At 34.3% G+C, this 71,217-nt stretch overlaps 6 protein-coding genes across 8 annotated transcripts; 3 read left to right on the plus strand and 3 right to left on the minus strand.

The window, feature by feature from the left end:
- The first annotated feature begins 3,454 nt into the window (after positions 1-3,454).
- Positions 3,455-4,102, plus strand: LOC117931238 (mini zinc finger protein 2-like). Its single transcript, XM_034852161.1, has one exon. It carries the CDS (start codon positions 3,629-3,631, stop codon positions 3,914-3,916), a length of 288 nt encoding a protein of 95 aa, XP_034708052.1. The 5' UTR covers positions 3,455-3,628; the 3' UTR covers positions 3,917-4,102.
- Positions 4,103-12,624: 8,522 nt separating this feature from the next.
- Positions 12,625-14,332, minus strand: LOC117929525 (zinc-finger homeodomain protein 9-like). The gene has a single exon (XM_034849832.1). It carries the CDS (start codon positions 14,146-14,148, stop codon positions 13,108-13,110), a length of 1,041 nt encoding a protein of 346 aa, XP_034705723.1. The 5' UTR covers positions 14,149-14,332; the 3' UTR covers positions 12,625-13,107.
- Positions 14,333-26,968: 12,636 nt separating this feature from the next.
- LOC117931413 (gibberellin-regulated protein 4-like) lies at positions 26,969-28,651 on the plus strand. The gene is made up of 4 exons (XM_034852406.1): positions 26,969-27,137; positions 27,239-27,280; positions 27,408-27,441; positions 28,151-28,651. The coding sequence occupies exons 1-4, from the start codon at positions 27,075-27,077 to the stop codon at positions 28,330-28,332; spliced, it is 321 nt and encodes a 106-aa protein (XP_034708297.1). The 5' UTR covers positions 26,969-27,074; the 3' UTR covers positions 28,333-28,651.
- Positions 28,652-30,579: 1,928 nt separating this feature from the next.
- On the minus strand, positions 30,580-37,547 carry LOC117930951 (phosphoribosylformylglycinamidine cyclo-ligase, chloroplastic-like). 3 transcript variants are annotated; one of them, XM_034851768.1, is made up of 9 exons: positions 37,490-37,547; positions 34,132-34,511; positions 32,864-32,958; positions 32,657-32,758; positions 32,484-32,543; positions 31,779-31,951; positions 31,551-31,653; positions 31,260-31,418; positions 30,580-30,991 (listed from the first exon to the last, which is right to left on the minus strand). In XM_034851768.1, the coding sequence occupies exons 2-9, from the start codon at positions 34,487-34,489 to the stop codon at positions 30,821-30,823; spliced, it is 1,221 nt and encodes a 406-aa protein (XP_034707659.1). In that variant the 5' UTR covers positions 34,490-34,511; positions 37,490-37,547; the 3' UTR covers positions 30,580-30,820. The 3 variants fall into 3 exon arrangements, with proteins under 3 accessions (XP_034707659.1, XP_034707658.1, XP_034707657.1); XM_034851767.1 differs by lacking the exon at positions 37,490-37,547 and adding an exon at positions 37,400-37,483; XM_034851766.1 differs by lacking the exon at positions 37,490-37,547 and adding an exon at positions 35,876-37,483.
- Positions 37,548-40,228: 2,681 nt separating this feature from the next.
- LOC117930795 (structural maintenance of chromosomes protein 4) lies at positions 40,229-60,004 on the plus strand. The gene is made up of 28 exons (XM_034851529.1): positions 40,229-40,530; positions 40,763-40,852; positions 40,967-41,068; positions 41,334-41,510; positions 41,592-41,722; positions 42,227-42,305; positions 42,388-42,545; positions 42,633-42,708; positions 42,854-42,982; positions 43,052-43,196; positions 50,605-50,735; positions 53,087-53,239; positions 53,325-53,514; positions 53,877-54,010; positions 54,867-55,025; positions 55,867-56,175; positions 56,266-56,442; positions 57,006-57,089; positions 57,167-57,376; positions 57,475-57,564; positions 57,661-57,782; positions 57,880-58,035; positions 58,127-58,234; positions 58,330-58,390; positions 59,020-59,154; positions 59,242-59,329; positions 59,432-59,504; positions 59,597-60,004. The coding sequence occupies exons 1-28, from the start codon at positions 40,375-40,377 to the stop codon at positions 59,715-59,717; spliced, it is 3,744 nt and encodes a 1,247-aa protein (XP_034707420.1). The 5' UTR covers positions 40,229-40,374; the 3' UTR covers positions 59,718-60,004.
- A 49-nt stretch (positions 60,005-60,053) lies between these two features.
- On the minus strand, positions 60,054-62,287 carry LOC117930796 (aquaporin NIP2-1-like). The gene is made up of 5 exons (XM_034851530.1): positions 62,060-62,287; positions 61,583-61,807; positions 60,668-60,862; positions 60,524-60,585; positions 60,054-60,442 (listed from the first exon to the last, which is right to left on the minus strand). Exons 1-5 carry the CDS (start codon positions 62,204-62,206, stop codon positions 60,187-60,189), a joined length of 885 nt encoding a protein of 294 aa, XP_034707421.1. The 5' UTR covers positions 62,207-62,287; the 3' UTR covers positions 60,054-60,186.
- Positions 62,288-71,217: the final 8,930 nt, after the last annotated feature.

The raw sequence follows: 71,217 nt of genomic DNA on the forward strand, positions 1-71,217 counted from the left end.
GATAAAGGTGTGGTTGAATTGAGTGATCACTTGTTAAAGGAATGTCTCATTGCTATTAGTTAGTAAAAAGTCATCCACATATATAAGGATGTAAGTAAAGTACTCTTGTAAAGTAATATTAATAAACAAATATGTATCAAATTTTGTTGATGTAAAACCAAGATGAATAAGAGCTTGGAAAAGCTTCTCAAACCAAGCCCTAGGAGCTTGTTTAAGACCATAAAGGAACTTTGTGAGTTTGAACACAAAGTCAAGAGCATTAGGATCAACAAAACCAATTGGTTGACACATGTAAACTTCTTCTTAAAGGTCACCATTGAGAAAAACGTTATTAACATGAAGTTGGCAAACTTTTTGATACATACCTCAAGTAATGGCAAGAACAATTTGGATGGTAGTTGGTTTTACAACTGGACTAAATGTCTCATTGAAATCAAAGTCAGCAATCTGGTGAAATCCTTTGGAAACTAGTTGGGCTTTGTATTTTTTAATGGTGCCATCAAGATTTTCTTTAATTTTGACAACCCATTTGCAGCCAATGGGTTTGTGATTAGTAGCAAGTGGAACAAGGTTTCAATTATTGTTGCATAAAAGTGCTAAATATTCATCAGCCATGGCTTGTTTCCAATGACTAAGACTAAATATTTCAATGATCGAATGTGGTATGGTAGATATGGTAATGTTAGGATCAAACCCTAGAAAACATGACATGATGTAATAGATAAAAATTCATTTATAAATTTATTTATTTATGTTGTTTGGTTTCTCTTTATTATCTCATTTGCATTAATTGGTTATTTGAGCATACATGTCTCACATCACTTACATTGTATATGACTTAAGTGCATTAGGAATTGCATAGAGGATCCAAGTCATAGGTTCCTTATAGAGTGATGAGTTGGTCATAGTTGGTTCATGGATTTGAGCAATCCATCTGAGATTGTAGTACACTACCTCTTAATTAGTAGAATGACTTATTTTGGCTGTTAAGCTCGTTTTCCCATAGTGAGTGCACTAATATATGTAATACACACTAGACATGACCTACAATGAATCATGACGTAAGACTATCAATTATTATGATTCATCAAGCTACTATACCGCATGGACTCTCAACTTGAAAAGAATATTGAGTCTGTGTCAAAGTCAATAGGAGGTTTTAACTTGTGAGTGAGACCCTAAAGTGGTCATATATCTCTATGGATTAGGTCACTATTGATGGAGGCTAATAACAATTAGTATTCTCAATAGAAGCACCATGATATCTCATGGATTGAGACAATGTGTCCCATTGGGTGATCCAAAAAAACATGTGATTTTAAAAACTATGGTCATAACATTTTCTTTGGTAGAATTTTGACATATACTCCTTGGAGTTGGAGTGTGTCAATTGATCACATAATAAGTGGGATTTGTACCTCAAGAATTGGAGAAGTAATCTTGATAGGTGATAACAATGTCTTATTAGATTATGGGCATCAATTCATAGGAAATCTACATGCAATGGATAGTAGGTCACCAACTCGAACTTTGTCTCTTTATTATTTACATAAGATATTAGAGTGTGGTTAATTCTCTTTAATAGAATGCTAAATCAACTTCAGAATTGAATTCTAAAGTAGTTAATACTCCTATGGGTCCTAGTGGTCCTCATTTTGAGCTCATATACCATGATAGCATAGTTTATGGAGCTCATTTACAAGTAGATCGCATTTCTTTGTGTTTGCGATTGAGTCTTGAATTGAGTTACTATGGCATGTACTTGAGTAGCAAAATATAAATTAATAATCTTTTATACCTAGGTTGAAGTGTCACAACTCACTAAACATGTGTGGATGCAAGTATCCATGACATGATGAGCTAATCTTGTTGTTTCCTAGTTTTGAAACTCAAGGTTTATGTGATAGTGGGCTTCATCATCCTCAAATTGATAGAAATCTTAATGGTAAGCATGAGGACTCGAAGGGAAAGTGTTGCAGCTTGTGTCCTTTTAATGTGGTTAGTATTTGTTTTCTCCAAACCAAAAGGTTGTTGTCTAGTTTGGATGAGATTAGGTGGGGGAAGGAGATAAGGCTAAATCTGTTGGTTCTTGAGGTGTCTCCTATAGTGGATGTGTACTACTCTAATACCATGTTGGAAAGAAAGAAAATATAATAGAATGGGAAGAAGAGGATTATCAATCCCTTCTAGATTTATCATTTGTCTTCATTCCACATACACACATGATTTTTAAGTAGTAAGTAGTCTATAACTATTTGAGAAATTTGTTGTAACAAAAGAAGAACTAACTAAGCTACATCCTAACTAATCAATAGATGCAACAATTGTAACGCACAATTGAAAATGTTCTCTAACATCATCTATCAAATATTACTCGAATAACCAAAAATATGCACGACTCAAAAATGTTATGAGAATTTGTCCAGAGAGTATGAGAGAAATGTAAAGAGAGGAGAGACTTTTTCACATTCGTATCGAAAAAAGAGATATGTGATTTTTAGTCGAGGCCCTTATTTAAGGACTCTCCTAAAATCTCCTTAACTTGAGTCGATTAGGATATGTGCTTTTTTATCTTAAATTATTAGATAAGACCAGAATCTCAATGTAATATTTATCAATCAACTTGGGGCTTAACCCACTATTGGCGCTCCAATTGGGTTAAACATGACCCGAAGTCCAACATATACATGCAACATTTTTTGTTCCATGAGGTCGGATTCTCTTAAAAGGTAGAGGCACAGGTTTAGCAATCCTAGCTTTCAAATCCTAGTTTCAGCTTTCATCTCTTGCCACAACTTCCTTTTAGAGTTTGATTTAGACTAAGCAAATTCTTTTAAGAAAAAAATTACACAAAAGCACTCCGTACAATACCAAACAATACAATTGATCACCTATCATTTATTTTAAAATAAAGAAAGAATTGTAGGATTATTGAAAGTTAATTTTAACCATTTCATGGTCGAGATTATTGCAAAAATAATAATAATAATACAATATCCCTTCACTATGGGTATTTTCCATGAACGAAGGAATTTCCGCCCTGACAACTTTATATTATAAAGAGAAAAACAGAAAGAAAAATGTAAGAGCATGGCATTACTATTTAAGGGCATGGAGCTTTAAATTAAAAAAGGGTGCTTAGCTGGTCATTCTATTAGAATCTAGTCACTGTAATGGGCCAAGCGAAATGTTTTCTCATCATTTTAGGTTTTGCCGTGGTTACGTGGGAATCATTTTTATTCGTGACAATGAGATGTAGGGCAGTTGGACGATCAATTCACATCGACCACTCTAGGGTTTTTGGAGAGTAAATTACAGAAAATGACATCGGTAAATTACAATAAGAATAAGAATAAAGTAAAAGTTAGTAATGGGGCTTTTCTTATTTGCAATAAAGATTAACTCCCTAATAAGAGGGTTACAGGCTATAAATACGCATTCTAGGGTTAGGGTATGCAAGAACAAACTCGGAACGAGTTTCCCACTTCCCCCATATCCCTCGATCTCTCTGTCCTTCTCTTCTATGCCAGCTTCTGATTCCGGGCCTGTGAAATAATTGAAGAACTACAGCTGTTTTCTTGGAGGGTTTGGAGAAGAAGAAGGTAGAGAAGAATTGGGATTTTGTAGAATGAGGCACCGGCAAGTTGTGCTGAGGAGAAATGAGCCGTCAAGAAGATCAGCCAATTCATCTTTGACAGTGAGGAGTGTGAGGTATGGAGAGTGCCAGAAGAATCACGCTGCAGGCATTGGAGGGCATGCTGTTGATGGGTGTAGGGAGTTCATGGCGAGCGGCCAAGAGGGAACCAGCAGTGCACTCATCTGCGCAGCCTGCGGCTGCCACAGGAACTTCCACAGGCGGGAAGTGGAAACCGAGGTCTTGTGCCCGTGCTCTTCCGCTCCCTCAAATGGGAGATAGGATTTTAATAACAAATACATATTTACATATGTGGTTCTTGTAAAGAATTGTCTAATATCGTTTTTCCTTTGTTGGGTTTTCAGTTTGAGATTGTTGGGATTGTTTCTGATGGACTTGATTGAACTTGTCTTCTATTGTTCTTCTTTCATGATTGGAGGAAATAAAGTGTACAGTTGTGTTTTTGAAGAGACAAGACTCTTTTATGCCATGTTATTACTATGGTTTGCTAGCATATAGAGTAGGATATTGATAGAGTCATGAGGCTTTATGTACACCATCTTTAGAGATTGAGTTTTTACTTCAAAGTGGAAAGAAACGTAAGCCAAGGAGAGAAGGAATCTAAATGGACAACCCCAGATAAAAAAAAAAAAAAAAAACTTTACCATCTGCAAGTTTAAGAAGTTGCACCATTTCAACCAAGTGATATAATTGTATCTGCCTAGCAAACACCGAAAACCCTAAAGGATTAGAACCTTCATTTGTTTGATTACTACTTTGTTTGATCAATCAATGAGCCTATACTGTTCATTTTTGCGCTACCTAGGTTTATTCCATTCCTAGTTCCACTTGAGCTAACCCTAATAATTAAGTTAGCATAGGACATAATTTTATCAAGATATGCTTTTCCTGTGGCTCATATCGACTGATGGGGGGATCTTGAAATAATGAAAATGGTGGGAATTATTTTTCATATGAACAGAGAAAAGTGTCTCTAGCAATGTTAATCAATGAACTTTGACGGATTGTATAGCATCAACTTATAGGTAAGTGCTGATCCTTGGCACTTTGACAAAAATTCCACTGCATAAATCCTAGATAATGCAGTCTAATCTGTATGGAAAAATCCGTTTGCATTTATCAAGGCTAGAGGCCCACATATCTAATCATGTTGGTTGTTATAATGGACAATAGTTCTTTAACCTTGTCCTTAAAAGATGATTAAAGCTTAAGTTAACAAACCCACTGATCTCATAAGGATTGATTTCTTCTCTCTTTTGGTTGGTCAATATAATTGATAATTAATTAAGCGACCAAAAAAAGGAAGGACTAAAAGAGAGGTCTAGAGTTAGAAAAGTCATAATGAAGTTTCAAAGCCTTTTTTTCATCTAGTTTAATTGATGTTACTTGATTCCTAATCCTCTTTTCTTTTGCTAAAAAGGAAAAAGCCCTCAAACCTTATTAAACCCTAAAAATATTTTTTTTGTTGGTAATGCAAAAGTAAAATAGGAACATCAAACTGATGTGTTTGGCCAAACTTAACCATGCAAAGTATCATTCAGCAGTGACAAGAAGCTCTTTTGGTCTGTAAACACATCTGATGAAGATCTTACCAATCTGATACTCAAACTCCTCACCAACCCTCTTTTCTTTTCTCCTTTGCTTCAAGAATTTCAGGTTCATCATCCTATGGTAAGATATTTGCCATGTGAGGTGTGTAAGCAATTAAGTGCTCGATTCTGGCTCCGAGCATGGAGAGAGCAAACCTTTGCTTCAGGCAGTCAAATCCACAATATCAAAAGTAGTCCTTGCATGTTTCTGGGGTATGAATACTTACTGAATTGGTGAGATAATAGTCGAATTGTTAGGCCAGTAATGTTGATATATAACACTGCATGCACAAGTGGTAACTAATAACTCATCTTGGGATATAAGGGCTTTCGAATTCAGCAATATATATACCTAACAAGATATTTTTAAGGTAGCTTTGATCCTCATCTTTTCAGAGGTTTCCACCTTCTTCTTTTTCATTTTTTTGGGTATGGAAAGCTTAGTATCTCCTCATCAAGACCAATAACTCTCGCCAACACCTCAAAGAGGGTGAGATGAACAAGTAGCTAGGTACACGATCAATGGGGAGAATTGTATATATGATCATGTGCAAATGGACTCTTGAGTAATCTCATTGGAGGACACACTAAGGAAGATAACCAAAACACCATTAAGAGAAGAAGAAAAGAACATCTAAAGAAGAGGTTATTATTAATGAATCGTTTCCTAGCATTTTTAGAGTAGTCATATCTGGTGATTCCATCATCTTGAAATTTAGGTATTTATGTAATTTTCACTTTTCATCATCAAATAAAGAGCATATTATCAAGCATACTTTGTTCAAAGTTGTGATGAAATTAAGGGTACTTTTGGGATACTTTTTTTTTCTCTCAAAATTGGTAAAAATTTGGATGGGAATTGATCCGAGTTTGTTCCTAAGATTTAATTTTGTCATTTTTGGGTATCAAGGACCTTACCCAATATATATATATATAAAGAGGTTTATTTGCAATAGCTTTGATTTTTATGTTTGGAAACTTTCTTTAACAAAAAAAAAAAAAAAAATTAAAAAAACCAAGGATAAAATTGATATTTTTAAAGAAATTAATCAAATACAATATTTTCTTACAAATCCTCCCACATTTAAGTCTCTTGAATTACTTTTTCAATACACATAAAACTCATTAAAAAATTGTTAGGATGGAGTTCTTAAAAATATGACATGATGTAATAAATTTGAAATTCATTATTTAATAATATTCCATATTCACTTTTATCTATCATTGTTTCATGTATTACACTCTATGAGCATTTTTGTATGCATCTTTTGCATTGTGCGTAACTTGGGTATATTAAGAATTACACAAAAGATTCAAGTCACAGATTTTATTGTAAATAGATAACTTATTCATAGTCAATTCGTAGGCTTAGGTAACCCATTAGAGGTTGTAGTGTACCACCTCTCAATTAGAGGGATGGCTAGTTTTAGCTATTAGGATTAGTTTCCCATGGTGAGTACACTAATGCGTATGGTTACACATTAAACAAAACCTATGGTGAGTCATGACTTAACGTTATCAAGTAGTCATAACCTCACTAAGTTGTTTTATTATGTTGTCTCTTAACTTTGAAATAATATTGAGTTTGTGCTAAAGTTACCAATAGTTTTGACTTGTTAATAAGTTCATAAGTTGATCATATATTCTTTATAGATTAGGTCAGTGTTGCTGGAAGCCGATGGCAGTATTTGTTCTCAATAGAGGTACCATGATAGCTCATGAGATTGAGATAGAGTGTCCCCCTGAGTGATTTTAATGAGGTGTGTTCATAGAAACTATAGTCATAATAGTTTCTTAAGAGAAACTTGACATAGGCTTTTTGAAACTAAAACATGTCAGTTGAATATACAAAAGAAGAATTTATAACTCAAGGATAGTAAAGTTGGTTTTCAAATACACCAATTCATGGAAAGATTAAACGCAACAAATAGTAGACCACGAACCTGAGCACATAATGCCTATTGTTATTTATATAGGATACTCGAGTTCAGTTGATTCTTTATAGTTGGATGTTGAATCAATTTTAGAATTAAATTCTAAGGGAGTTAGTACTCCTATGAGTCTCAATAGTCCTCGCTCTAAGCTCATATACCTTATTGGTATGAGTTATAAAGGTCAGATTGACTCTAGATTCACTTTTGTGCATAAAGGCGTTTTAGTAATTACATAAGGTTGCACAAAAATAAGTGAACAAAGTCTTTGAATTTAGCTAATTAATTAATGAGTGGACCATGTTAGGTTAATTAATTAATTAATTAATTAAAACTCAATTTAGGTTAAATTAAATGACCCAAACCACATGTGGATTCAAGTCACTTAAGCCTAGTTATGAACCTATAAATACCCCAAAATTTATATCACTTTTTTTATCTTCGACCATCCAGAGAGAGAATTATAACTTCTACTCATCTTTCCTCTCCATTGGAAGTATGCTAAAAATGAGGTTAAGTCATTGAGCGAAAATTGCGTGAAAGATCGTGGGTTTACGAGACTTCCAACAATTTCAAGATCGTCTTCAATACTTGGAATTTAAGGTTTAAAAGTGTCCAAACATAAAAGTTAATACTTTAACTCTAAAGATCAATTTTTTGAAAAATTAATTAGTATTGCTTTCATTACTTAAATCTAAGATGTCAGCGGAAATGTCATACCCGTATTTGAAAGTTCTATTAATGTCCTTAAAAAAAATTATATTTGAGTTTCAAATGCTTATTTTAAAGTCTAAAAAACTCCCCCAACCATGGTTTACAAAATAACCTAAATTAGCCTAGTACTTGAAGAAGATTAGTTATAAATGAAACGGTTTCATATATAAGAATTTCCATATTATATTTGGTTATTAGAAAGTACTAAAGAAAGAAAAGATAATATTAAAAAATAATTTTCTAGTTAATTTCTTTAAAAATAAAATAAAATTATAATTAGTTAGATTTGTCTACTTTTCTAAAACCCATAAACCATGTTGAGAAATGTGATATCTGCATTTGAAAGTTCTATTAAATATCCTTTTAAAAGGTTGTATTTGACCGTCACAAAACTCTCTTAAGCATGGCTTACAATAAATACAAAGTATATATTTTTTTGAAAATACACCCAGACTTGGGCAAGAAATCCAATTGTTGAATGGGCTCGTAGACAACTAGAAGGCAAAGTCCATGGGCACGCACAAGGGGCCAGAAAGAAAGTGAGAATGTTAAGATAGAAAGGGATGAGGCCCATTCAAAGCCTCTGAACAAGCCAACTCACATCAAAATACTAGCTTGCTTCGATAACACATTAGAAAGCATATATTAGACCAAAACTTAAGATGGAACCTAAGTTATAAAATAAAGAAAACTAAATAAATAACTTTTTTATATCAAGTATTCAAGAATTATATTGTTCATTTATATCTATCAATTAATGTTGGTTATATTAATAACAACAAAATAATAACAATTCCTACACCATATTCAGCCATTTGGCTAGTCAATTGCACGTATTGACCGTCCAAAAACCTTGTATGAGAACAACCCAGTTCACACAAATTCCACCTTAATATCAGCAAATTATAAAGTTTTATTAATTTTGAGAAATTTGAGAGAAAAAATAAAAAAATTTTAAAAATATTCTTATAAATTATTTTTATATGTTACTTTAAATTCATTTTATTTATTTTAATCTTTAATATAATAATCAAATAATTTAAAATTATAAACTTTTAATTAATTTTAATTATATTTTATTATCTTTGATGTTTTTCATATTATAATCAAACATAAAAATTAAAAATTAAAAAGAAATCATTCACCTTAATATTTTCCTTCAAAAGTTATTTTCAAATAACCTAACTATTTAACAAGGTAAATCACAAATAAAATTATTGACACACGTTATAAAAGATGCACATCCTAAAATAAATAGGGTCAGTCCCCCCTAATTCAAATGAAACTGTCCCTTGCCCCAAAAGTAGAGACCTTGAGCAACCAAATCTTGACCTAATCCATTGGTGGAAGAAGCCAACGTGTGAGACAAGGCTAATAGGCCGTACCCAGCCTGGTTCCTTAGTTGAGATAGACAAGTGGGTTCTTTCTCCTTTAATAGTTCCCACAAAGAACGAGTCCATGCCTCCTATTGCACATGAGTGCATAGAGCCCTCGCAACTTGCCCTCATAGGGGGCACCTATCACTTCCAACATAAAATTTGCTGTTGAAGAAAAATCAAATATTCGAGAAAATTTAAACAATATTTTTCAAAAAAATAAAAAATCACTTTTTAGAAAAAGCAATATTGGACATCTCAACCAAAAACATTCTATAAGTATCCTAATCTACAGTAATTAAGCACACGGTTTCGGGTTTGCTTAGAAAAAGGCCGATGCAAAAAACACAAACATGGGAGTCATCCATCGGCATAAATCGAGAAAACGGCATATTCAGGACCACATCGTTCACAAGTGCACTAATGACTCATTTTCGTGTCGTAAGTAAAGGCGTGTGGTCCTCCGTAGGCTTGCAATTAGTGTTGCTCCCAATTTATGTCTGCATGACTCCTTTCACCTTTTTCTTAAAGATGGTGGTCAATCAACCATGCACATGCCAGAGGTTAAACCTCTGGCCTGTAAACTTAGATCCCACTTTTTCCAGCTAAGCTACTCAGTAACTTCAACTCAGCCCCCCTATATTAAAAAAAGCAACCCTCCACTTCCCACTTTCTCTTTCTGTTTCTTTCAGCATCCGAACACCAAAATCTAAGGTCGAAAAATAACAGCCAGCATCTCCCTAGTTCACACAGCATATGTAACGACAAAACGTGTTTGTCGAATCAAACACATAAATATTCCTCATGAAATCAAGCAAATTCCCACGAAATCAAAGATCGGTTTTAATACCATTTATAATGACTCGGTTTTAATACAATTGATCAATGCATTTCATCACGTTTGAAAAGAAACCGCATGTGTGGAACATGTGTACTCACCTTCCTCTTTTTAGGGTTTTGCCCATATGAAGAAATTGGGTTTCCAGAGAGGAGTATCACTCTTCTTGAATTTCACCACATGGAACATGATAAAAAAAAAGGTTCAGTCCCTTGGAAATGGTCATGGGCCTTGGTTCATTTTTCCCATTACTAAAACCAGTAAAAGAGCAGTACTGCTTCAGTGCTATTCCTATTGGGAACCTAACTTTTATAGCTCTGGATGTGTGAATAATTACCAAAATGAAGGATATCTGTCTATTATATATGTTAGGTTAAATAGCTTTATTAACATTAATGCATAGTAGTACTCTTGTAGTATTGCCTCATTCATTATCTTAAAAGTATCATTGTCATAGCTGTTTCTATGAGCTTTATGCATGTGTGACCAAAGGGCAGCACCATAGTCTTTAGTGGACAATTAGGTTTAGAAGAATTTAATCCTTTTCCCAATATATATGGATAGGGAATGCTTCATAATATCATAAGATTCCACAAAATCCAACCAGGGTCGAACCCTCTCCAACCAAAATGAATACAGATAATTTGTACAAAATTGAAGAAAATTTTCCATTTTTTGTACCAGAGGCCAGAATGGTACCACGTAATCATTTTATAATTTTATGTAAAATAAAGAACATTTATCATTTATGCCTCCTGAGGGGAAAAAAGAGGCATATTGGAAAGTCAATGTGTGGCTCCCAATTGGCATTATTGTTGGAAAGATAAGCTCATAAACTAAGGTGCCATAACAGTACCTATGTAACAAAAGATCAGAAACATTAAAGATTTATAGTGAAATCTAGATCATAAAATAATAAAACAATGATACGGACGAACAAGACTAAAATAGAAAAATATAAACAATGGAAGTTGAAAATGGATAAGGACACCATGTGAGAGGGGATGTCTTCTTATTAAGTATTGAAAACAAGCATATTTTTGTACAGTAACCGAATCCTAAACAGTGGCCTCTTATTGCATCTACAAATAGTAGATTTTACTGATCATCACTGCAAAATGAGACTAGGTGGGCTACCACGATCAATCTTATGTCTTTACGGAATAAAATTTCCTGAGGATACCACCCACACTACCCACATTAGTATAATGTACAAAGAGCGGAGCCAGAGTGAATGATGGTACCCCTATGGGTCTGCTCATCGAGAATATGAAATGGGGGCCATAGTAGAGACAGAGAACCCAAGAAGCAAGAGCTTGACAAGGAAGAGAGAAGTGAGGGAGGGAGACAGGCAGAAATGCAGTAAAAAAATTATGAATAAGTGGCAGATCTTTCAGTTTTTGGTGACCAATTACTCACACTAAGTTCAGATTTCTAATCATATGTGGGGTGGTGGGGGCACCAAGGCTCCAACACACCACGCAGAGGTAGGTAATAGAAAGCTGCCTCTCAAATGCAAAGCACCAAGTTTAAACTTCATTCGCTAAACCCCAACTCCCTTATTATGCAATTCTCCATTATTACTCTTTCAGTTTGGTACTGCATTATTGCACATGCAAGAAGCTGTGGATAACAGCTAAAACTAAGAATTATACAAAATTATTGGAACCCCAAAAACAAAAACCCTAGTTCCTCACACCTTAAATTTAAATGGGTTGAATTTCTTTTTCATTCTTTTTGGTTTTTTTAATACCAAATCACATTGGATGTTGCCCAAATATCCAGCACTAAAGGCCATGGTTAACTTGACTAAAGAGATCTTATCTGATAGCTCCAAGACCCAAGAATCTGCTTTTCTTTTTTCCTTCAATTTTTTTTTAGTAATTCAGAAGATCTTTGGTGGTTTATTTTTTTAATCAGAAAAAACCCTAATCATATGCCTTCTTTTCAGATTTAAAAAAACCTAAAAGCTGGCTAAAGGTCCCACATTTCCAGCTATACCCATTTCCTCTAACCACAGACCCATGCTTTGGTGGTTGGCATTGAGGCTGAGGAAACAAGACTCAGCCCCCCCATAAAACAAGATTACTGACTTCACCAATGACCAAACCCAAAACAACCCAGATGAGGAGGTGGTGGTGGTATGGACAAGAGACACAATGGTCAGTGGTCCTTTCGTCATCTCATTTAATATTCATTATGAACTCTGCTTCCCTTAAAAGGAAAGTGAAATAAAAAAATAAAACCCAAGACAAAACAAAAACCCAATCAAAATCCCACGCTTTATTAAGAGACTGCCCATTAACTATTAGGCTAATCCCACATTATGATGATCCAATTAAAAAAAATGTGGGGGGTCGTGGTCTGAGGTATCATCACAAGGACTCACAATAAACTAAACTAAAGGAATTCCAAATTTGTATACAGACCCAAATGCCCAAATGCCCAAACACCAAGTGTGATTATCCACTTAAATAAAGTAAAGTAAGATTGAATGTAAAAGGTGATACCATAAGCTCTATAAAATAAGCTGCTAAAAATGCTGAAAATATTCTTAAGTGTTTGTATAAGGGAACTGATCATACATGCATATTAGAATATTGGGAAACTACACCACTTTTTGTTTCCTTCTCTCAGACACACAAACACCCAAACCCACAGCCTTCTCTTTTGCTAGTGTGTATTAAGAACAATCCCAAAGCAGAGTGGCAGAGTTGAGAGTTGCCAGTTCCAACAACAGATGCAGAGAAGTTAAAGGGAAAGAGATGCAGCAAGCAATTAACAAAAGAAGAAAGGAAATTATCAAAATGAATTCCCTTCTCAGATCGTTGTTATCTCCTCAGCATCATTAATAAAAACTAAACAAGGAAAATTAAAAAAAAAAAAAAAAAAAAAAGGAAAAGGAAAAGAAATAGCTAATTAATAAACTCTAATACAGTTCTTAATCTCTATTTTCTAATGCTTATTTTTCATTGGTGGGGGGAAAGAAGATTGGGAAGGAAGATCAAGAAGATGAAGAAGAACCATTAGTGGCGAGATGTGCAGTGGTAGTATCGTTGTTGTTGGGGTTGGGGTTGGTGTGGTTGTGATTTGGGGTATGGTGGATGGTTTCCATGGTGTGAGGGGTGTTGTCGTTGTTCTCGTTGGTCTCGTTGGTCTCGTTGGTCTCGTTGTTCTCGGTGTTCTCGGTGTTCTCGTTGTTCTCGTTGTTCTCGTTGTTGTCGTCGAGACTGGTTCTGCTGCCATTGACGTCTCGTTTGCCGAAGGTGTTCTTGTTGTTATGCATCCACACCTTTAGAACTCCTTTGTCGACCCCAACTTCATTGCAGAACTCCGCCACTAGCTCTTCGTCTCGCTTCTGCATCTTCCACCCAACTCTCTCCGCGAATTCGAACATCTTCTCCTTCTGCCCTTGGCTGAATTTGGTACGGAACCGCTTCCGCCCGTTGGCGCCCGAGGCGGGGGAAGAGGAAATGGGAGGGGCGTTCTCAGGGGGGCCGGAGATGCCTGCGGAGAGAGCGAGCAGCATGTGCGGCGCGGAGGGGTAGTAGGAGGAGGAGATCGGCGGCGGAGAGGGGGAATTGGGGCTGCGCGGGCGCGGCGGGGGAGGCGGGGGCTGGTGGCGGTGGTGGGGCTGGTACTCGATGACGTGGGTGGTGGGGGGCGGGTCGTCCGGCTCTCGGCGGTGGAAGTTCCGGTGGCACCCGCAGGCAGCGCATTTCAGCGAGGTCGGGTCGGCTGAGGTGGCGGTCGGCGAGGGCATGAACTCGCCACACCCATCCAACGCGTGGCCCCCCAAGCTAGCCGCGTGGTTCTTGAGACATTCCTTGTACGCCACCACCACCTGGGGCGCCGCGAAATGGTGGTGGTGGTGGTGGTGTTGTTGGTGCCGCTTCAACACCCCGTTCGTCAAGGACAACCCCTTCCTGGGTTGGATCTGCGTCGGCGTCTCTGTCTCGGCTTCCGGACTCTTAACACCGCCACCAACGGCGGCCCCAGCGCCAGTATCAGCAACAACAGCAGCAGCAGCAGCACTCACCTCCATGCTTCAATACTCAAAACCCCTCATTAGGGTTTCCCCACCCATCCAAAATCAAAATTCCACAACCCACAAACCCAAAACCTTAAAAAAAAAAGAAAAAGAAAAAGAAAATAGTTGGTTTTTTTCAGCTGAAGAAATTTTTGTTGTTGATGATGATGATGAGTGATGACTGTTGAGAGTGTTGATAATAAAAATCTCGGTTTTGTGGTTGTCCTTCTTAACCACTTGTTTTTTTAACTCTGGTTCTAATCCATGGTTAACTTGCTGACCCCACCCAGGGTTAGATGTTGTGTAATAAATACACCTGCCGCTCACTCCCCCACTCCGACTCCACCCACCGAGTCACCGAGTTCCCACTGCCTAACCCAACACCCAAAAGCAGAGCCTGCAATTCTGAGACATGACTGTAACCCATCTTAATTTTGTCAAGTTGCAGTAAGGGCTGGGGCCTCCCTTTTTTTAACTGTTAATCTCCCTTCCCCCTTTGATTTAGACTCCTCAAAATCTCCAATATGTTATTAGTCGTAGTAAAGAGACGTATTTGACCTTGATTGCCATCATCCAATATCATGGATTTAGCTTTTGCCTAACAAATTAACAATCCAGTCGCACCAAGAGGGTAAAGTGGAAAAATGCAATTAAAGTGGTGGTTGAATGGTCTTTTACTGCCAAATTGGTCCGTTTTATCAAAATTAGGGAATTTACGTCACTAAAATCTGACTCTACCCGTATAATTAAAGATATTTTTGTCGGCTTTCACAGAATTTCTCGACGTTGAAGGGCTTCCCGAAACGGCACCGTTTTGGACTACGCCCTTCATCCCGACAAATCCACCCCTCCGAGCTGACCGTTATTTGGGTTTGTACCTCTAGGTACCAGGACCAAAAACATCCTCAAGAATCCGGAAATGACGGTTCAGTCCCTCCCATATTTGGCGTTTCTGGTCCACTAGACCGGAGCTTTTGGTCATTCGCCTAACTTACTACCTTTAAAAAAGATAATTCATTAGAGCCACCTGTCAAAGCCTCTCCCAAAGCCCGACACGTGTACAACACCTCATCTACAGCTGCCACGTACTCTGAATAATTAATAAAGAAATCGTTAGAAATAAATCCCCAGTAATTAAAAAGGGGGAGTATAGGAGAGATCATAGGGTACTTTGCAGCACACCCTATTATCTTGCTTTTCCTGTTCCGAAACCGTTGAGTGCACTGACTTTATTGTTATTTAATATTTTTCGAAGCATCAAGCTCTTATTAAATAAGTTTCAGCCAATAGGATCATCCCATCAGAATAGGACGACGTCATCAATCCAATCATGCAGCAGCTAAGGTTTAATCATCGGTGCGCGTGTACTCAACCGCTCGCATTGAAACTCACAACCTGTAGCAAAATATTAATATTAGGGCGTGGTACAAAAGCCATTTGACTTTTTTGACTTACTTACGTGGCAGATTTAGAGTGGCGAGGTACAACAGCACTGGCAGAGGCTGGGAGGATCGTGGGGTTTGTGTTTAATGGAGTTTGAGCCGTTTGATGAGTGGACTCTTAAATGTGGGAGCAGACGACATGTACGGTCACGATACTGCAGTGAGGAGAGGGGCCCCCGTTGGTGGACTGAATCCCAACTCCAAGCGTTAAGGTGTGGGGCCTGTAGACGATCATGTGCTCTTACCATGACAGAGATCATGCCCAGGAGTATTCATCATTTTTTTTGGTTAGATTTTCTTTTTCAATCTCTCATTTGAAGAAAAATGTAGGGTCGACGTATTTTTCAAAAAAAAAAAATTGTTTTTTAAATAAAAAATTTAATCATATACACCCTCTATCCCTCAAGCCTACCTCATAATTAAACTTATGTACAATTAAAACATTTTTCAAATAATATAATTATTTTATAAAATTACAACGACACACACATATTTTATAAAATCATATAAAAAATTAAATCAAATGAAAGATCGTTTTCTTTATAATGACTTACTCCCCTTCACAAAGATATTATCTGCTTTTTTTCTTTAAAATATTTTTTTAATAAATTATATTTTGGGAATAGCTTGAGAATAAATAAATAAAAAAAGAAAAACATTTTTATAACTTTTAATGATATTAAAAACTTGTTTGGAGGTTATTTTAATTAAAGCATTTTTAATGTATCATATTTTTATTAATTATATTTTCATTAAAAATATTTTTAAAAAAAGTATTTAATATTTTAATATAAATTAAAAAATAATCATAGTCAAAACTTACCTAGAACTTTAAATTTTAAAAATTTATCAAACCCTTGTTTCCATTTCAAGAATTTAAAAAAAAAAAAAAAAAAAAAACTCTTAATGTTGTCAAAATCACCCTTAGGAAGCTAATAACATTGATTTAGATGATGGAATTATTTTTGTTTGGTCATCTCATGATTTTGACTGCAAACTACATATGTTTGTTTGTTCGAAACCCTAAGACAGATGGCAGAGAACATGAAGCTTTTTGATTGCTCCCTGTTTGGTTGTGGGGAACATGGGAGGTGAAAAGGTTCCTATTAAAATCACATTACCAAAAGATATTATTATTATGACGAAAGGTGGCAAGGTCCCCAATCAATGCCACAATGTGGAAAGCTCATCTACCAAAATGATTTTGGGCAGATCAAATACATATACCCTATTCTCTAATTTTTCTCATGTGCTTCACCTATCATTTAGTCCCTACCTTTCACATTTTCTTTTTTAATAAAATCATGGAACAAAACTTGTATTTATCCAAGATTTTAATTGTTGGTCGTCTTGTTTTTTTTTTACCAAGATTTGGTGTATCGATTATATTTCAAGATGTCAGACTTTATTATTAGAGGTTGAATTTTGTTCCATGTAGTGGAAGTTGTTGGTGTACTAGGAGGGAGGTATTATGGTCCGGTCCAAATATATTTAGAAATTAAAATTTTAACCTAAGTTTTGAATCAAAATATTTTTAAAATATAGTTGTCAAAATGGGTACAAGTACAACCCACTAACTAATTGATTAAGGATGCAGTAACCCATCAAAACCCAAACCTAGAGGAGTTAGAATGGTAGAAAATTTGGAGAAGCAAAGGCAATGAAGGGTGGAAAATTTTTGAAAAGACAGATGAGGGGGTAGGCATGGGTTAGAACTTACATTGGCTAAAGAAGTGAAGCCTAGCCTAACACTAGGAAATGATTTTCCTGGGGAAATTCCAAAACCAAGACAGTGCCATCTCAGGAAAAGGAAAGTGCAGCAACCTTGGAGGGAAATGACTAGACTCCATTGCCCTTTTTTTTCACTCCCCATTCCAAAATTTTCTCATGGGAATGTTCTGTCATTTCCATTTCCTTAATTTCCAATTCCTCCCAAAACCCTTTTTTAAATCATTCATCATCACCTTTGATGTCAAGTCACAGCAATCTCTGAATCCAAACAGGGATATCACTCAGTGTGGACCCCACTATTCTTATGGTTGAAACCATTTAATTCTGAAATTAATGTTTGTTTTTTTGTTTTTTTTTTTTTTTTTTTTCCAACTTCTTTGCTGGATCTTGAAGTAAAATTATGAATCATTGAAATTGTTGGCCATATGCTTAAATGATTATTTTCTATTAATTTTAAATTCAGATAATTTTTAAATTTTTGTGGCCAATAATTTTCAACATAAATGCAGAGCTTGACTTGGGGCCTCTGTCTCAATTCAAATTCAAAATTATAATTTATTACTTTGACTTTTATCTCAAATATACACCCTTTTTAACAAACAATGTACATTTTGGATTTAATAAATTTAAAATTTTCATATAAAAATCTTATTATCATTGAATTCAATTGTTACCCAATTTATATATTTTTTTATTAATTTAACAAAATATTACAACTATTATCTCCAATAATTTTTTAATATCACATGTTAATATTAATATTAAGCTTAAAAGAGTCTTCAATGAAAAGTGATACGAGCTGATTTCAATTTGTCATTTATTTTATTTATTTAAAAAATTAAAAAATAAAACTTCAAACATCATCTAATTGTTTATGTATTTACTAAACATCGTACTTATATGGATATTTTTATCAAATTATTTTTAGAGTTTTCTTTTTTATATTATTTTAAAAATAAATAATAAATAATAAATAATTTAAAAAATAATTATAAAAAAATGAATGAAGTAAAATTACAATATATATGAACTATGACATAAATCTAAATCTCAATCTTAGGTTCATGGAATCTATATCAACTTTTTTCTAATATCTTTAATCATTAGATACAGACTCCATATGCTTATCTTCAATAAAATAGCAATATGCATTTACAATCAAAATGCACCATCCTACAAACCATCAAATTTTATAAAAGTTCCTCACCATCTCAACATCAAAAATAAAAAGTAAAAAGAAGAAAAGGGTGAAGAGCATGTGAAAGAGGGATGAATTTTCTGAAATAACTCAAATAATTTTGGAGTGTAAAAAATCTATTCATGTTGAGTCACACTCAAGTCTTTTCCAAACAAACATGATGAATCATGTATGATTGATGTAAGTGGTATAGTAGAAATTCCCCATGGATGTAAATATAAAAATTTAGGACAAGGACACTTTGTTTTTGGATTTTTCCCAATTTTTACTTTTATCATCCTTATCCTAAATGTCAATTTTTATTTTTCTATTTATTTGTTCCCATACATTGAATCTTATTAAGTATTGTTATCACCATCATCATCATCACAATTCATTTATGCTTTAGAAATCATTGTTCCAATGGGGCAACATCAAACAAACATTTTTTGGTATTAATTTTGATGGTTTAAGCCATTGCTACGAAGATAGGGCTTGAATGATTGTGTAGTTGTCATGTTGACTTTATCAAGATGATAAAAAATAAATTAATAAAGACATAAATGAAGAATGTTAGCTTTGGAATGGTTTCATTAATTGTCATTTGTATTTACACAAAATTTAAGGGATGGTCAAGGGTGATGTGTTATTTTGTGAATTTTGGTCATCTCAATTGTTTAATGGATATTGTTACAACCTCGTTAATTTTAAAACTAAATTACTTTACAATTTAATCTATTTGAAGGGACGGAGTTTTAAAGTTAGCTCACCCTCATAGGATCTCGATCCTTTGTCTCAGCTATCGTGGCATATGTGTCGCCTTATCTAATCAATCTTAGGTCCATGTTAATTCAAATTAGTAAAAGGTTTTTTGTAATTAATTACCATACATGTTCATAATTGAAGATAATATTCCACCTACACAAAACCATAACATCAAATGTCTTTTACTCATGCAACCATCTTCATATATTCTCCTTTTGTCCTTGTTACTTACATGCTTATCTCCAAGTCAAATTATTCTTATATTCGAATGAATACCACTCGATACTTTGAATATAAATAAATAAACAAATAAATAATAAATAAATCTTTTACTTCCACCTTAAACATAAATAACTTGTTATTTTACATAAGTAAATAAAATGAATTAGGGTTTGAGTTCGGGGAAAGTGGTACAAAAACCTTGAGAGTAAAGAGACAAGTGAGTACTCGAGGGATAAAAAAATCTGATGAATAACCTTTCTATCTTAGTTGTTATGTTAGGGTCGTTCGGTATATAATATGTTAGTGATATTTCTTTGATATATCGAGACATTTGAAGTCTTGATTTTTCATAAGGGAATAAAATAAATTAGGGTTTGAGTTTGGGAAAGGGGGTAGAGTAGAGAGACAAGTGGATATTTGAGGGTTCAAATAGGCCAAATTGGGATAATTGTAAAGGTCGTTGTAGTGGAAATAATAGTGGAGTGCACCTCAAAGCCATATGTAAAAGATTCCACAGTAGCCACGATGCCTTAAAACCCTAATGACCACCTCATTAAAGAACAAGACGAACCCTTTAATTGGGTCCAAATTTAAGGTTTTGTTTGGAAAAAAATAAAATGAAATCATGATGACATTGTGCTGTAAATTAGGATAAGACTTGAGTGACATAAAACCTTACGAAAAGGAGTGGATAAGGCCACATGGAATAAAAAGTTGGATGTTAACCCTCCAAGACAAATAATAATAATAATAAAATGGATGTTGTGTAAATTCTTTTTGGAATATTTTATGGGTGTTTATTAAAATTTAATATTTATTATTTAAGTACTTAAATTAACTTAGATTATATTTAAATAAGTGTTTGATAAAACTTAATAGTTATTAATTAATGATTTAAATTGATTTTGAATTAAATTATATTTAAGTTATTAACTTCAAATTTATTATTTAATTTATATTTAAATATTAAAGTTATTTGATAAAATTAATTTAAAATTTGTTCTAAATCATCAAATTGATATATTTATCTTCTTAAATTATAATTAAAACAATAGAGATTAAATAATAATAGAGATTGTAAAGTAACAAAACAAATCGTGAAGCTAACTAGGATAAATGAGGGTTAAAAAAAAATATGGACTTAAGAATAAGTTAATTGTTTTTACTTGTTACTTAAATTTTTTTTTACTTTAAATCATATCATTAAGTTTTTAAGTCATTTTAAGTTATTAAATTAGTTTATCAAACACACACTAAATTATTGACTTCAAACTTTTTACTTAAGTATTACTTTAAGTATTAAAATTGTATGATAAAATTGACTTATAACTTATTTTAAATTATCAAATTGACATATTTATCATTATAAAATTATAATTAGAGTAAAAAATGTTAAGGAATACAGAGGTTGTGGAATAGTAAAAGAGATTATGGAAGTAAAAAAGTAAAATGAAGATATAAAGTTAAGAATAAGTTAATTATTTTTATTTATTATTTAAAGTTATTTTTTACCTTTAAGTTATACTATTAACTTATTTTACTAAACATGGTTAATTACTTAATAACTTAAATTAAATCTTACCTTAAGTTATTAAGTTGTTTACCAAACATCCATTTTGTTGTAATTTTAATCTAATCCCAATAAGTATAAATTAAAGGGAAAGAGATATCAAAATTTTCTTTAAATTTTTTTAAAAAATTTATTTGATATCCTTATTTGGTGTTCGAAGTTAAAATCCATAATTTGAAAGGAAAATTTGATACCATGCAGAAAATTTATGAATAAATCGTAAAAAAAAAAAAAAAAAAAAAAAAAATCCTTTCAACTAATATTATTTTTGCTTTCATTAATTTCTTTTTTTTTTTTTAGTAAAAGTGTAAAAAAAAAGAAAAGAAAAAGGGAGCTTTTAAAAACTAGTTTTAATAAGACCTTACTTTTTAATTGAATTAAAAAATATTCAAAATTATAATACCATCTCACAATATATCATCGATGTTCTTCACTATAGCGAGATCATAATCAAAATTATTTTCATGAGTTTCTATTTAATTACTTGAAAAATTAAATATTCAAATAAAAAAAAATCTATAAGTGGATGAATAATAATTAGAATTCTTCTAATCCCATCACTTGAAAATGAACTATGAAAATGGTGACTTAGCTACTATCGATCTCACAAGCAAAGCCACTAGCTCAATGGACAAGTCACATTTCTTACATGTCGAATCAATAACGATGTGATTTAAAAAAAATATTATAATAAACCTTATTACAATAAATATCCTAAATATTTTTTTGTTTATTTTTTTGGAAATGTCACAAAATTATTGTGATTTGATGTGGGCCTACAATGAGTGAGGTGATTGGGTGGTTTCCATTAGTGGGCCAATGGGCTGGGCTCCTGATGAAATTTGATTAGATGGGTATGATTAAGTAGTAAGTGGGTCTCTTGGAAGCACAGCCCATGGTTGAAGGAAAGAACAGTGAGCTGGCCCATGGGTTGATTTAAGGGAATAGGTTCAGCCCATCCATACAGATATGGGCCATATGTCTAATTTCAAGGTCCAGGAAGGGTTTGTAGTGGGCTTGTGGAATTTTGCCCAAAAAAGGGCTCTGACAATTGTACTAAATGCCCTTCTGCAGAGGAAATGGAACCAACACTGATGGCATCTGTTGAACAACATTTACTTGCCTCTTCCTAATGGGCCTACATACCCTTCGAAAGGGCACTGCCCCAATAAATGCGTCCACTGGAGAGTCCTTAACTGAAATTTTAAAAACTAAATAATAAGTTGATAAATTAATTTTATATATTATTTTAAACTCATTTTACTCATTTTAATTTTTTTACTTAAATATTAAATAATTTAAAAATACATAATATTTTAATTAATTTTAATTATATTTCATTTTCTTTTCTATTTTCTTTATAATAAAATCAAATATAAAACATTATTATCAGATCCCAAAGGATCCAACAAAAACACAAACAATTCACAACTTCATCCCCGCAAATAAAAAATTAATAAAAATAAAAACGGAGAAAGAAAAGTGCACAGAGTCATGAGATTATGGGCCATGAACTACGATAATGGTGAATAATTTTGCACCCATGTGGGCCTTGAAACATTGGCACATGCAACCACGTGAGAGCTCCAGTGCCATATCCATAACTTTATCCTCCTTTTTCCATACTGTACCCTGCAATTCACTACCCTTCATCTCTGGACCCCTTTTTTTTTATTTTTTGTTCAAATTAGACTCCAAATGTGTATTAACCCTAACATCAATTATTCGGGTGCAAAAATATCGCTTTTAAGCTTATGCGACGATTTTCCCAAATAATAGTTCAAAAAACATGATATTAATATCATAAAATATTTAACCTATTTTCATCGAATATCAATTAAACAAATTGTCCCGTGTTATTGCTATATATCAATTAATTCTTAGAACAAACTTGTTGGTTTAATCTCTAGCATCATAAATTATATAATTGATCCTCATTAGCTGTCGATTACTTTCTAGAGAAGATCAAAATAAAAATGATGGTTCTTAGAATAGATATGTCGGTGTGATACCAAATGTCATAGATCGTGTAATTTATATATCAATTAATTTTTAGATAAAATAATCAAACCGTTTCATGGGTTACGGATTTAAGATCAATAATAGTGATTAATCATGCGTACAAGTTGTTGAAATATAGTATACGGACGTGAATGAATGCAATGAGGGGAGTCATGGGGACTGCAGAGCCACTATGCATTTTAATTTAATAAATTGGGTCCTGCCCATTTGCCAATTTGCCATTTCCATGTGATGTGGTTAATGGCATGCACATGCCTTATTTTTCTCCCTTCAATGAGTAAGCAGGCTTATTTCTACAATGAGCATTGATTGCAGATAGTTTCATTCTTCATGGACAATATTCCATCATTGGACTTTATGTTAATTGGTCAATTTAGTACGTATCCAAATTCCTCCTTCAATCTCATAATCACATATGTGATGTAAATACTACTTTTTATTACCATAGTGAATATCATATAGTAATTTTAAGAATTAATTAGGTAATTCAAAAGTATTTAAAAAAACATACGACCTAATAATGTACAATATATGATTAAATTCAAGTAATATGACCAAGTTACGAAATCTATAATTTTTTTTTATCATAATCAATTAAATCATGAACCAAAATTCAATAGATGACATTAAAATTTTAGCATGGTATGAAAAATCGTTTATACTTCTATCGACTTTTGGAAAAATAGATCATAATTTCCCTCAAATATAATAAGGGAAGCATCTTTACTTCATTAAATTTTTTTAAAAATCTTGTAATTATTATTATTATTATTATTATTTTTTAAGTTTTGAAAATGTTGTAACAAATTTTTTTCTTCAATAAAAATATTTATAAAATATAATTTTTAAAAATGACTTTAGAAAGTTTATCCAATATTTCATTTACATAAGCAAACACTTGGAATAAAGGCATGTTGGCAATTGTATTTAAAAAAAAAAAAACAATTATGTTATGCTTAGTTCCAAAAAAATTACATCAAGAAATTTTTTTTTTAATTTTCATAAAATTTTAAATTATTTAATCTTTATATAGATAAATCAAATAAGTAAAAAAAAATTAAATATACAAAAATAATTTACTAACTTTAAACTTATTTATTATTTTTCTCAGCTTTTTGTCCTTTGCATTTTTCTTAAAACTTTGTGGGAACAAACTTAGCCTTAAAAGATAAATTTTAAAAATTTTAAATTGTTAAAATGAAAAATAGTGGAAGGAAGATCTTCTTGATAAACTTTGTTAAGAAAAAAATATCATAAAAGATAATAATTGAGGTGGGTTTGATTAAAAAAACATAAATAAATAAATAAAATTCACTTTTTCAACATCTACCATCATCGTAGGCATGTGAGGAAGCAGTGTAACCATAAATAAATCAATGATTTAAAAACATATATAAAAAGGAAAAATAGTACTATTTCGATTCAAATAAATCTATTATTATGTAGAATTAGATTTGAAAAATCTAAATTCACGTGTTTACATTTCAAATCATGGACCCACATAATTTGATCATAAATTAAGGAAGTGACATGCATTTTTTAACTTTTTATTTTTTTATTTTTTTATTTTTATTTTAATTTTTTTTATTAAAAAAAATCAACCATGGTTTAAATAAGACACCTAAGCCACTAGTGCCCATGTGATGCTTATCAAAGTAGACCCAACACACAAATATCAAATAAATAAACAAAGGCAAATAAAGGCAACTAAAAAATAAAATAATATAAAATATTTCTATTTTCTTATAATATCTTTTTACTTTGATGAAGTGGTTAAAAGAAAATTTAAAAAATAAAAAAAGAAGATGAAGAATCATGTAATGTTTTTTTGGTCTAAATCATAGACAAATTATGATAATATCCAAGTCTGGTTGACCTAATTTGATTTAACCAAATAAAAGGTTATGGGAGCAATTTTTAAAAGTTTATACAAGAAAAAAATATTGAGATAACTTGAGAAAAAAAGTTTTTTTAAAAAATAAGATGAAAGACATTTATGTTATAAAACGAAATTATTATCGATTTTAATGTGATTCTATTTGCGACTCAAGGTAAATAATTGAATCGTGAATTTTTTTTTTTTTTTGAATGTTAAGTTTTTTGAAAAACTAATTCAAAGTTTTTTTAAACTATCAAAACTCAAATTTGAGTTGTCGAAAATATATGATAAAATATAATTAATTAAATAATAAATAAATAAGATTAAAATATAGAGTATAGTGCATTTTAAATTTAAACAAACGAGACTTGGATATGGATGAATATAAATAATAAGAATAAGTTACAAAACAATCATACAATGGTTAATAAAATAAACTGATATCAAATTGCTATTGGACCGTTCAAAGTGTAGGGTAAAGTCGAATTCACTAAATACAAGAAAATTAATGAGACAAAAGGATGAAAGGTAAAAATCCATGGAGCAGCCATTATTGAAAAAGGAGGAAGCTGGGTGAGTAATCGTCGGAGAGATGTCGGTGAGCGTAATTGCCGGTGGTGTACGGTTGGAGAGGATGGGATGAAGCGGATAAAAAAAAAAAAAAAATGGTAATATCAGGCTTTTGTCCCACACTCATGTGCCTGGGTCAGAGTTGTGCACATGCTTTGATGCAGAATAGGAGTCGGTTGGTGGGCCTTTTCTTTCAACTCCCCCCTCCTTTTAGTCTCTCTCTTTATTTATTTATTTATTTATTTTAATTATATATATATAAATAAAATTAATTAATTTGGTTACAGATTTCGCTTTTCCTTTTGAGTTTCTCTTCCCTGAGGACAGGGCCCACCTCCACCTCCCTCATAAGTCATAACCACCTTCTCCACCTTCCTTTATTACCATTTACACGCTGTCCCTTCATCCTTCACTCTTTGTAAGATCACTTAAACACCAACCATTTATTCCCCCTCCTGCCCTCCATAAATATTCTTGTACTCTTTTTTTCTTTTTTTCTTTTTTTTTTTTAATAATAAGACATAAATTTATAAGATTATTTTATAAAATAATAAAATAAAAAAAATACAAAATAATGGATTGTCAAACACAAAGCCATCAATTTTATAATACATTGTTAAAAATTCTATCAATTTTTAATTTATATCAAAATTCTCCTCAAAAGAATCATATGAAAAAAACTTTTTTTATTCTTCTTAAAATTGTTTTTAATGAATATGGTATCAATAAAAGCCGATGGGGAAGTGTTTTTAAAAACATTAGACCTATAAAACTTTGGTATTTAAAAAGATTCTAATTTAAAAAAAATAAAAAATCACTTAAATCATTTATTAAGTTATTATTTTAAAATTTATTTTTATATTAAATTCATCTTATTTCAACGTATCAAAATCATCTCATTTAAAATTCAATTAGCACACGAGATTGATATCGGCTCATCTAAAAACCAAAATATTCAATAATTAATTATTTCATGGAAAAAAAAGTTTTATTATCTTGTTCATTTCTTTCATATTAGGCTGAATTTATTATATAATTTGTTATATTTTTAAAGATTTTACACGCGTCAAAGTCTGATTGGTGACCTGGAATTCGATACCCAAAAATTGACCCCTAGGGTTTTGTAAATTGTTACTTGTATCATTGGTGCAGAGAGAGGATTTGCATTTATGACAGTTTTCAGTGTAAAAGCTAAGGGCATTTTCGGATTCCAAAAACCAACTCGGATTTACAGGTAAACCAGGATGGTTCTTCATCAACACAGAACACCTACTCGCGCACACAGAGAAAGCTCTCAACTTTCCACGGTAGATGAACATGTGTCATTGTGACAGGTGTCAGATCCATAGGAGCGAGGGAAGAGAAAATCCTAGGCGAGCGAGTGCGAGTAACGCTCTGTACAGCATCCAACTTCCATAGATATTTCTCTATATAATGCCAATTCATCCACTCCACTCCACACTCACCCCCAAACCCCTCTCCTCCTTCATTGCCTTTCTCCTTTGTCATTGTCTTGCTTCCAGATTTCTCAGGGAGGGGGTTTGTCCGAAGCATTGGATCGCCATGGCGAAGGTGTTTGCGCTGTTTCTCTTGGCTCTTCTCGTCATTTCCATGCTTCACACCACTGTGAGTCTCGTCGAACCAGAAATCACTAATGAGAGAAAAGGAAAGGAATGTGTGTTGGTAGAGGTCTTTTTATTGACCGCTTTTTGTGGTGTTTGTTTCAGGTTTTGGCTTCCCATGGCCATGGTGGTCACCACTACGACCAAGTAAGCTTGCTTTCTCGCATTTTCTTTTGTTTCTCCTCCATGGTTTTAGGATTGTGTGCGAGTGTTGTTTTGGAAGTTTGTTTTCTGAACAAATGCGGTTGTTTTGTTTGTTTGTTTGTTTTCTCAGAAGAACTATGGTCCGGGGAGTCTGAAGAGCTTCCGTGAGTTCCGAACTTTGTTTCTATCGCCTTTCTTTTCATTTCCGTTTCATTATTTTTCTCAGGAAAAAAACAAACAACATCACGAATTGAACGAATTAAATATGAAATTATTTTTGTGGAGGCTAAAATGTGCCATAACTCGCTAACTCATTTTTCCTTCTCATTTTCTCGGAACAGAAAATGTGAAAGACAAAAGTAGGAAAAAAAAGGCGAAAAATGCAAGTGAGCAAGAAATTGAATTTGCAGAGGCTAATATGCACCCTTGCATTTCTCACTCGTTAACCCATTTTTCTTTTCTTTTCTTTTCCTTCCATTTATAATTTCTCGGGGAAAAAACAAGGAAAAGAAAAACATGAAACGCCGTCTTTCGAACGAAATGATATTTCCAAAAGCTATCATGCGCCGTGGTGCGCATGATTCCTTGCATTTTTTGTCACCCGCGAAATCGCCCTCCAATCACGGATGTCGTAACCTCCAAAAATTTCCACCTAATTATAGCCCCATTATGCCCTTGAATAAATGCTCTAATTACCACAGTCAAAACGATTTGACCGTGGTCAAGACTCAACCGTCATCGAAAACCCCCCAAAAGTAAAAAGGGGTAAAAACAGAAACAGATTTTTCTTTCCTTTTCTTTTAATTCTTTTTTTGTCAAAAAGCCAAATGGTAATGATGCAGCTTTTGTATTGTTGTGGTGCGAATTGACCAGAATGCCCGTCACAGTGCTCGAGGAGGTGCGGCAAGACACAGTACCACAAACCTTGCATGTTCTTCTGTCAGAAATGCTGCAAAAAGTGCCTGTGTGTTCCCCCAGGGTATTATGGTAATAAAGCCGTCTGCCCATGCTACAACAACTGGAAGACCAAGGAAGGAGGACCAAAATGCCCCTGATTTGTTCCCTTATTTACCCATATTTATCATATAGTGTTGCAGTAGTACTAAGTACTAACTAATATATGAATATGTCAAGTGTCGTAGGCCTCTTATGGTCTGCTGGATTTTGCAGTATCTGGGTATTTTTGGAAAATCGAGAATGACTCGAGTGATCGATCATGATGCCATGGAGTCACTCCATTGGGGTTTGTCCCTAGGATGAGAGTGGCTGATCTATCATGTTGTATTTGTTATTTTGATTTTTACTTATATGAGAATTTTATATGTTTAGGGTCTTCCATTTATGAGATGTAGTTTGTTTGTGGCTTTTCCTAAATTCTACCTGCCACGGGGCCAGCTTTACAAAAAGAGTAGCATCACCATCATCATTAAAGAGAGTTGCACATGGATCCATCCATGAAAGATATTTCCTTTTTTCTCTCTCGATTGGGGGCCAGCTTTAATTATGACGTTGACCCAAAGATTCAATTCAAGCACATCATAGACCCCTGTTTGGATTGGCTTTGAGTTGAGAAAATTTAGCCACATTGATGTGTGTGAGTGAGCACGTCTTCCTAGTGCAAAGCAATTGCTTCTTGTGGAAGCTTTGAACAAATTATGGCTGATTTGTAACTAAAGCCAAATCCGAAAAAGCCCAGTAGCAGTAGGGCATTGATTGTTGTATTTGTCTCCCAACAGGGAAGACACAGTAGGACTTTTTCTAAAAGATCGTAACTTACCTTTTCTATATGCTAAATAAGAAAAATTCTGTTGTACCGAATTGGCACTTATAGAAGATGTAATTTGGATGATTGAAAATGTATGACAATCTAAATTAAGAGATAATTATATAAATAATAAAAAACTAATGTATAAGTAAATAAGATCGTGACCAAACAAATAAGAAGAAAATACAAAAAAATAAATTAATTAAAGTATAAAATAATAAGATGACATATGGATAAAAACCAATAAAATCTAATGCGGAGTCATGACATTATATGATTGTCATATTTTTAAAAGTAATGAAAACTAAAATATATATAGTATGATATAATGTGACAAGACATGATTGATCATATTTTCCAATATTTACCAAATCAAATCATATAGATGTAAATTAGGTATATGGGCTATCACTTGCTCCAAATGGGACCACAACAATGAAAGAGCAAAAAAAAAAACAAAAGAGGTTTGGCAAGCTGAATTCAATTTGCAATTTCTAAATATACGCAAATGCGAACTCATTCATTCCGTCGTGTTGTTGTCGTCGTTGATGTTTATTTTTTACCTTTTTTGTGCCATTCTTAATAATTATTTTCAAATTTAGACATTTATCTTATATTTGACTTTGAAAATTTGAAAAAAATGTGATGGAAAAAAAACGTGGAAGAAAATAAAAGAAAAGAGAAAAATAAATTTCAACTTAATATATTATTTTACATGTTTTTAAATTTATTTTATTAATATAAAGAATAAATAATTTAAATATATGTAGATATTTTAACTATTTTTAATTAAATTTATTTTTTATATTGTTTATGGTAAATCAATTATGAGAAATTATTTTTGCTTGATATTTTCTACTAATTAAATTGCAGAGTTCGATATCGGTGGAAAGAAGTTACCGTGGGGAAGAGTTGAGGCCTCTATGGTGGGAGAAACTTGGGAAAATCTGTGGCCCGTGAGGAAAGGCGAGATGCAGACACTGATTATAACAGAAGGAAGTTCTTGAAGCACAGTTCAGGATGTTGGCCACTGGTAAATGAAACGAGAGAGGCCCTTGTCATTCATGAGAATAGGCTACCATCTGTTGATGATCATGCAAGAAATGGTAAGAGTTGGCAAGAGGCTGACCTTCCAATGGAGCTGCACAGCAGGGACAGTGACAGCGGCAGCGGCAAGGGCAACATAACAATTCAGGCAGCAGAATGGTCAACTCAGCTAGAAGAGAGATGGGCCTGGAGAAGAAGGAAAACGAGACAGAATGGCAGAGCCTCACTGGACGATTAGTGGGCGGCTCCATGGCAGAAGTCCAGTGCAACATGAACAAGAAGGCAGCAAATTCTGGTGGGAACCACAAGAAGAGAAGGATGAAATCTGGACCTGAAATCTATCACCAGCATTGGAAAATAAGATGAACTGATTGCTTGAATGCAATATGTAATGACTTTGGGTTTTCTAACTGGAAACTTTTGCTAATCATTTTTATCAAAGATAGTAGTAATTGGAGCCCTACATTGCTGGTAATGAATATGATGAATGGAAATGTAAATCATCAATGAAATTGATTCCTTCTCCATGGAACTCAAACTCAATATACATTACAACAAAATCCGCAGTGCCTTATCAATCCAGTCAATTGCATCTGACAACTTTAAATATCAAACTTGTTACAGGAGGAATCACAAAAAGATGAGCCACAACTCAAATTATATTTTATCTCATTGAACAGATGCAAAACAAGTATCTCAAGGTATAATACTTTTTAGTTTTTTTTTTTTTTTCAGCCATATCTTACTCCTTCATCACTCGCAACCTCTCCAATTTTGTATGCCGTATAAGCTCCATTTCCATCTCCAAGTATTCTGGAAGATGCCTCTGGACTGACAACTAGAACCATCCCGATACCCATGTTGAATGTCCGCCTCATCTCAGCATCCTCTATTCGGCCAGCCTAAGAAACACAAATAAATAGGAGGATTAAATTACCAAGTATTTTCAAAGATACATAATGATTATTAAAGAATAGCTCTGTGATCAAGAAAAATTAACTATAATCCTATTGCAAATAACTCATTCATCTTGATTTAGCCACTGATATGATATGGCATTATGTTTCTGAAGCTGAAACCGATAATTGCCAAAATGAAGAAAATCTGTACTGTTTTATGGAAAAAGGTTCATCACATTCACAAAGTTCAACTGAGGATGGCTATTCTTACCTCTTGGATCCATTTGAATACGGATGGGACTTCCCAGGAGTCCTTATAGATCACAGCCCCAAGGCCTTTGGGAAATACTCGAGGTATGTTGTCAGTAAAACCCCCACCTGTGATGTGTGCTATCCCCTTCACCCCTCCCTTGCTGATAAAGTCAAGCACCTGCTTGGACATTAAAAAAAAAATTATTAAAAAAATAAATAAATAAATAAAAGAGACCTTCTGCAATCACTCATCCAATGAACAAGACAACATAGAGCATGATAATGTGAACGTGGCAGGGTGATGAATGACCTGCTTAACATAAATAATAGTCGGGGCCATCAAAGCTTCACCTAGTGTAATAGCTTCACCAGGAAGTTGGTCCTTCAGAGAAAGGCCACTTTTGGACAGAACCCTGTAAAGACATGCCAGTATCTGTCAGCAGAGATCTTGACATACATCAATGTAAGAAAGGCTAGAAATGAACCCACTGCAGACTTCACCATTGATATTGATGAAATAAAGGGTACAATGACCAACCTTCTAACAAGAGAGAAACCATTGGAATGAACTCCACTAGATGGCAGACCGATGAGGACATCTCCAGGAACAATAGTTTTCCCATCAATAACTGAATCCTTTTTTACCACACCAACTGCAAAACCACTGAGGTCATACTCACCATCTGCATAGAAATCTGGCATCTCCGCTGTCTGAAAAATGCAGTCCAGTGAGCTCAACCTAAGTTTATAACCTCCATAATAGGTCACCATATTTTAAACCAAAATGAAAATGAAAAGAAAAAGGCCCATTAGGCTATATTGACTCTAATATTGACAATCTAACCACAAATCACACGTTTGATGGATATATTTCCAATTTTTTCATAACAAAGAAAACATGAAGCCTAGATGCAAAGTACAATACAATCCCAAACCTCTACAGACATCCAACCCCTTATAGTTGACCGTCCAAAAGAATGGCATGCATTAGATGATCAGAATTTTGTATATCAAGTTTAATTCATTTAAAGAACATTGATGATGAACACCTTGCTTGTTGGTAGGCATCACCTTCCAATTGCATTGCACCACACAGCTTTGTAACTATTTGACCTCATAGGAATTACAGTAGTTAAAGAGTTAAACCCAGTATTTCCCTTTCTCTTTATATGTAATGCAGTATAATATAGATAGAATCAAGACAATATAAAAGAAAAGCAGTAAGGGCCAAAGTTTGGAATACCTCTCCCCCAAGAAGAACACAGTCAGATTGTTGGCAACCATCAACAATTCCTTTTATAACCTGAATAGGCACAAAAAGAAAAAGAATAAATTAACCATGCTCCAGCATATGTGGTTAGTTGTGATATGATGAATCCAAGAAAAAAGCTAAATTTATGCATAATTGTCTGCTACCTTCTCAGCAAGGTCAACATCAAGGTGGCTTGTGGCAAAGTAATCAAGAAAAAATAATGGCTTAGCTCCAGAAGTAACTATGTCATTTACACTCATCGCAACCTGGAATGGAATGCATTAGGAAGCCAAAGCCAATTATTAATAGGAAAAAAAAAAAAAAGATCTACTTGAAAACAATAAATATATGAACATAGAAAAAAAAATTACCAGATCAATCCCAATAGTTTCATGGATTCCAGTTTCAAATGCAAGCTTCAGTTTAGTTCCCACCCCATCAGTACCAGCAACAAGGTATGAGTCACCTGTTCATAAGATATAGTGAACAACATAAAAAAACTTGCAGACAACCAGATCTAGAGAACATGCAAATCTCTCTTCCCAAAAAAAGGGAAAAGTTCATGAAGACAATAATAAGCATCAATTGTCCACCACTAATTATAGTTCTATGACATAGACCTAGCGCAAAAAGGGGGTACCCCCTATGCCAAAATCAATCAGGATGACTTACACAATTGCTATGGCACACACTAAATTCTGAGGAAAAACAAAATAAAAGAGCTAGAAAGACATGGAAGCTTTTGAATTCAATGATGTTTGTATACCATATGAGAGAATCTTCAATAGGCTACTTGAGATTAGGAAAGTTATAAGGGTGAACATGAGCCGGCCTAACATGCATAGACACAGCTACCCAATAAATTTCTTGACATCTAAAGTTAATACCATACAGCTTAAAACTTGTCTTGTGTCATACTGACTACATTTGTGCTAAAATGGTTTAAGACAACAATGACTAAGCTTGTAAAGAAAGTACATGGAAATGACCTACTTAAGAGCCTTAAGGGCTTTCTTTTTCTTTTTCTTTCTTTCTTTTCTTTTCTCTTTCTTTTTTAGTCCTTATTGGGAATTGAGCTTAGAATGTCTCACATCCCCACCTGAATCCCTTAGCACCATAGCCAGGTCTTTAGGCCCCGAATAGCTCAACAATCAAAACTACCATAGTTGCTTCGATTATCACCCTCACAATCCCACTGCAACAATTACATGCCAGTGATACTCAAGAAGCACCATTCAAGTTAACCATAGAAAACACAATGAGAAAATAGTCATTTCTGCCTGTTGTTTTCATGCAGCTGCAAGTCAAATTTAATTGGGAAATGTCATATTAGGTTCAAGGTATTTCTATTGCAAACTCTTACTTTTTAAAGTCTACAAGTGTGATGTCAAGTAAAAAATCCAAAGTATTTTTATTTAGTAGTAGGGGTAAGTACTGCATCCATAGGAGACAGAAAATAAAAGGTATTTCACCATATATTTCAAGGCGAAAGCTATTGCTGACAAGAAATTTATAATTATTATTTTCAACAATAATGATTAGAAAATGTATTAGAATAGGGTTTGAAATTCAATTCTTTCAATATTCAAGAATTTTAGTCCCCAATGAAGAAGATAATGGAAACCATAGAGTAACGTACCAAGAGGGAAAAGACCTCCGAAGCCACCAATCCCTGGAGCCATCTTTGCAATTCTTTTAACTAGCTCTGAGCCAGCATCTATGTCAACACCAGCATCCTTATATGTAAGACTATCAGCCATGTCAGCACTTTCCCCATAATTGTTCTTTGACATTGAGGATATAAGGCTAGTGTTCCTTGGTCTTCTTGGTCTCACTTCTCCAGCAGCCATCCTTAGCAGTGAAAACCTCTTAGAAAAGCAATTTTCTGTGCCTTTGCATGGATGCTGTTGGGTGACATAGGCCTTCTGGTCACAGGGTCTACCAGAAGATGCAAAACATCGGGATAGCTCTATGTTTGCTCTCAAGTTTGAGGTCATGGTGACAAGGAAATAGGAAATGCTGGGAGGACATAGAGATTATAGAAAGAGAAGTAAGCATGCAGCTAGCAAATATCATGAAATCAGATGATGAGTTATGAGACCACGTTTTCACTATATCAGCATCTTATGGAATGAGGCATGCTACAACTATCATACAGAATAATACTTTGACTTAATAAATATGCAGTCAAAAAAAACATTTGCTAAAAACATCTTGAAAAAGGAATTACATATTTGGCACACACACATATCATCAAAGAGATCAAACTCCCAATCTCTCACGATATATGTTCAATTTGCATTTAACCATACTTGTGAATTTGCATCTAAAATTCAAGGCAATGTATAAGTAGACCACATTCCCAAGGAAAACAACAAAATAGGTATTTAAGATGTTAATCATCTAGAAATATCAATCTTGAAAGTAAAAACAATAACATGACTTAAATTGATAAAACTGGCCCAACATTCACACCAGTTATTTAAGTAATCCAATCCACATAACATGGACAAATATCATTAGAAAAATACTTGTGAACTAAAAAAAATATACTCGAACTTTCTTGAGAGTACCAGATACAAACCAAACCAGATTCACAAACATAAAATCCAGCAACTGAATGGATGGACAACTCTTTCAAAGAAAAAAGTCAACTCGGAAAACAACCAGACTACCTGGACTCTGGGTTTTGACAAACATGATGGACCAAAGCCCCATCATGGTAACTATTGTGTAATAGGGTGCATTGGGTTGAACTAAAGAACTGCACTTTGTTTGGAATTCTAGTTCAGTCTTGCAGTATCAAATGAAACCTTACAAATTTTATCATTCAAATCAAATGGCAGCACAGTGAAAATATCAACTATAATTATTTCTATATTCAGCTATAATAATGCTGTGGTTGGCAGAGTCCAGTTTGAGTGATACCAGGACATGGGATGGTAAGCAATGTGTTCAAGCTTTTGGAATGACTCTTAAAACCATAAGCCTCAATTCTTAATTGCAAACATGAGTGGACTGACACTAATCCTCACCGGATGCCAAGCAGAAAATAATCAAACATTAATTTCACAAAGAAAAGGGAAAAGATCATGACAAATGAATGGTGGGTAAAGGGAGTTTGTGCTGTAATATAATATCAAAATAGAATCATCATCCTATAGGCATGCACAATCAAATTCCACCACCAGGTGAACCTCAAAGACAAGCAAAAATTTCCAGAATCTACCCAAGTCTAAAGCCTTAAACAGGGAATCCCATCATATTGTGAAGCACAGTACCTCTTTAAGATATTAGAATCCACTCTCTCAGACACCAAACCCTAAAAAACACAAAACACAAGTTCTCATGAAAACCAAATGCAAGAAGAAAGAGAAACTCACTTTAGGTGCAGGGTCTGCAGAGCTAGGAGTCCACAAGGAGGGAGTGGGTGTCATCAGCGCCAGTGGGGAAGAAGAGGAGATGAGGGTTGAAAGGAGTGAGGAGGCCATTTTTCCTCTATCTTTTTTTTTTTTTTTTTTTTTCCTTTTTCGTTTTACTTTTTAATAAGAAATGGTATAATGTAACTTGTCTTATATCGCATCTAATGCCTTATTGTTACATAGTAGACCCCAAGAGCAAACAAAGAACAAAAACTGTGGCTGGTAGAAGATGAATGTAAAACTTATGGTATGAACATGAATCATGAAAGCCGGCTCTAGAAGACCAGAATGCAGAAATAACTTGATGTTCTCAGCCCCAACTAGTTGGAATGGAAACAATATGCTTGTACCTACTAAAAGGAATTTGGATTTTTATAGGTTTCAAATGCCATAAAGACCATTACAACAATAAGAGAGAGAATATGTGAGGCTACAGCGGGATCTATAAACTATCCCATTTATTGTGGAGAATAACAGATAACAAGCAGAACTATCCAATGCCTGTGAGTCAAAAAAAAGGAACTGTCCTGAAATTTTGGTCCATTGAAGAATAACACGCATCGCTTGTCAATCAAGTCGTATTCATAGGAGAAATCTCACTGCAGTTGGATTGCCTACTCTTAACACAATGTGACACTTGATTTCATACTAATTTTCCTCACAATTAGTACACTCTGACAAACTTGAAACACAACATAAACAGCAAGGAGAAAGTGAGATGGTTAGAACTAAGAACCTTGCATGGAATTGAACAGAAAGTGATGGAGGGAAAATGATAAATCCTTTTGAAGCAAGAAAAGACCATTTGGCAACCAATTCAGAATTACATCGAGAGATGCTATACGCATTGAAATATATATATATATCACTAACTTACCCAAAGGATGGGTTTAGAACTCAGGTCAAACCCAGTTCATGAAGTGTATGCCATTACAGTATAACTAACAACTATTCTACTCAAATAACTTTGATAACAAATACGTATCTTCCAGCCACAAACATTATAGTTAGGGCAAATTAAGAGAATGAGAGTCTTCTCTTTTCTCCATTTCACCTAAGAATTGCCTTTGCATTTCTCACTCTCTGTTTTCCATGGGACCCAATTGAATGGAAAAAATACCAAAAATTCCTGGGAAATGCAATATCCTTGTCACCTAAACTTTTCACATATATATTAACATCTGAATATTTGTGATCTGAAGTGCCTGAACCGCATTCAGGTATGCAGTATGCTTACAAGTGCAAATAGAAAGCGATACATTTATAAATTCAAACATTTTGTGTCGGATCAGAAATATAAACATGTCCATCCAATAATTTTCCATCATTTCAAGAAACATCTTGATTGCACATGAAGCGTTTTTCCTTTTGCACGAACCCTAGAAAAACCCTAATCCTTCGAATTCTTAATTTCAAAAGAGAGTGAGAGATAGAAAAATAAATAAGCAAAAAAGAAAACCATAGGGTAAAGGGTTCAGTAAAAACCCGGATCCAAGATTAAATAAGCCAACCCTAGACGACCATGAATGAATATTTACACAGCTATGCCATGGAGGATGAGAACGACTCACGAACCTCTTCGAGCTTCTACACCTTGACGCCGATGGTGGAGTTGATATGTTTACAAGTGCCAAACTTGAGTTGATTTTGTTACAAGTGGCAAAGTTTGATAAGATTCGTATACACGTCACCAACCTAACACGTTTTTCATAAATTTTAGTTGCTAGGTTTTGGCCCATTTTTGTGTCTACTGGTATAACTCATTTAATTAATCAATTTAATAGTGTACTTATTAATCTAATTATATTTTTAAATTATTTAAACCATATTTAACTCATTTTAAATTTATTTTTGAATAAATATAATTTAAATAATATCCATTTGACTATAATTCCCATCTTTATTTTTTAAATATTTTTTTTTCACAAAAATAAAACATTTTACAAAAAAACATATTTTAATAATTTTAAAAATTGTTTCATTTTTTAGACAAGTCTCTAGGAATTATTACATTTTATATAAAAATTATAACTATTGTTTAATTTTAAAAATAGAAAACATTCCTATATACTATTTTCCACTTTTGTCTTATTATTGGCATAAAAACTTTTAGATATTTTTTTATTGAAATTAATTTTTTTATAAATTTTATTCATTTTACAATGAAATTTTAAATTAAATATTAATATTTTTAATTTTAAAATTTATATAATAAAATTAATTTTAAAATTAAAAAAAAATTATTTATTTTTTAAATAATTATTTAATAAATTAATAACAAATTTGTGTTTTTATAAAATCATTTTTCACATAAACAAAAAATAATAGATGAATATTATTTATCTTATAAATAAATAAAAAATATCAAATTAAATTAATTTTATTTGTTATACTTAATTGAATTAATTTAAATAAAAAAAATGAATATTAAGAACAATTAAAATTATTTATTTATTTTTACATTTTATTCCTTTTACAATGAAATTTTAACTTAAAATTAATATTTTTAATTTTTTTAAAAAAAAACCACATCAAAAGTCATTAATAGTATATAATTTGTCTATTTTCTACTACTTTGCAAGCAACGATGAGAATGGGAAAGTAAAGAGAATTTTTCTCTTTTCAAGTCTCTGCCAAATAAAACAAAAAATAATTCTCCCTCTGCAGACTTCATTGCCCCAGCTGTCTCTATACGTGATGGATTTCAAAAGTTTTCAAGATTGAAGATTCAATAGAATTTCAAGTCCCAATCATTGCCTATAAATAGAGTCTCAACGTTTTTCATCAGACAGAGTTGGGAAGAGAACTTCAAAAGTAGAAAAATTCAAAGAGTGCAAAAATTTGAAAGTTCAAAAATTTATCTTGTAATTTTCTTGGTATACTTTCAATAAACAAAATTTTTAGATTTTGTTTTTTTTTATGTTTATTAAAAAATAATACTAAATAAATATTATTTATTTTATATTAAAATTAGTAAATAAAATTAATTAATTTTATAATATATATTTATAATAATTGTATTATTATATAAGTATAATAGGAAATGGAAAAATTATTATTATTTTTTTTTTAAATCGTCTTTTAAAGAAAGTATTTCTCATATTTTGTTGTTTTATTTAAATAAATTAATAATAAATTTGTTTTTTTAATAACAGATAAATATTAATTATCTTATATTAAAATTAGTATATTATTTATATATTAAATCTAGTAAATAAAATTAATTAATTTTATAATATATATATGAAGAGAATATGTCTCACTTTTTTTTTAAGAAATTAATAATAAATTAATTTTTTTAAATTCAAAAAAACAAATAAATATTATTTATCTTATATTAAATCTAGTATATTCTTTATATACTAAATTTAATAAATAATATTAATTAATTTTATAATATATATTTATAATAATTGTATTATTATATAAGAATAGTAGAGATCGGAAAAATGGATTTTTGAAGTTTTTTTTTTTGTTAAAATCTACTCTTCAAGATAAATAATATTTTAGTATATATTTTATAATACATATTCACATCATTTTTTTTAAAGTAGATTATGTATATTTATTAAAATATTTACTTATTTTCTACAAACTTCTTTTTAACCTTATATAATTAAGAAAGATCATGCTACAATAGGGTAAACGGATCATATCTTTATTTTTTTAAATGGGGAGTAATGGGAGGAGATTACCTTTCAAATAATCCTAACCAATCAGAATTTGTGTACTATGGATATCTTATGTATTAAGATTTTTTGTCCTATGCTGAGTTCGAAGGCATCATTTGCTTGATTTTTGAGTGCTTAAAGCGAGATTTTTAATTTAAAAATTGATGCTAAGCTACCTAATTGGTCAATTCCCTGATTAATTAGACATATATTAAAATAATTATATTAATTAATAAATGCAATTTGATTGTTTTCATGTATAAAAAACATTTCATTGCCGCATGAGATTTATTGTTTTTGTTTTTGAAAAATAGTTTTCATTCTTCTTGATGCAACACATTTTTAAGAAAAAAAAACGTATTGTGCTTATTAACATTCGGATAAGAAAATAATAATTAAAAAATAAATTTCCAAACAAAGAGAATCTACTTCTTTTGGTAAAATCACCCAAACAAATCCCAGGTGTTATTGAGCTCGGATAAATAATTGAGCGCAGGATAATCCTAGTCGGGAGCCGGCCCCGCTACTCCGTGTAGCCAAACGGACCGTATTTCAAACCTCAGTCACTTTTATTTTCCCGCCACATCCCTCAAATTTCAACTTTTCCAAAATTTCCAATATTTAATTCTTATATTTTAATTCTTCAAAATTTGATTTCAATGGGGGTGTGAAGAAGTTGGAGGAGATCCGAGAGCGTCAACTGCTTGGTTCAAACTCGAAAATCGGACCTGGAAGAAGGTTGAAGAAGAGTTTATCGGTATAGAAGCGGGAATTCGGGTCGACCCGGGAATGGAGAGCCGGACGAAACCGCCGGAGGAGTCGGTGAGCAACGGCTCTGACTCGGGTCCGGGAAGGTCAAGAGCTCCGAGGCTGTTCATCAAGGAAATGGTGATGAGGAACTTCAAGTCTTACGCTGGAGAGCAACGTGTTGGTCCTTTTCACAAGGTTAGGGTTTCTTCACTATTATCTCTCTGTTTGGTTGCTGAGAAAGTATGGGAAAAAGGAAAGAAATTGGAAGAAAAGGAATCGGAAGTTTGGGTTGTCGCATTAGATATTTAGATACAAGATGCGAACTTTTTAATTTTTGATTGTTGATTTTTTTTTTCTGTTGAATTTGGGAGAATGCGCATTTCTTTAGAGATTCATTTTGTTTTAGTTTTGATTTTGGGATGGGCAGAGCTTTTCGGCAGTGGTTGGTCCGAATGGGAGTGGGAAGAGCAACGTGATTGACGCCATGTTGTTTGTTTTTGGAAAGCGAGCCAAACAGGTAAGGTTTTTTAGTTTCTTTTTACGTTTGGAGGGAAGAATTGATACTTATTATATTGTTAGTTACCTGTTGGTTTTTCTCATTTGTGCTGAACAACATGATGTTGATCCACAGATGCGGCTGAACAAAGTTTCGGAACTTATTCACAATTCTACTAACCACCAGAATTTAGATAGTGCAGGCGTCTCCGTTCATTTTCAAGAAATCGTTGATCTGGTATTTGAGTTTTTCTTACTTGGATTTTGTTGTTTGGAAAAATTGTCTTTAAGGATGCATTTGGTTGCACAGAATGCATTCTATATTTAGCTTCTTTATGTGCCAATTATTTGTAGCTGAATTGAACTTCTTAAGATTGACGAAAAGAACTCCAAAGAAAAAATGGAGGTTTTGAAATCCACATAGGAGAAGTTCCAGACCAATCTGATTATGCTTGAGCAAATGCAGCCTACAAAATGAAGCAAAAGTTTTCTGTCGATTTCAGGATGATGGGACTTATGAAGCTGTACCTGGAAGCGACTTTGTAATTGCCCGGGTTGCATTTCGAGATAACTCATCTAAGTATTACATTAATGACCGGCCTAGTAACTTCACAGAGGTCACCAAGAAATTGAAAGGGAAGGGTGTGGACTTGGACAATAACCGTTTTTTAATACTTCAGGTTTGATATTTGTTATTAGTGTTTGTAATTCAGTAAAAATTGTGGATCTATGTCTTGTAACATGTTGCTGGCTGTTATTAGGGTGAGGTTGAGCAGATTTCACTTATGAAGCCAAAGGCTCAAGGACCACACGATGAAGGTTTTCTTGAATATCTTGAGGACATTATTGGAACCGACAAATATGTTGAAAAGATTGATGAATCACATAAGCAGTAAGTACAAATACAGCATTTTGTTTTCTGAGAAGATTTGCATTCTCATGTTAATGGTTCCTTTTTGTTATTGTCTTTTCTGATTGTGCATTGTGTGGAGCATTTTGTTGACAATTCTAGTTTAGATAGCTAGATAAGTACTTTAAAAAGCTAGTAACCGAGAGAATAGAATATATTAGGTGGTCTTATGAGATGAAAATATCAAGTAGCAGTCACTTGAATTACTGATTGAAAAAGCAAATTGTGAGAAGTGCAACATTGTTAATCAAGTATTTAAAGGTATCTTATCAGATTGTGCAACTGCTAAATATCTTGTTCAATTTTTCTTCCTAAGCTCCTCTCTTGACATCGACTCTAGCTGTTTCTGACACAAACTTAAGTTGTTGAATACTGGAATTGCCTCTACTGTTTCTGCTGCAGCTAACAGCATTATTTTCCTATTTTGACACATGGATGCATTTTATAATTTTAGCTCTTATATATGTGCTGTTCTTGGTTTCACAGGCTAGAAACCCTGAATGAGAGAAGATCTGGGGTGGTGCAGATGGTTAAGTTAGCAGAGAAAGAGAGAAATGGCTTGGAGGTTTGCTAAGTTGTTACACATTATTGTATCTTCCAAAAGTTCGTCCTTTTGTCAAATTTGTTTATACACTTGCATTTAACAGGATGTGAAGAACGAGGCAGAAGCCTACATGCTGAAAGAGCTGTCACTTTTGAAGTGGCAAGAGAAAGCTGCAAAACTGGCATCTGGTGATACTAGTGCTAAAATGGTTGAACTCCAAGCAAACATGTCCAACTTGGAAGAAAATCTAAAAAATGAAAGGTCATTTTGATCACAACATGGTTGAACCTAATGTCGTGTGTTAGTAGAGAAACATAGAATCTAACTGAAATTCTCCCACTGTTTCAGGGAGAAGATTCGAGAAAACAATCAAACATTGAAGGAGCTTGAGACTTTGCACAACAAATATATGAAAAGACAGGAGGTTTGCATTATGTTTTGTCTAATAGTTGTGATTTTTAGGAAGTGGTTATACCCATTCCTCGTAGTGACATGATTATACTTTCAGGACACTGAGTTTGGAATTGGAATTGTAACTTTTTCGATTTTGTTTTGGAAAAAAAACTTAGGAACTTGATGATGGACTGAGAACTTGTAAGGATGAGTTCAAGGAATTTGAAAGGCAGGATCTCAAATATCGGGAAGATGTAAAGCACATGGAACGAAAAATCAAGAAACTTGAGGATAAAATTGAAAAGGTATAAGGGAAAACTCATGGTTTACACTTCCATTGAACACAAGCAATTTTACATTTTTGTCCCTTGTAGGATTCTTCAAAGATCAATCAAATCTTGAAGGAGTCTGAGGACTCAGCAGATTTGATTCCAAAACTGGAGGATAATAATCCTAAACTGCAAAAACAATTAGTAGACGAGGAGAAAGTCTTGGAGGAAATTGAAGAGAATTCTAAAGGTGCTTTTTTCCTTTTTCCTATTTTTGAAATTTTTTTGTATGTAGACTTGAAAGTATTGTTGTATCTTCTTTTGTTGCTCTGCTGCTAATTTTCTGAATGCAATTTTAATGTTTGAAAGTGTAAAATATTATATAAGCTATGATTGTTTGGACACATTCTTGCATCATTCTTTCCTTTTTTTCCCTTTTCTTTTTTGAGTTTATGCTAGTTTCAATTTTTCCCCCTTCATTAAAGTACAGTTTTTAAGCTATATGCTCCACTCCTGAAGGACTGGGGCTCTCATAAATTTGCTTTGCATTTTAAGGTGTTTAAGATTTGTCAATGAGGGATTTTCTTAAAGGTTCCCAGGTAACATTGCTGATGATTTTCATTGCTTTTGAGCTTGAATGGGAGTAACTCTGAGGTTTGAAATGGTTTAAATTGATGATTATGAGTTTTTTTTTTTTAAACTTGTATGTGGTGTTTCTGCATCGATAAATTTTATATAAAATGTCATTGGTTGTTGATCTCCTCAGAATGATTATAGATAGGAATCTGCTGTATGGCATATGTTGAGTTCAACCATGTTGCTATTTGGTAGTTGGTACTCATCAAAACTTCATTGTTAGTACAAGGGTTCATCTCTAATCTATGATATGACTGATCACTCAACTTGATAGCTTCATGCACCTGTACCAAGTTGTATTAGTTCATCTAATCGGTCAACCCTTGCTGTTGGTTGAGGGTACATGTATTTTGGGCAATCAATACAATTTTAGGAACATGAAATTTATTTTTTCACCTTCTTTTGGAATTTTTGTTTTAGGGGTTCTATGTCCCAGTGGTAGAGGAAAAAGGAATGTAACTCAAGACCAGATTTTGGAAATGCATGCCATTGGTGGGGTCTTTTTAGGTGCCTCAGCATCCTATTAGAATGCATTGTCCATTTTCCTCTTTATAACTTTGCAAAATACACAATGCTGAGAGAGGGTGAGAGAGCGGGCCGGTGTGAGAGAGGGTGAAAGCAATGGGAGGGAGCGAGGCGAGCGGCGTGTTGCAGAAGGATTAGAGGGAGACTCAAGGGCTGATGCAGAAGGTGATGACTTCGTGGGGGTTAGGAGCAGGGCCAAGAAGGGAAGCTTCGGAGTGGAGTCGAAACGGTTCGATGTAGAGGTAAGGGAAAAGAAAGGCAAGGTGCAAGCCCTGATTGTTGAAAGGAAAGGGGGAGTCTCCTCGTGGATCAGGATGGGACCGAACAGTATTGGGTGCTTTATCGATGGTTTGGAGGCCTGTATTGAGAACGTAGGAACCAGATTTTGGGAAAGGAGGTGGAAGGACAGTGGAAGGTCCTTCCTTATGGTGCGCGACCTAAATAAGGGAGGGCTGTTCATTCGGTTAGGGGTTACAGAGGTGGATAACAAAAGGTACAACATCTATATCCCGAAGGGTAATGGAGATAAGGATGGCTGGGTGCTAATGGTAGAGATGCTTCGCCGTCTGGGGTGTAACGTCGGAGATGAGAGCTCTTAGAAAAAGGGCGCGGCGCTCCTAAGGTCACCAATGGAGAAATCCTATGTGGAAGCTATGATGCAATCAAAGGAGATGAAGATTGTAACGACAAGGGCGGATCTCTGTAAGAGGGGAATGATCAGGGGGAAATTGGTCCACTACCTGGTAGGGAGTTGGGACCCTAGTTCAGGGAAAGAGGTAGATATGAGAGATTGGGGGATGAAATTGGCGAAGTTTTGGAGACTGAAGGGTAACTTAGGTATTGCAAAATTGGAAAGGGGCAAAGCCCTCTTAGAGTTTGAGGCTCTGGATGAAACAGAGAAAGCCCTAAGAATTGGGGGTTTCTCATGCGAAGGGTCCTCTCTCAGCCTAGAAATTTGGAGGCCTGAGAGTGGGTGCACGTCGGAAGGGGAACAGAGGCGCGAGGCTTGGGTGCGTATCCTGGGGTTGCCAGTCTCGCTATGGGAACGTGATACTCTGAGGAGAATAGGGGATGCATGTGGGGGATTCCTAGATATCGACCCACAGACGGAGACGCTGGAAGACCTGCAGTGGGCAAGGATCTTGGTGAAGCTCAACAAGGAGAGGCCTCCCAACGTTGTGGAAGTGCGGACTGAGGAGGTTTGCTATGAGCTTACACTTTGGTGGGAATTCAGACCCACTGTGAGGACGGCAAGGGAAAGTAAGGGCAAATGTATCCTTGTTGCAGAAGGCGAGGATGGGGTTGAAGTCCCTGCACGAGCGGGGGGCGCGTGAGGGGGTTGGTAGGTGACCCAAGTCTCGAGGTCAGACTGCAGACTGATGATGGAACGAGGGGGCAGTCCTTGGGGTCGGGTTCGGAGGCGGTTCTGGATCCGAGCTTGATGGCGGATGGGCTCCACGAAGCGGGTGGGCTGGTGTCGCAGAGGGTCCTTGGGCCTTTTGAAGTCTCTGGGCCCTTCTTGCCCACGGCCTTTCCTAGCGCGCCTGGGCCGCCCCTTCTTAGGCTGTCTTCTGATGCTGGGCGGGCTTTGATTTTGATCAGAGGGACTGGGCTGGGAGTGCGAAGCACAGATTTGTCTTTGGTTTTTAATGTGGATGAAGCCCAGTTGAGGGGGGCCCGTCCTCTTATTGGGGCTGGTCCAAGCCCTGTGGGGGGCCTTGACCAGTCATGGTCGTTAGTGATGGAGGGATTGTGGAGGCCTGTGGCTGAGGAGTATAGAGTGGAGGGGAATTCGAAGACAACTGATGTTCTTCTGGAAGAGGCTTCGAGGTACGGGAATGTCCCTAATTTTTTTGGGCCGTTGGTGTGTGTTTCTCCTTCTCCCCCTTCTTCTTTTTTTGGTCGGACTCCAATGGGGGAGTATTACGACCGTTCTGGGGTGGCTATGGACGTTTCCTAGTGGGAACCTACGGACCGGAGGTTGATTGGAAGAATGTCTGCAGCACTGAAAAATGCGGAGTGTTGGGAAATTTTGGTTAATAACAATGGCGAGATGGAATCCGGTGGGAAGGATATCTGCCCGGTTGGTGTGATGGCTCCAGAAATTAGGGATTGGAGAGTGGACAACTGGGAGGAGAGTGAGCTGGCAAGGTTCAGTCAGTTCTTGGGGTTTTCAACAGTGGGTTTAGAGAAGGACATTATGGATTTCATGGTCAAAATAAGAAGAAGAAGGGAAAAAGTACATAGTAAGTCTCTCTTAGAAAACTCGAAATTTGAGAGGGAATTGAAGAGACTTGAATGTTCCATCAATTACGATGGGGGAAGGAAGCAGAAAGGCATTGTTCAAGGAAGAGGGGGCCAGTCTCTAGTTGTATCATGAAGATAAAGCTGGTAAGTTGGAATGTTCGGGGAGCTAATGATAGCTCTAAAAGGAAAGTGATCAAGGCTTTGATTAGGAGTCAAAGGGCGGATTTAGTTTGCATTCAGGAGACGAAAATTCAGACTATGACTGAGGGGGTGGTGAGGAGTCTGGGATCTAGGAGGTTCCTCGATTGGGGGGCTATGGGAGCTCAAGGCTCAGCGGGTGGTATATTGGTTTGCTGGGACAAGAGATCCTTGGAGCTGCTGGAGATGGAGGTGGGCAATTTTTCTATTTCATGTAGGTTGAAGAATGTTGAAGACGGAGGGGTTTGGATTTTTACGGGAGTTTATGGGCCGTGTAATAGGACAGAGAGGGAGGAGATGTGGGAGGAGTTAGGAGCGATAAAGGGAATTTGGGAAGACCCATGGTGCTTAGGAGGGGACTTTAATGTCACTTTATCCCAAAGAGATAGGAGCAGGTAGGGGAGCCTTAATGGAGCAATGCGTAGGTTTGCTCAGGTGGTGGATGACCTTGCCCTCATTGACCTCCCCTTGCAGGGAGGTGTGTATTCTTGGAGTGGGGGCAGGGGTAATCAGAATTGGGCAAGGCTGGATCGCTTCCTGGTGTCTCAGGGGTGGCTAGATACCTTCAGGGGGGCTGTTCTGTGTAGGCTCCCTAGGCCTACCTCTGACCACTTCCCTATTCTGTTGAAGGGGGGCGGGATGAGCCGAGGCCCTTCCCCATTCAGGTTTGAAAATATGTGGCTCAAGGTGGAAGGGTTTAAGGAGCTTCTTCGCGAATGGTGGCAAGGAGGGGAAAGAGTAGGAAGGGTTAGCTTTAGATTGGCCGCTAAAATGAAGGAGATGAAGGAGAAAATTAAAGTGTGGAACAGGGAAGTTTTTGGCAGAGTGGAAGTGAATAAAAGTTCTGCCCTTCGGCAAATTGAGTTTTGGGACAGGGTGGAAAGTGGCAGGAACCTCTCAGATAGGGAAATGGATCTGAAAAATGAAGCTAAAGAGAATTTTAAGAAGTGGGTCCTTTTGGAGGAAACCCATTGGAGGCAAGTGTCTAGGGAGCTTTGGCTTAGAGAAGGGGACAAGAATACTGGGTTTTTCCATAAGATGGCTAGTGCCCACTGGAGAAATAATTTTTTGGACAGAATAAAAATAAATGGGGTGGAATTGGTGAAGGAGCAGGAGGTGAGGGAGGGGATTGTTAAGGCATTTCAGCACCAGCTAAGGGAAGAACCAGGGTGGAGAGCCGACATAGAGGGGTTACCTCTTAATAGTCTTGACCACAGTGAAGCTGAAGCTTTGGAGGCCCCTTTACTGAAGAAGAAATCTTCTCTGCCTTGATGGATATGAATGGCGATAAGGCCCCAGGCCCGGATGGGTTCACTGTGGCCTTTTGGCAAACTTGTTGGGAGTTCGCTAAGGAGGAGATAGTAGAGCTGCTCAAGGAATTCTAGGATCAGAAGTCCTTTGCCAAAAGTTTGAACGCCACGTTTCTGGTCATCATTCCAAAAAAAAGAGGTGCTGAGGACCTTGGGGAGTTCCGGCCTATCAGTTTGCTTGGGGGGCTGTACAAGCTTATGGCCAAGGTTTTGGCAAATAGGCTGAAATTGGTGTTAGATAAGGTGGTCTCGGCTGATCAAAACGTGTTTGTGAGGGGAAGACAAATTCTTGACGCCTCTCTCATAGCCAACGAGGTGGTTGACTATTGGCAGAAGAGGAAAGTTAAGGGGATGGTGTGTAAGTTGGATATTGAGAAAGCCTACGACAGCATCAGTTGGAGCTTCCTTATGAAGGTCTTGAAAAAAATGGGCTTCGGGCCGCGCTGGATGGAGTGGATGTGGTGGTGCTTTTCAACGGCAAAATTTTCTGTCCTTATCAATAGGGTCCCAGAAGGCTTCTTCTCCAGCTCTAAGGGTCTGCGTCAAGGAGACCCAATTTCTCCCTATCTCTTTATTTTGGGCATGGAAGTGCTGAGTGCACTTATAAGGCGGGCAGTGCAGGGGAACTTCATCTCTGGTTGTAGGCTGAGAGGTAGCGGGGAAGCGGAGATTATGGTGTCACATCTGCTCTTTGCAGACGACACCATTCTCTTCTGTGAGGCCAACAAGGACCAATTAACGCATCTGGGATGGATTTTGGCGTGGTTCGAAGCGGCATCTGGGCTTAGGATCAATCTGGCCAAGAGTGAGCTGATACCAGTAAGGGAGATTGATAATATGGAGGAAATGGTGGTGGAGTTAGGCTGCAAAATTGGCAGCTTCCCTGTCAAATACTTGGGGCTGCCCCTTGGGGCTCGGCACAAAGCCTTGTCCACGTGGGATGGGGTGGAGGAAAGAATGAGAAGAAGACTTGCTCGGTGGAAAAGACAATACTTGTCTAAGGGCGGGAGAATCACCCTGATTAAGAGCACCTTTGCAAGCATTCCTATTTATCAAATGTCCATCTTTAGAATGCCTAAGTCAGTTGCTAAAAGGCTTGAGAAAATACAAAGAGATTTTTTGTGGGGAGGGGGAAATTCGGGTAGGAAGATTCATTTAATTAAGTGGAAGGTGGTGTGTACTTAAAAGGAGAAGGGGGGCCTTGGTATTAGAAGGTTGGGGTTATTGAACAGGGCCTTATTGGGCAAGTGGATTTGGAGATTTGCCGTTGAGAAGGATGTCTTGTGGAAGAAGGTAATCGGGGTGAAGCATGGGATGGAGGGGTGCGGCTGGAAATCTAAGGAAGCCCGGGGGCCCTTTGGAGTGGGAGTTTGGAAAGAGATCTTAAAGGAGAAGAACTGGTGCTGGAATAACATGAAGTTTAAGGTGGAGAGGGGGAATGAGATCAGGTTCTGGACTGATCATTGGTGCGGCATCGAAGCGCTGTCCAATGCATTCCCTCTGATTTTTCCCCTGGCAGTGTGTTGTAATGATCTGGTGCATGATGTGTGGGACCCAAGGCTGGGCCAAGGAGGGTGGAATATCAGGTTGATTAGAGATTCTAATGATTGGGAGCTGGTGCTAATAGAAGACTTGCTCCTTTTGCTAAGGGACATCAGAGTAAGTCCAAAGGAGGACTGTGTGCTATGGAAAGGCGGGGTTTCTGCCAGTTTTAGGATTCGGGAAGCTTACAATCTGCTGGCAGCCCCTAATTCTTGTGTTTTTCTGGGAAAAAATGTTTGGGTGGATAAGGTCCCAACCAAAGTGGCTTTCTTCGCATGGGAGGCTACTTGGGAAATTTTTTTTACGTTGGATAGGCTGCAAATGCGTGGTTGGCAGCTTCCAAATTGTTGTTTTTTGTGTGGTTGTGAAGAGGAAAATATAAATCACATTCTTTTACACTGTACAGTGGCTAGGACCCTTTGGGATATCGTCTTTGCCTTATTTGGGGTTCAGTGGGTGTTTCCAGAGAAGGTTAAAGAGGCGTTGTTCTGTTGGCGGGGTTCTTTTGTCGGCAAAAAGAGGAAGAAGATTTGGAAGACTATTCCGTTATGTATATTTTGGACGGTGTGGAAAGAAAGAAATAGGTTAGCCTTTAGAGGGGGTCTCTTGGCTATTCAGACTCTCAAGAAGTCTTTTGTAAGTAGTCTGTGGAGTTGGGCTAAGTTGTATAGGGGAGAGGAGTCCTCTTCGCTTATAGGCTTCTTGGAGTGGGTTGCGATTCCATAAGGGCTGGTGAGGTGTTTTTGTTTTTGGCTCTTTGGCCTTGTGGCTGCTTTGTATACTTCCTGTATGCGGTGCGGCCTTTCGGCCTTCTCTAATATATTTTCTGCTGTTGCTTATCAAAAAAAAAATACACAATGCTGGTATCTCTTATTGCAGAACATGTAAGATGTTAAACCTTCCAGGTATTGTCTGCCTTATTGGGTGCAAAACTATTGTTATGCTTGGTGCAACTTAGTAGGCATGCATATGGCCTTCCCATGTCTTCTACTGAAAGCTCAAGAACATGATATTCCTCAAGCTTTATAGATTATCTTTGCAATAGCCAATATCTTTGCCTTGATAATTTTAAGTATTTTTTGTTTATTTTATTTGTTTTGTTATTTTATTCAAGAATTATTCCCTTGATGTTATTCCATCTTGAGCGTGTGGGTGTGCAAGAAACTAATTTTTTGGTACCCTTTTCCAATTGATAAATAGTTGAGACGGAGGTGTACCGCTCTGAACTTGCAAGGGTTCGTGTTGAATTAGAACCATGGGAAAAACAATTAATTGAACACAAAGGAAAACTTGAAGTTGCATCTACTGAAATGAAGCTTTTGAATGAAAAGGTGAGTTTGGTTAATTATAAATTTCCAGTCAATAGTGAGGGATCAGTGACTCTTTCTGTTTTTAGTGTCATCTTATTAGACTTTCAACTTCTTTTGCTTTTTGTTTTGTTTTATTTTATTTTATTTTCTTTTTTCTTTTTTCCTTTTGAAGCTCATGAGCATAGGTGCTTAGCCTAGCAACAACACAAAAATGTTTCATTGCAAGATTTTACATCGTTCCTGTTTTGGTTTGATTTGGTGGTAACTTTTCTTGTTAAGATGGAAGTTGTTTCCAAACTTTTTCCTTGTATGTTGAGAAGCACATTGACCATCATAGTTTGGTTAACCTTGTTGGACTTGCTTCAATAGCACTCATCAATAGTTGCCTACTACTGGACTGAAGTATAGGAAAAGGGTTGTAAATCATCACTACTAAATCACAATGGTAAGCAAGTGAAATCAAGTTTTAAATTCTAAGACAGATGCACAGTGTGATTCATTCAATTTGATTGCAGATTGAAGCCCAAAACATTGTAAGGCTTCTGTTTTCCTTGCTACTAAGTACTAACCACCTTTAGTTCCACCCTGTTTCTATGATCTAATAACAGATGAGAATTTGCCTTATTATTTCTGCTAGAAGTTGCAAGATAAGAAAATTTACTTTCAGCATGATTTGTTGTCATTCACTATGATTTGAGGCAGCCTGAGTGTAATGATATGTGCTTCAAACATTTTATAGACAAGCTTCCTTGTGCTATTTGAAATTTAACAATTTGAGTAATCGATTCCATTTTTGATCTTAACCTAGGTAGCATAAAGCTCTCTAGAAGTTTCATTTAGTCATCTTGGTTTCTTTGGAAAAAGGGAATTGTGCATATGATACTTTATTGATCAGAACAAATTGCTAATAGTGGGACTTTATGAAGCCCCTTGCTGTGTAGCTCAATGGTAATGCCTTCTGGCAATGGACTGGAGGTCTTCAATTTGAGACTCACTAGTATATAAGTGGTATAGGGTTGAGGGGCTGACCAATATTGCCTGGGGTTTCTTTTGTTGGCACTTGGGTAAATGCCTTGCTATTTAGGTAGATTCCTTAACTTAAAAAAAATAAAAATAAATCCTGGGAATATTATTTCCATTATCTGAGAGTTTGTTTCCCAACAATATTGTTATGACTATCTTATATAGTCCTTTCTAAAGGCATCGTTTCCATTTCATGCTTCCCCAAGCACCCAGAATCTCATCTTGTTTCCTTTTCAAATGTAATATGAACATTTTTATTGAAATGTTCAATGACATCAATTATGTCATTCTATATGCCTACCTCATAATAACTTCTGGCTACAGCCTCAGTATTGCTCTACTGTGAACCCTCACTCTTTCAGCATATACTCATTTCAGAGCTATTCCTGAAGCTAAACTCCATACTGAATTGTTTTTTAGTATTTGTTTCTCCACATGATTTACCAACATTTCATGGCTCTTAACAAATGGATGTTAGACTAAAAAACAGAAGAAAACATGGGTAAGATCAATTCAGTCCATTTATTTTTCTTTAGACTTTTGAGTTTCATCATTATTTCTTTTTAAATGGCACTCATTGTGATTTTGTAATCCAAGTAGTCTTGTAGTGAATACTGCCTATTGTCAGTTTTGCTGATGTATAAAGTATATTGATCTGTACCAACCACTTGTTTATGAGAGCCAGTTTACTGACATTTAAGAAACTTGTTCAAGTGTGGGATACATGGAACAGCTTGCATTGCTTATGTCCTTCTCTTCACATGATGCAATGGTTACTGATGTTTATGGTTGCCTTCTCTATTACTTTATCAGTTCAAGTTCACTGTTGCATCTTTAATATTTGTGTTATACTAATTAATTCACCATCATCATAGTTTCCATGTCTTCCACCAAATTTGGTTCTTGAAGTCTGGCTTATTCTTGAAGGCTTTTGCCACTCTTGTCTGGTCAAACGTGCACTCTTATAGTACACTGGTGCAAGTTTCATTTATCCTTTTTTTTTTTCTCTTACAACAAATTTCCATAACTTACAATTGCACCTGGCTCAAAATCAACACATATATCCAATGTAAACCTGTGAAATTCTATCTGTGAGAAGGAATTACATCCTTTTTTAAGCTGATACCTGGAATTATTAGCATCAATATACAAACTAAACAGGCCACTAAATTTTGTGTCCACCCCAGCATTAGCTCATTGGTCTCTTTTGATTGCCAATAAACATGTTGTTAATTAATGTAAATTGTATTCATGTTTTACTGTTTGCACATGTGTGGAAGGTCATTATCAGATTTTGTACTAAAGAAGGATGTCAATAGGTTATTGAATGTGACTGTTAATATTCTCAGCATGAAGCTGGTCGTGCAGCTTTTGAGGATGCTCAAAAGCAGATGGATGACATGCTGCAAAGAATTGAAACAAAGTCCACAAGCATCACAAGTATTGAAAGCGATTTAGCAAGGAACAAGCTTGAAGCATTGGAAGCTCGTAAAGTGGAACAAGTACTATTTCTATGATATTCATTTGATTCTTATTTTTTTTGGATATCATATTTGGCTATTGTAAGGACACTTTTGGTCTCGACAGGAGTGCAACAAGGAACAAGAAGCAACAGTTCTTCTTGAACAAGCTGCGCGACAAAAGGTCACAGAGCTTATGTCTCTTATGGAATCTGAAAAGAGTCAGGGGTCAGTCCTAAAGGCAATTTTGGAAGCTAAAGAATCAAACCAAATAGAGGGAATTTACGGCCGAATGGGTGATCTGGGGGCTATTGATGGTGAGACTGTTCTCTATTATCAATAGTAATCCATCTTCAATAAACCTTGCTACCTTGTCAAATTTCCCACATAATTATCACCAGGTTGATTAATTAGGATTTTGATTTTTTTCCATGTTTATAGTTTATTTTTTTGTCATTCTTACATATGTTCTTCAAGATAACTTCTGAGATGAAGATTCTAAAATAATTATTTACACTTTTGTGTTGGTTAGGGTGCAAGGATGCTCTTTCTTATCTTCTTTTCCCCAAAATTTATTGACATGCTAGAGTAAATTCGTCTGTGTCTGCATTTCTTTTTATAGTAATTATTTATAACTCTTTTGGATTCACTCCTATATTTGATGGGTTCCTTCCTGCAGCAAAATATGATGTTGCCATATCAACAGCATGTCCTGGACTTGAGTATATTGTAGTAGAAACAACTGGTGCTGCACAAGCCTGTGTTGAGCTACTCCGAAGGAAGAACCTTGGTGTTGCAACTTTCATGATACTGGTATTGACTATTACAGTGATACTCATCACATCTATCTTGTCTATGTGGTGCTGACGTACTGCCTAACAGTATATTAATGTTTTGGTTCTGGTGACTCAGATTGGGGTTGTTAGTCCAATTTACTTGGATCCCAGGAAATTCAAGTAAAATTATTCCAGACTTGGCAATTGAATTGTTTGAGAGTCAATCCTTTCTGTTGTCTGATTTGGTCTCCAAACAGGCTTTAATTGTGATAAGTTATTGGATAAACAATTGTGAACAAACCGACCAAAAATCTATTTAATGACGACATCTCAGGTTCATGCTACAATGTGATACATGGAATGGGGTACTAATGTTGGTTGTCTATGTGTCTCTTGAAAATCAAAATCAACTGACGTCTTAATCTTGCAATGTGGGAACCTGGCTAAATTATTGAATTGCCCATTTTTTTCTTCTGTATCTTGGAAAAGTGAAGTGTAGATGCATCATAGCATGTCCAACATGAATGCTTTCATTACGAAAACATCTAAGTGGACATGTATTACAATAGGAAGTGTTAACTCTCACTTCCTTTGTTGACTATGTCCACCTAGTACATTCCCAATGGTCTGTCTCACACATCTTCCACACCCATGCCATGTTATTGCAACCTAGATGCTACAAAAATTTGATCTTAAAATTAGTAATGCATATCTAAATGTTGCAGCAGTCATACATTGGTTTTAAAATCACTCCGAGAAACTTTTTAGCATTTAAGAGTTCAATCAAATAGAAATGAGAGGCCCGTGTTTTTCCTTAGTAAAATTCTATTGGCTGCCATATAGAACCATTAGTTACATATCAAATTTATTTTTTAGTGCTATTTTGTTTTCAGGAGAAACAAGTTGATCATCTACATAGAATGAAAGACAAAGTAAGCACTCCAGAGGGTGTTCCACGGCTTTTTGATTTGATTAAGATTCAGGATGAAAGAATGAAACTTGCTTTCTTTGCAGCACTGGGAAACACAGTCGTAGCAAAAGATATTGATCAGGTATATTCCAGTCATTATATATACTGCGTTCTTTGTTCATTCTTGAAGCATAAAGACAAAAAAAAAAACATATTATATGTTAATAGTTTTTCTCTGGAAGCATGTTTATATTATTCATTGCTTTGATTGTGGCTGATTTAGTGGACTAACCAAAAGTTGGATGATCTTTGGTTGCTTTAGTTTCCGCAATTAGAAAGCTCTAAACAGATTAATCAGACTTTATTCCTGATTGTTTTGTTGTTTGTGGTTCCTACATTATGTTCAATATGTCTATTGTTGAGAAGACAAGATAAACCAGGAAGAAACAGGTGCATTTTTTAATTTTATTTTTTTGGCCTTTTTTTTACTGCTAAAAAACTTCTGAGTAAAACATATCAATACCCCAGGGGGCAACTGTAATTGTAAATATTTGGAATGATTTTTAATGCCTTAGGACTATGCAGCTTTGTATGGTAATAACAAGGATCAGTTCTTTCTTAATGGAAGGATCAAATTAATTCCTCAGGTATGATTGAGGATAGGGAAAGTTTAGATCAAACAATCAAAAGTTCTTTTTGTACATCTTTTGGGATTGTGTTAAGTGTATATGGGGGATAGTGTCACTTTGTTAGATTTTGTGGATTGGTTAGGCTCTATGTAGGCGGTCGTTTTTGTGCGTTCTCACCCCTATTGGTTTTTTGTATATGTATACATCATGTATGCTTTTTTAATACAATACTTTTTTACTTATCAAAACACAATTATAATTTAGGAACTTATTTGTTCATTTTCATCTTTCATGCAAGCTTATCACATTTCAGTTCATATTGTATTACTTATGGTTTCTTTTTCATTACCATAGGCAACCCGCATTGCATATGGTGGAAACAAAGAATTTCGGCGTGTGGTAACACTTCAAGGTGCCCTTTTTGAAAAATCTGGTACCATGAGTGGTGGAGGGGGTAAACCACGTGGTGGTAGGATGGGGACATCTATTCGACCCGCCAGTGTTTCTGCAGAATCTGTTGCAACTGCTAAGAACGAGCTCTCAGCAATGGTTGACAAGTTAAATTCTATGCGCCAAAAAGTTGCTGATGCAGTAAGGATTTACCAGGCCTCAGAAAAAGCAGTTGCTCGTTTGGAATTGGAATTGACCAAAATCCATAAAGAGGTAACACTTGAGAATAGATTCTGTGTCCATTCATTTGTATTTTGAGGGCATTTTTATTAAATATTAACTAAAAATTTTCTTCTGAAACAGATAGACAGTTTAAAGTCACAGCATAGTTATCTTGAAAAACAGCTTGATTCCCTGAAAGCTGCATCAAAGCCAAGGAAAGATGAGCTAAATAGGCTGGAGGTGTTAAATAAAACTATATCTGCAGAAGAAAAAGAGATCGAAAGACTTATAGAAGGGTCGAAGCAGTTGAAGGATAAGGTGAGCTGGTAACTGAATTATATATCTATGTTACATTGGTACACTTGTGGGGTCTAGATGTGCCTAGGATATAGAGGCTTGGCTAAAAAGAGATCTTGAGTGATATTTGGATACATCATGATGCAAGGAAAAAATAAGATAGAAGTCAATTAGAAGCAAAAATAATGCATCCTAGGTGTTAAGAGAAATCTCTTTCTTCTTTCTTTTGTCCTTTCTTTTTTAAAAAATTCTATAGTTAATGTCCGAAGCAAAATAGGACTAAATGATCCCACACTCATAACCTTGTCATGTCATCTTGACATGGGCACATTGAGTGAAGTCGAAATGTTTAAATGTCAAAGGATTACATTTGATTGCTCTTGTAACACAATCAGTTCAGAACACAACACTACAAAAACAATTGAGCTGTGTTTCTGACTTGTTCTCTTGTTATGGTATCCACTCTAAGACATTATGTAGATGTTCATTCTTCATAGAACTGAATACATTGACAATGTGCAGAATTTTGCATTTGATTTGTTGATGGTGTTTGCTTGACCTTTCTCTAATTCTGTGTTTTCAAGGCTTTGGAGCTTCAGAGTAAAATTGAAAATGCAGGTGGTGAAAGATTGAAATTGCAAAAGTCAAAAGTCAACAAAATTCAATTTGTAAGTATATCAATCAATCTGAAATTGCCAATTCCTGTAAATGATACTTCTTTTGATATGTGCTTCCTTCTTGTCAGGATATTGATAAAAGCAATACAGAGATCAATCGCCACAAGGTTCAAATAGAGACAGGTCAAAAAATGATGAAGAAGTTGAAAAAGGGGATTGAAGAGTCAAAGAAGGAGAAAGACCGAGTGGTTGACGAGAAGGAGAAGTTGCATTTATCCCATAAAGATATAGAACAGAAGGCATTTACGGTTCAAGACAACTATAACAAAACACAGGAGGTTTGTTTTTATTTGTTTGGCATCGTTTATGATGAGTTACATGAGTGAGTTGCTTTATAACTGGTGAATATTTTTTATTTATTTCTTTTTTTCTATAGCTAATTGATCAGCATAGAGATGTATTGGATAAAGCAAAATCTGATTATGAAAAGTTGAAGAAGACCGTGGATGAGTTGAGAGCATCTGAGGTCTGGTGCCAATGAATGCATCTCTATATTTTCCTTTACTTGGTTTTGGTCAACTACTGTTTAAAACTTTTTAGCAATTCTTTGGTGATATTCCAGGTTGATGCTGACTACAAATTACAAGACATGAAGAAACTCTACAAGGAGTTGGAAATGAAGGGAAAGGGTTACAAGAAAAAGCTTGACGAATTGCAAGTTGCTCTTGTGAAGCATATGGAACAGTATGCCTTGGTCTATGTGACCTTCTCTAGAAATCTGTTATGTTTATGACTGAAAATGTCAACTTTTTTTTTTAAATTTTTTTTTTTTTGGTTACAGAATTCAGAAAGATCTGGTGGACCCTGAAAAGCTTCAAGCGACACTGGCAGACAAGACTCTTACTGAGGATTGTGGCCTAAAGAGGGCCCTTGAAATGGTAGCATTGATTGAAGCACAATTGAAAGAGATGAATCCCAATCTTGACTCCATTTCAGAGTATGCATTTTCTCTGCTTTTCATGTATGATGTAAGCTGAAATTTGTGTGGTTATGCATATTTTATTTGATAACTTCTGTAATTACTATAGATACCGGAGAAAGGTATCAGTGTACAATGAACGAGTACAAGATCTTAACACGGTCACTCAAGAGCGTGATGATGTCAAGAAGCAATATGATGAATGGAAAAAGAGAAGGCTTGTCTATTTTACCTTGTTTATATTATTTATTACTTGTCTTGCATGTTCCTGTTGATGTAACTTCTTTGTGCTACTCAATTGGATATTTTTAGGATGGACGAGTTCATGGCAGGATTCCACACGATATCTTTGAAGTTGAAAGAAATGTATCAGGTTTGTAAACTGAGTGGTTTGAAACACCCTCTCCTTACACAAGGATGCACATGCAACCGTATAGTGCACGGACATTCTGGACAAATAAGTTTAGGTTATAACTGTTGTGTAGCCTCATTCACTTTTGTGGCTGGTTCCACTAGAGTGCTCTGTATAAATGGTCCTATTGAATATCTAATTTAGTTTTTGTAATGTTTTTTTTTTGGTCCTGGTCTTGCTGCACCGTGTGGGGGTACTTGATTAGGATCCTGAGCATCTTGAAACAATGGAAGATTGCATCTTCTTTCCTGGGCATTAACTTTTCAGGATTGCTTTCTTTCTTCTTTTAGCTTGTTTTATGTGAACTTTTAATGGTATAGTCATAGGAAATTTTAGACCACAATGATGCACAGCTTCATCCGTCACAACCATTTCTTTTTCCTGATTCATCTTCCTCCAAAACTCAGTAGCCTAACTTGTCATGCTACTTTAATTCCTTCTATAGTAATGACACTGCTGGCAGTTGGGATTTCATAATTGGCTTTTACTTGTGCTGTGTTTTTTATTCTTTCTTTGTTTCTTTCTTTCTGTCCTTCCTTTTTTTAATGCAATAATTGTTCAATGCTTGTCCCTTAATGCACTTGCTACAGATGATCACACTAGGAGGTGATGCGGAACTTGAACTTGTTGACTCTTTGGATCCTTTCTCTGAAGGTGTTGTTTTCAGCGTCAGACCACCAAAAAAGAGCTGGAAGAATATTGCAAACTTATCAGGTGGTGAAAAGGTAATATCTAGAATGCACTGATTGTGCTGCTCTATTTGGCCTCTAATGTTAAGGTCCTATAATGTTGTTTGATTTTGTTGCATTCAGACTCTCAGCTCGTTGGCTCTTGTGTTTGCTCTTCATCACTACAAACCTACCCCACTTTATGTTATGGATGAGATTGATGCTGCTCTGGGTACTACAAATTGGATTGATGAGCTTTATTTTTTTGAATGCCATTTATTTTCTAAAATTTTATATTATGTTTCTCCCTTATTTGGTTCATATGCTGTGGCAGATTTCAAGAATGTTTCAATTGTGGGACACTATGTGAAAGACCGAACAAAGGATGCACAGTTTATAATCATAAGGTAGATTGGATGGGATGTTGAATTATCACTAAACTTACTAGATATTATTTTTTTCAAGCTTTTCCTTATTTTGGGTGTCTTACAAATTGCAGCCTTAGAAACAACATGTTTGAGCTGGCGGATCGACTTGTTGGGATTTATAAAACTGACAACTGCACTAAGAGCATTACCATCAACCCTGGGTCTTTTGTAGTTTGTGAAAAAGCTGCTTAGGGCCCAGTATGCATCATTCAGTCCCAGGTCAGACCTTTTTTGCCTGTATCGATGCCATATTACCTCACAAATGTTGGTCACATATTTATTGTAGAATGCCTTCTGATATCTATTGTATTGCAATTGATTGAGTTGTGTAATTAATGTCTACGGGACAAACACATATAGGGACATGTTTCTTAGTTGCAGTTTTTTTATTAGGTCAGGAATGTCTGACTATATGTACTAATATGTTCTGATGCCCAGTTATTGTTCGCTCAAATAGTGCTTTTGAGAGAGTTTTTGTATTTTTCCCTTTTCATTTTCAATTTTTAGTGACTAAATTCTTTCAATCAATACTGTAATACATCATATGCATGTAGATATAAAACGTACAACAGATACAAGCTCTTATGGGCATCAAGGGCAAACTAAATGCCATAGGCTTATTAGCTTATAGTATTCATCATCATTTATAGATTGAGTCTTATTACACATGATTAAGAGGATCTTTGCTGGAAATCTCCCCAGCATTGCTCCTCATTCTGCATAGTTTGAGTGAATATGAGTGAGAAGATATTGCTTGCACTGGCTTCTCTGTGACCCGAATGAAATTATAGGACCATGTCCCCAGTAGTGTGCCTGATACTGGCCCAACCGCATACACCCAAATCCCCTTGTAGTCAGCGCTGGCTATCGCTGGCCCTAGAGTCCTTGCTGGGTTCATAGAGCCACCTGATACTGGTCTGCAAATGACTATGCTATCAGTTAGTTCCATGGCTTCAGAGTATGTAATCAAAATGCTTGCTATGGGCTCATGTGCTTACCCTGCCAAGATGGAAGTTATGCATACTGCTGAACCAACTGCTATGCCTGCTAGCTCTCCTATCTATGAAAGCCAAAATGGAAAAACAGATATAAGTTAAAGAAAAAGGAAAGGGTGGGAAAATCTTGAACAACCGAGTATTTACAGCTTTAGTGTCAGTGGCAACAGCAGAGGTGATGAACATCATTGAAAAGGTTACGACTATCTCCATGACCAAAGCTTGAATCTCGGTTCCAGAAGGAGTTGTAGTGCCTAAATGCTTGATCGGGTACAGCAGCTCACGCAGCGTAAATGCAGCTCCAATTGCTCCTGTTAGTTGGGCTGCTGCGTATAGTGGGACCTACATGAAAATACTGCTGCTTAAGTTTTTTGGTTCGTCATGGTATTTGAGGTGCACTTATCCTTTTGCTATACCTACAGTTTCCATCCTTATTTCATTGCCCGATTCATTTGTCTATGAAACTTCTATCTCAAGTGTTTTTATGAACTATTTTGTTTTTTAATTAATTAAAAATAAACTTTCATAGTATGTTTGAAATCACTAAGATACTTTTATTTGTATTCAAATGCTTGAATGGAAAATTTTAAGGTAGGGTGAAATTTGAACTGTTGAATGAATGGTATGAGCACAAAGATTTAGAGTACAAATAAACGTGTCAAAATATAAAACAATGAGATAAAGATATAAGAAAATAAAGCTGACCCGCCCACAAAATTAAGCAGTTTTACCCAAAAGTTTCGAAATACGTGGACATGTCAGTTGCAAGCTGACAAGAAAGGAACTTGGTCCATTGCACGTTGTGGTCGTGGCCCAAATGAATCCAACTGTTGGTTGCATTGAATTCCATGGGTCCATATTTATGATTATGGGTTCTGATTAATGGGTGGGCCCAACAAAGTCTGTCTGGACTGGGCCCACACAGCTACTGTGGCCAGCTATGCATGAAACCAATGCATGATTAGTAATCACACACTTGCAGATGATGAAATCTAGAATGAACCGCCGACCAAGGCGCACGTTAGAAATTGGCAGTTGGGGGAGTTGCAGAAAAACTGTTACCTGTTTCCATGGAAAATGCCTAACAGCAGCAAAAGCTAGAGTGACAGCAGGGTTCATGTGTGCGCCGGAGATGTGACCCACTGCATAGATCATAACTGTGACTATCAGTCCACCTGCAACCGATGCTCCAAGCTTTGAGACTCTCTGTTCATCACTCGCACTCAGAGCTGCAGACCCACATGTCACAAACACCAACAGATAGGTTGCTATTACCTCTGCTACCACCTGTTACTCAAAACCCATCTCCAACATCAGATGCCCGCCATTTTCCAAACTATGTTTGTTTCTCTAGAAAACAATTTTCTCAGGAAAAAAAAGAAGAAGAAAACACACCCATCTGCATGTGCTTCACGTTAACCATGAATAATTCCCAGAAAAGATGATGGATTAATACATGAGATTTTAAAAAGCCTAGCCTCGAGAAGAAGAATAAGAAACCCAGATGGATGTATGCATGTATGGAGATTTGTGATATACCTTTCTGAGAAAACCAGGTGGGTAGTGTTCTAGAAAGAGTCTCCAGAGAAAGCATGGGTTTGAGTTTTGGGAATCTGGGTGGTGCAGTGCTGTGGTCAACTCGTTTATGGAAGTCGAGGTTCTGAGATTTGGATCTGTTGTGGCCATTTTCCGAGTAAACAAACAGACTGCAGAAAGGGTTGGGGGAGGTGGAGGGAAGGATGCTCTGGGTTTATGAATATGCAATAATGAGAGATTCACGAGTTTAAATTACAACTTCGGTCAACTAGTTTTGTGGGTCGGTCTTAAATTAAATTCTTTATAAACTGAATTTAAAAATCTTATTCCCACAATAACATAATGATGAACCTCATTAATTTATCTTTTCATATCATGTAATTATAATTCTATGAGAATCACGTGGCATGGATCATGAGTTCACTTTAATACAAAGAATATCTGTCCAACATTTTGATCAAAATATTATTAAGGTAGCGTTCCGATCATTTATTTTTTCTATTTTTAAAAATAAAAATTCCATAAACTGCCAGATGACTATCACAAATTAACTCAATTTGCAAAATTTTAACATTAAAACTTAACTAAACATTCTTGCATTGGATGGTCGGAAACAAAATATAGTTTGGATCATTATCTCCTATTGGGATGATGATCAAATCAAATTGGACACATTCATCGTCTGCAATTGCTTGTCCAAATCCACCAAAATTTTAGATTCTTTTTGTTTTTTCCTATGACACATAATAACATAATTAAGCCTAATAATTAGGCAGCCCAATTTTGATCAAGCATGCCCTTCCCCACTTCTTTGCTTTTCAAGAGTCAACAACTTCTCATAGAGTACCAATAATTCGTTGCTTTTTTAGCTCCAAACAAAAGGAAAAAGGAAAAAGGCTATGTTCGATTATTTAACGCCTGTTCTAGATTGGATTATCAAGATCATGCCAAAAAGATTCTAGAGCCTTTTTTTTTGGATTCTCCTCATTGAGTGCCTACCATTCAGCTTTTTACCCATATCATGATCAGACCATTTTAGCCTAGACTTTGGTTGAACATTGGAGGATTATGCTTTTGAAGATTCAAATCGGTGAGATAGAGAAAAAGTTCTTGGAGTTGCATTATTTTATACATAAGGATCAGCATTAAACGTGTATCCCGATGTTGAACTCTAAACCATTGCCTTGGACAATTCAAGGTGGGGCATAATCGAGTCGATCTTCTAAATTTGGCACAATGGAAATGAATTTTTTTTCTTTTTCTTTTTTAATTATTTTATACCAATTTGAATGAAATATTTTTGGAGAGTGATTCTCGTAAAAGTAATTGAAATGTATGATCATTTATACCACATTGAATATCAATAATAAATTTATTGTTATTGAATTTTTTTTTTTAAATGATTTCGATATGACTTTAAATTTTAATTCTCATATTTGTAATTATTCGATCATTTCAAACTTGGCTTCTTGTAGATTATCATTGTAGATTTGTAAATGGATTTTAAAATTACCATTTTCTAAATTCATTTTTAAAAAGGTATTATATTTTGTGGAGAAAATCCTTGATGCACTTTTAAGGACATCTTGAGGTATGTCTGTCATCTATAGGTGGAACCCTCCACCACACATGTTTACATGGAACAGAGGATTCCATGATCTGCACCACTGGCACTTGTGGTGGTACAATCTTTGAATTGTTGTCCACACAAATATTTAAGCATTGTTAGTGTAAAAAGTTAAAATAAAGCAATTTTTTTTTTTAAAAAAATTGATTCTACCCTCTTTTTTTTTTTAACAATATGTTGCCCAATTTATTTGTTCAATTTATGAATAAAAATTTATAAATAAAATAAGTAAAAAATTCCAATAAATTAAAAACTGTTAAAGAGGAAAAAGTTCAATTAAATTAGCAAGGATTTTATAACAAATATATTATTATTATTATTATTATTATTGTTAGAGTTGGGTGGGTGCCAAATTCAAGTTGATCCAACCCGATCCAATCAAATCAGAGATTTGGGAGAGCAATTTCTAGAAGTTGGAACTACAAGAAACTACCCATAAACAACTCACTAAAAAAACAAATAAATAAATAACTCAATAAATAATAATAAAAAAATCTCTCTAACTCTCTACTTGCTCATTTTTTTTATGAAAAGAAATAAAAAGAGAACTTTAGAAAAAAGTTTTTTAAAGATACGTGAAACGTTTTTGTGCTGTAAAATAAAGTGGTTCTTGATTTTCCTGTGGTTCCATTCAAGATCAAGGGTGAAGAATTGAACGGTGAAATAACTTTTTTATATTGGATCTTGGACTTTTTATAAAAAGGTAATCCAAAGATATCCAACAATTATTATTATTATTATAAAAGGTTTATGTAGAGGATTGAGGTATTATATAAATTGTAATGATTAAAAATATATATTTTTTAAATATAATTTGGGTAAATTTCCCTAATTCCTATATCTGATCTAATTCCCCTTAAATTATAAATTTTGTAACTTGAAAACATTATAATTTCAACCTAAATTAAAGTAATTAAAATTAACTAGAAAATAAAAACATATAGTTAATTAACTTATGAATAAGCTTGCCCAGAGGGTGTAGTGATTTTAATGTTAATCTTGTTATTCTTGCATCGATTAGAGGCACTTTTGTTACTCCAGGGAGATAAAGAGGGCATATGTGTAAATTCATAAATCTTTTAAAATATATAAAGCTAAATAGAAGAAAACATAACATTTCTCTTCATTTCCTGGAATTTCTTTTTCTTTTTTTCTTTTTTAAGAATTTATTGAGGGAAAATGATGTAAAAATTGGATACAAACACGAAGGAGTAGAAATTTTCTATCCCTACTTACACGAGATATTAGAAGTAAATAATTTTGTTTTATATTTTTCTTTCTTCTATTATCCTTTCCTTTATTTCTTTAGAAAAATGTCGTTAGAAATTAAATTTTTACATGTTGAAAAATTTTAGTATTTTAAACAATTTTTTCTTACTTTTTGGAGTTGTCAAGAAAGTGACGACAAATATTGGATTTTAAGTTTGGTTTATATATAAATTATTAGAAAGTGTATGAAACCGATGTCTTATAATGTTGCCACTCAAGAAGAGTTTTCTTTTAAATTGATGGTCTTTTAATGACCATTTGACATAGTAATTAATTCCTAATGTTTCTAAATTCATAAGAAAACTCATTGATTCAATTTGAATTGAACTTTATTTGCCTGACTATTTTATTTTTAGAAAATTTACATATTTATGTTAGAATATTATTGAATAAAGAAAAAGCTAATGAAAAACCCTAAAATTACCGTTCCCTTTTTAAAGAATATTCAAATCTCTAAGTCCACTTAAATTTCTTTTGTTAGGGGATTTGTGGAACCATCATATTGTAAGTTCAACTGTAATTTTTATCATGAGAATTTTTATGAGTAGTTATAATATGCATGATTTTATTAATTACCATGCATATGCTTACTACCAATAACATATGATACCTTATTTATGATATAAAGAATTGTTGGACTTTTTGGATATTGATATATGATGAGGGTGATAGTATGTAAGAGGTGTTTCGTACAATTTTGTTCTTGCACTATACACTACTTATATAGCAAGGGTGATGCCTTAAGGTGAGACTGTGGGTTTTAAGTCAAGGTCTGGGGTAGAACTCGAAGCAATAAAGTACATTTTGAATGTACTTTTTGGTGTCGTGATATGGGATAGTGAAACCCTGAAAATTGTATAAATGTGGGGTTCATTAATAGCAGATTTTTCTATAACCAATGAATTGACAATATATTTGTTTAAACTTATGATTACATGTTTTATATCTTATAAATACTATTATAATTATTCTATATTAGTTTTTATTTACTAAATTTATCCTAAATACGTTTTATAATATATATATATATATATATTTTAATATGAGAAGCTTATACGTACAATTGAGGTTGGATTAGGGTCAAGTCTAGTCCTCGAGAGTGACCCTCAATATTTATAACCCCTTCGACTCAAGGCGTATACTACCATTACTCCTTCTATGTTTTTATATTTCTTCCTTTTAAATAAGTATATTTCTCTTTGTATTTATATTAATTTACTCTTGTTCTATCACGTGAATCAATGATTTCATTGTTGGTTTGGATCTATAATGGGACGACCATCTCCATGTGGATTCTTTAGGTAGGGTCGCTATGCGATTGATGCGTCATCTTAATTATTGGAATCTCCCACCACACATATTTACATAGAATATAAGGTCTGCACCACCGGCAGTTGTGGTGTTACAATCATCCAATTTTTGTCCACACAAATATTTTAAGCTTTGTTAGTGTGAGAAGTTAAAACAATGCGAAAGACCTTTTTTTTTTTTCTTTTTTAAGTTGATATTAGATTTAAAAAAAATAATAATTTAGATATAATATTTTATTATCTTAATGTGCATCACAATTTTATTTTATTTTTTTTATGAATTAAAAAATTTATTCAATAAATAAATAAATAAATATTGAAACTTGGGATCCATTCATTGCCACCAACTCTCTATGAAATGCCACCTTCTTCATTACTCACCTACCCTTTATAATTTATGATCTCTCTTATTATTATTTTTTTCTCTATAATTTTCTTATATTTGCACACAAACAAATAAAATCTTTGTGATCATTGGCAATTTTCATAAAAATGTTTTGTTTTTTTGTTTTTTTTTTGTTTTTTTTTAAATTTATAAATTTAAACACTATGTGATATTGGTATAAATATTTCTTATAAGTGGCAATATTATTATAATATATTTTTTTTTTCCATTATGATCATCCTTCTTAGTTATAGACTTGATTTGTGCATATGGGGTTAGGCCTAGATCTACCCCTTTGGACTTGTGTGGCTCACAATGTTGGGGCTCTCTTGGGCTGGGCCTAGCCCAAACCACATTAGCTGGTTCTACTAGTCATGACAGTCTTTTCCTCCCTAGCTTATTATGACACTACCGGACTCAATTTTGATTGGGCTTTATCCTATCAACATTTCAAAAGTGTTTCCCTATTCCCTCTATGAGATGTTTTTACATGAATGTTAATCCTTAAAATTTTGATTCTCCAATGAATTGTTACATTATTTTCATGCTTATTCCATTATTAGCCATAGGCCAATGGATATATGCAAAACTCACATATAAGATTGTATTATGTTGTCCGGAGATTAATTTCATTAATATCTTTAAATTATGAGTAAATACACCAAGTCATCATTAATTTCAAGTTTTTAACCGCCTTGTAAATATTTTTCATATATAATTCTTTTCATGAATAAAATTTTATTTTTAAAAAAATTGTTAAATACACTTACCTATTTTTTTTTTTTTTTGCCTAAACAGTGTGGAAAAAATAAATTTTATAAATGACATAAATTTCTAAGGATATCAACAGATGAAATTTGAAATCAATCATGATTCAATATATTTACATCAAACCTCTATGAATTCAATTGGAATCTACCCTATCGTGAGATACGTAACTCTTCACTTAAATTTCTCTTTGATTAATGTAGATAATTTGAGGTTACTTTGATGTGAGGTGGTAAGAGTTCAACCTCGAGTGAGTTTAATATATATTGCTTAATAATTTCAAAAGATGTATTGTTAATTAAAAGTGATTCTGATGTATATTGTTGATCCATCGACTAAGAGCTTAGATCAAATTGGAAACTTATTGTAGATCTTGTATTAAGTATTGGTAACTCTTAAATTTTCGTTCTTGTGACACCCCAACCATGGACTTAGGTTATTTTATAATTTAATTTGAGGAAATAAATAATTGGGTTATTTAAATATAGAATGGTTTTAATTTTGGTTTGGGTTTAAGTTATCCAAACTTGTTTATAGGTGAATTAAGTTAGGTCAGGCATTCAAATTGGACTATTAGGCTCATGTGTTAAGATTTAATTGAATTATAAAATAAATAAATAAATAGAAAGGGTAGGATGGTCTTTTCCTATTAGAAACCCTATATATGTTCGGACAAAAATAATATTTTCCTTATTTTTATGTGAAGGTCTTTTAACAAAATTACTTAAATATATGCAAAAACTTTCAAAAAAATTGATCTTTTCAAAAAGGCCAAACCAAACAGAGCATCTCAGTCTCTTGTAAGTGGTCATGGTAGAAAAGGTTGAAGAATTTGGACTTGTTTAAATTGAATGAAACTTGTTTGATTCAAAGCACAATGAATTGGTGACACTTTAACAATAGCCTCAAAAACAGATTTACTTTCCAACCCAAACTATGCACTATTTTCAGTGTTCAATGGATTGAATTTGGACATAAAATCTAAGGCATGGAAAATATTTTTAAAATGAGCATTCTATTATTTAGAATAAAAAAATCAGAAAAAACACGATTGAAAAATAGAAAATAAAGCTAAAAAATATTTTTTAGTTATTTTCATTTTTTAAAATTATTTTAAAAAATAATTGTACAAATACAATTATTAAAAAGGAAGTATTAGATATAAAAGTTATTTTTTAAGTTAAGCATATTTCAAGTTTTTCTCAAGAAATGTTTTTTTTTTAGAATTATTTTAAAAAATAGTTTTTTTAATATATAGAAAAAATGAAAAATAGATTTTTGTCCTTAAAAATAAAAATAAAATATTTTTAAATAATGTATTTTAGTTGTTTTTTTTAAACTATTTAAAAAAATAATTACATAGATATAAAGAATGATTAAATAGGACGAAGAAATTAAAAGTAAACAAACTTTTATATTATAAAATAATTTTTGAATATTTTCGAAACAGAGGAGGTGTGGGGTTGGTGTACTAGAGCCATTGTTGGTAGTCTTTGAAAGTTCGTGGGAAAGGTCCATGAATTTGAGTGAGATGCTGTACACTCCTGTTGTCACCTCATCCCAAGTCTCAAGTCTCAGCCCACTTCCACATTTCACAGGCCACCTTCATTATCATCAATTTCTCCACATTTTAATTTCTCCACATGTTCACATGCCAACTTCATTATCATCGCGTTTGTTTTCCATGAATTTGAGGTGCTGCTAACACGGAAGATCTTGTTTCTTTATACAATATTGAGACACAGTTCGATACTGGGGAAGCTCGATACTGAGAAAACGCTTCTAATATTTTTAATACTTGAAATTTTTTATTATTTAAGTGTTAAAAATACTAAAATCGCTTTCTATAATCACTTTCAAACGCATTCTAAAAATATGTTTATTAATGATTATTGGAAGCGTCCCTAATATTTTTAATACTTTGAAAAATAAAAATTTTCAAGTATTAGAAAGATTAAAAACACTTTTTAAAATTATTGCACTTTAAAAGTGTGTACTTTGTGATTTTAGGAAGTATTTTTAGTTTTTTTAATATTTACAAGATAAAAATTTTCAAGTGTTAGAAAAATTAAGAATCCGTTTGATAGTGATTTTAGGAAGTGCTTTTAATATTTTTAATATTTGAAATTTTTTATCATTCAAGTGTTAAAAATACTAGAAACGTTTTCTAGAATCATTATCAAATAAACTTTAAAATCGTGTTTGATAGTGATTTTATGTAATTTTTTTTTAATTTTTCTAATAATACTTAAAGATAAAATTTTCATGTGTTAAAATGTTAGAAGCACTTTTTAGAATTACTAACAAACACAATGATAGAGAGTCTATTTAGTAATTGTTTTCTAAAATTATTATAAAAAAATGTTTTTGAGAACAGTTTTTGAAAATTGTTATTTGATTTTTATAAAACAAATGTATGTTTGAAAACCTAAAATATTTTTAATCTATTTTTAATATTTTAAAATACATTTTAAAAATAATTTTTATACGTAGTATTTCATTTTTAATCATTCTACATATTTGTGTAATTATTTCTTAAAACAATTATCAGAAAACAAGTGAAAATAATAAAAAATAACTAAAAGATGTTATATGAAAAATTCATATTTTCTATTTTTAAGATTAAAAAATAAAAATAGTTTTTGATTATCAAACGTGTTTCCTGTATTCTTTGTTCTAGATAATAAAAATCTATCTTAAAAAACAGTTTCCAAATAGGCTCAGTGTAAAAATATATGACTTTTTTTTTGTGCCTATAAACCACCATATTTTAGAATGAATATGAGTAGAAAAACTAATTTGTGTGCGATTGCTTCATATTTTGGTTATGTTTGGTTCCCCAAAAATATTAAGGAAAGAAAAAAAAATACAAAGGAAAATAATTTTTTCATGTTTGATTGTCCCATGAAAAATATCAAAGGAAATCAAATATAATTAAAACTAATTAAAAATTTATGTATTTTTAAATTATTTAATCTTTATATTGATGAGTTAAAATAAATAAAATGAGTTTGAAATAATAAAAAAATAATTGATCAATTTTTAATCTGTTTTTGCGTTTTTCTTTGTATTTTCTTTATTTTTATTTTTCCTTTATATTTTCCTTCTCTTGTATTTTCCTTCAAATTTGCTGGGAACCAAACATAGCCTTTGTGTCTTCCCATTAATATGTTTATAGAAGAACTTTTGCATGTATAAAAAAGGCAACGTATTCAAACATGCTCTAATTGAATCTTTGTCCAAGTATTTCCATAGAAGTTTAATTAAAACGGTTGTATTATTTCAAAATTTGTGAGTAAAGTTAGAAAATATATTCCATATAAAAGCTCCATCTCCTGGTTGGTTGGCTTAGTTATTGAAATCCATCAAAAGGCATATGACTAACCATTATTTGTACCTAATATCCCCACTTGCTTTTTGAAGCCACAACTTTGATTATTGTTGACTATCGATAATTAATTGATGTTAACATAAAAGCATATCCAATGTATAAAAGTGTGCATGAGGTTGGGTTGTTAAGATCACACACCAAAAAACAAAAAAAAGGCAATCCACGAGGCTTTGATTTTCCATCCACATTTTCATTTTGCTCCACTTTTTTCAAGGCAGGCAAAGTTGGAGTTGGGACATTAATTTGGTTGGCACACACATTAAAGTTTGATTTGGGACAGTACTTTACTTTTAGGTGCAAAAAGTAGAAATTGAAATTTGTTATTGAAATGATATTATCATGCCTGAAATTTTAAGTTTGTTGTCCTTCTATATTTGGTGCCAATTCCTAAGAGTTTTTTTTTTTTTTTTT

Source organism: Vitis riparia, chromosome 14 (assembly GCF_004353265.1).
Source record: "Vitis riparia cultivar Riparia Gloire de Montpellier isolate 1030 chromosome 14, EGFV_Vit.rip_1.0, whole genome shotgun sequence".
NCBI classification, from domain to species: domain Eukaryota; kingdom Viridiplantae; phylum Streptophyta; class Magnoliopsida; order Vitales; family Vitaceae; genus Vitis; species Vitis riparia.

Coding starts and splice junctions, on each gene's coding strand:
- LOC117931238 (XM_034852161.1), top strand. CDS start 3,629: ATGAGGCACCGGCAAGTTGTGCTGAGGAGAAATGAGCCGTCAAGAAGA.
- LOC117929525 (XM_034849832.1), bottom strand. CDS start 14,148: ATGGAGGTGAGTGCTGCTGCTGCTGCTGTTGTTGCTGATACTGGCGCT.
- LOC117931413 (XM_034852406.1), top strand. CDS start 27,075: ATGGCGAAGGTGTTTGCGCTGTTTCTCTTGGCTCTTCTCGTCATTTCC. Junction 27,138..27,238: donor TTTCCATGCTTCACACCACT/GTGAGTCTCGTC, acceptor TGTTTGTTTCAG/GTTTTGGCTTCCCATGGCCA. Junction 27,442..28,150: donor GGGGAGTCTGAAGAGCTTCC/GTGAGTTCCGAA, acceptor CGAATTGACCAG/AATGCCCGTCACAGTGCTCG.
- LOC117930951 (XM_034851768.1), bottom strand. CDS start 34,489: ATGACCTCAAACTTGAGAGCAAACATAGAGCTATCCCGATGTTTTGCA. Junction 31,654..31,778: donor GGTTTCTCTCTTGTTAGAAG/GTTGGTCATTGT, acceptor ATGTCTTTACAG/GGTTCTGTCCAAAAGTGGCC. Junction 30,992..31,259: donor TATTCAAATGGATCCAAGAG/GTAAGAATAGCC, acceptor TGTGTTTCTTAG/GCTGGCCGAATAGAGGATGC.
- LOC117930795 (XM_034851529.1), top strand. CDS start 40,375: ATGGAGAGCCGGACGAAACCGCCGGAGGAGTCGGTGAGCAACGGCTCT. Junction 42,546..42,632: donor GAAAATCTAAAAAATGAAAG/GTCATTTTGATC, acceptor CCACTGTTTCAG/GGAGAAGATTCGAGAAAACA. Junction 42,709..42,853: donor AATATATGAAAAGACAGGAG/GTTTGCATTATG, acceptor AAAAAAACTTAG/GAACTTGATGATGGACTGAG.
- LOC117930796 (XM_034851530.1), bottom strand. CDS start 62,206: ATGGCCACAACAGATCCAAATCTCAGAACCTCGACTTCCATAAACGAG. Junction 60,863..61,582: donor GGCATTTTCCATGGAAACAG/GTAACAGTTTTT, acceptor ATTTTCATGTAG/GTCCCACTATACGCAGCAGC. Junction 60,443..60,523: donor ATAACTTCCATCTTGGCAGG/GTAAGCACATGA, acceptor AGTCATTTGCAG/ACCAGTATCAGGTGGCTCTA.